This window comes from Chamaea fasciata, unplaced genomic scaffold, assembly GCF_029207755.1.
Source record: "Chamaea fasciata isolate MVZ Bird 193981 ecotype frontalis unplaced genomic scaffold, bChaFas1.0.hap1 SCAF_6, whole genome shotgun sequence".
Classification (NCBI taxonomy): domain Eukaryota; kingdom Metazoa; phylum Chordata; class Aves; order Passeriformes; family Sylviidae; genus Chamaea; species Chamaea fasciata.
Window position 1 is genome coordinate 66,185,086 of NW_027094091.1, and position 70,957 is coordinate 66,256,042.

Sequence of the window (70,957 nt, forward strand, 5' to 3'; positions counted from 1 at the left end):
TTCAAATGAGCTTCAAGGAAGAAATTTTTTATCAATGAGGGTGATAAAAATGCTGTGGTCTCTGCCACAGGTTGCCCAGAGATGCTGTGGAAACATTCCAGGTTGGATGGGGCTTGGAACAAGCTGACTAGTTGAAGGTGTCCTTGCTTATTGCAGGGAGGGTGGAACTAAATGAGATTTAAAGTGTCTCCCAAGCCAAACCATTGTACGATTTTACGATCATCTCATCCAACTTCACTGCTCCAACATGATTCCCATGAGCATGCAGGAGGCTGGGAAAAGGAATGTGGGCTCTCCCAGTTCAAACAAACAGAAAAGTTTATTTTGATGGCTGAGGGGGACGAGCACCAGAGGGTGATGCTCGTCTGATCCTGCTCTGGTTTTCAGGCCGACTGTACAGCTTTTTCTCCTGCCGCTGTTGCCGCCGGACGTGTCTCATACGGATTGGCCCAGGCTGGGAGCGTTTGTCCTTCATGGAGCCAGCGAAGAGCCAGGGTGGTCTGTATGGAGCTGCTTGTCTGCTGGGTGACTGAGTGTCCTGGGACAGCCCTGGCACCCCCTGAGTGGCGGTGCTGGGGCTGCTGGTCTCAATACTTTGGGCCAGCACATCGTCGATCCGGCGGCGTTTTGCTGCCGGGCTCCTGAGTGATTGTGGCTCTGTGGCGCCGTCTGGATGGCCTCTCTTCCAGCTCTGCTTTTTGCAGGGGAAGCTGCTGCTGCTGCTGCTGCTGACCAGCACCACAGCCTGGGACAGCCCTGGCACCCCCTGAGTGGCGGTGCTGGGGCTGCTGGTCTCAATACTTTGGGCGATCCGGCGGTGTTTTGCTGCCGGGCTCCTGAGTGTCTGTGGCTCTGTGGGGCCCTCTGGATGGCCTCTCTTCAAGCTCTGCTTTTTGCAGGGGAAGCTGCTGCTGCTGCTGCTGCTGACCAGAACCACACTTTGAGACAGCCCTGGCACCCCCTGAGTGCCGGTGCTGGGGCTGCTGGTCTCAGCACGCAGCAGTGGCACTCGGTTCAGCCGTATGGGTTTCACTGCCTGGCTGCCCGGGCCTTGTGCTCTCTGTCTCCAGGAACGGCGCCTGGCCTGCTCCGCCCTGGGCTGTTCCGACAGGCCGCCACTGCTGCTGCTGCTGTTTGGATCTGCACATTGGAGAGAGGAGAGGGCAAGTGGTGTGAGCAGCTGCGCAGGGCTCGGGTGATGTCCGTGCAGGATTGTCCCCAAGGCCTTGCCGGGCTGGCTTAAGGGCAGGGGAGGCATATGTGCCCACAGGCCAGCCTGGCCCCGCTGGCCCAAGAGAGCCAGAGGGACTCTACCCTGGGTCGTTGTTGGAGCTCCTGCTTCCCCTTGCTGCAGCTCTTGACCGCTCCCCCACTGCCAGCCGTGGGGAGGGAGATTTTGCTCTCACCTTGCTTCTTCCCAGGAGGACACTTCTCAGCAGTGTTGTGCACCATTGTGGATAGGGAGCAGTGCCTGGAAGGTCTGTGCTGCAGGCCTTTCTCCTCCTGACAAAGCATCCCAGTCCTTGTTTGGACAGAGAGAGAGGCGTTTGTGGTGCCTCAGAGGCACCAGAACTCGCCAGTAGCCTTGGGCAAGCTCCTTCTCCTCGATCCTGTCCTCAGCTCTGCAAGTTGTGTTGCCACCTTTGTACCTTAGGGCTGGGTGATGATGTCACACTAGTCCCTGTCACCCACTGCCCTAATTCGGGGAGGCTATCCTTGTGGGTGCTGACAGTGACTTTGTCAATGCCAGGCACGGCTGTAAGGAGAAAAACAGAAATGGGAACAGGTTCATCAACAGGTTGGCGGGCTTAAGGAGACTTAGGTCTTACTACAGGTCATCAGTGGTGATTAGGTCATACTAACCAGTCCTAATTCATTCTTTTGACAGCTCTAAGAGCACAGTTGATTGATTCATTCATTCTTTAAAAGAAGAGTTGTTCTGTGATACATTGGGCATATTGCTTGGGTCAGCCTCCTTAAAGGAAAATCAGAGTATTACCTACGGTCTCAAATGAAGCTTCTGAACCAACTTTAAGTACTCATGTGTTTTTCCCGAAAGATAAAGTCTCTGAGGCCGTGGAAACTTCAGGATTGGGGTGGGCAAGCATGGCAGGAATTTGAGAAGATTGGTGCCCTGTAGGCACTGGGGGGCTCTGAAGTCTCCCTGGAGCCTTCTCTTCTCCAGGCTGAACAAGCTCAGCTCTCTCAGCCCATCTCCAGAGCAGAACTGCTCCAGCCCTTGGATCATGGCTGCAACCCTCCTCTGGACTCACTCCAGAAGGTCCATGTTTTTGGGTTTTTTTTTTTTTTTTTTTTTTTTCTTTTTTTTTTTATCCTGGAGACCCCAGATGTGGGTGCAGAATTACTTTTGGGTTCAGGCAAGCGTTTGTTCATCACAGTTACTCCCACAAGCCAGCCCAGGTGGGAGCAGAGCTCCTTCCACCCCACCCACCCTGTTTCCATCCCTTCTTCAGCACATCCCATGGTGCTTTTTTCTGCTGCTTCCCAGGAGCTGTTGGCTCTTGCCCTGCCCTGACTGCTGGACCCGTCTGTGGACACTGCACAGCGATCTGTTGCCAGCTCTCTGGATTCTGAAGGAAAACCCAAGCAAATCTCTGAATCAAAGTAAAGGTGTCTTGCAAACTTAACCTAATCCTTTGTAAAGCTGTATTAAGGCCAAATTAAATTCAAATCTGTGGGTTCATTTTCCTCTTAGGCTTTATTCCTCGTTTGTTTGAGAGAGCTGGTGAGTCTTTTAGGACTCATGGTACCTTGGTTCCCTTTCAGAATGGAACAAATCTGAGACTTTTCCAGCCAGTTTTTCTTTAAATACCACGAGTTTTCATTCCCCTTTCATTTAAAATACTTCCACAATTTAATATGAAATGCTGGGTAGCAAACCCGGTAGCACTTCCAGACAGAAAGAAGTATGTTGTGTGTAACTCCAAATGTGAATTCTCCTTGCAAAGTGATGGCTTTCCACTGAGGTGGATCAAACAGATGCTCAGTTGGATGCTGGTGCTGAAGCACTTTTCTCTTGTGGCTTGAGTGTCTGATGGCAACAGCCTGAGATTTTAATAGCAGAAAGAAGGGATTTCCTACTAACCTTCCCCGGAGAACTGTCACTTGTACAGTCTTTTCCAGCCTCGTCTAGTCTGACCTGCATCTTCTCCAAAACTTGGTCAGTTTTTAAATACTTTTTAAACTTTTTGTGTACCATTTGCAGAGAACAGGAGGGTGCTGGCTATTTTTTTCACAAAATACACGCTGCTCTGTGAGTGAGGTGGTCCTCCGTTCTCCCCAGAGCAACCTTTACCTGTCAGCTCTGCTGCTTCTCAAGGATGGGATGCTGGTGCTGGTGTGGATAAACAGATTTTCTCCCATTTTCAGCACAGGTGATGGAGGGAGAGGAGCTGTTGGCCAAGAGCCTCATGGTGCCAGCACCTCCTGACATGCAGGAGCTGAAAATCTAGAGGTTTTGCCCTTGTTGCATTCAGTGGATTTCTAATTTTACTTCAAGCTAATTGCTTCCTCGTCCTGGGAGGTGCCAGGGAGATGCCCAAGGGGACACAAGGACAAAGATTTTAGCAGGGTCTATTGCCATAAGACAAGGGGTGTTGGTTTTAAACTGGAGGAGGGATGATTCAAATGAGCTTCAAGGAAGAAATTTTTTATCAATGAGGGTGATAAAAATGCTGTGGTCTCTGCCACAGGTTGCCCAGAGATGCTGTGGAAACATTCCAGGTTGGATGGGGCTTGGAACAAGCTGACTAGTTGAAGGTGTCCTTGCTTATTGCAGGGAGGGTGGAACTAAATGAGATTTAAAGTGTCTCCCAAGCCAAACCATTGTACGATTTTACGATCATCTCATCCAACTTCACTGCTCCAACATGATTCCCATGAGCATGCAGGAGGCTGGGAAAAGGAATGTGGGCTCTCCCAGTTCAAACAAAGAGAAAAGTTTATTTTGATGGCTGAGGGGGACGAGCACCAGAGGGTGATGCTCGTCTGATCCTGCTCTGGTTTTCAGGCCGACTGTACAGCTTTTTCTCCTGCCGCTGTTGCCGCCGGACGTGTCTCATACGGATTGGCCCAGGCTGGGAGCGTTTGTCCTTCATGGAGCCAGCGAAGAGCCAGGGTGGTCTGTATGGAGCTGCTTGTCTGCTGGGTGACTGAGTGTCCTGGGACAGCCCTGGCACCCCCTGAGTGGCGGTGCTGGGGCTGCTGGTCTCAATACTTTGGGCCAGCACATCGTCGATCCGGCGGCGTTTTGCTGCCGGGCTCCTGAGTGACTGTGGCTCTGTGGCGCCGTCTGGATGGCCTCTCTTCCAGCTCTGCTTTTTGCAGGGGAAGCTGCTGCTGCTGCTGCTGCTGACCAGCACCACAGCCTGGGACAGCCCTGGCACCCCCTGAGTGGCGGTGCTGGGGCTGCTGGTCTCAATACTTTGGGCGATCCGGCGGTGTTTTGCTGCCGGGCTCCTGAGTGTCTGTGGCTCTGTGGGGCCCTCTGGATGGCCTCTCTTCAAGCTCTGCTTTTTGCAGGGGAAGCTGCTGCTGCTGCTGCTGCTGACCAGAACCACACTTTGAGACAGCCCTGGCACCCCCTGAGTGCCGGTGCTGGGGCTGCTGGTCTCAGCACGCAGCAGTGGCACTCGGTTCAGCCGTATGGGTTTCACTGCCTGGCTGCCCGGGCCTTGTGCTCTCTGTCTCCAGGAACGGCGCCTGGCCTGCTCCGCCCTGGGCTGTTCCGACAGGCCGCCACTGCTGCTGCTGCTGTTTGGATCTGCACATTGGAGAGAGGAGAGGGCAAGTGGTGTGAGCAGCTGCGCAGGGCTCGGGTGATGTCCGTGCAGGATTGTCCCCAAGGCCTTGCCGGGCTGGCTTAAGGGCAGGGGAGGCATATGTGCCCACAGGCCAGCCTGGCCCCGCTGGCCCAAGAGAGCCAGAGGGACTCTACCCTGGGTCGTTGTTGGAGCTCCTGCTTCCCCTTGCTGCAGCTCTTGACCGCTCCCCCACTGCCAGCCGTGGGGAGGGAGATTTTGCTCTCACCTTGCTTCTTCCCAGGAGGACACTTCTCAGCAGTGTTGTGCACCATTGTGGATAGGGAGCAGTGCCTGGAAGGTCTGTGCTGCAGGCCTTTCTCCTCCTGACAAAGCATCCCAGTCCTTGTTTGGACAGAGAGAGAGGCGTTTGTGGTGCCTCAGAGGCACCAGAACTCGCCAGTAGCCTTGGGCAAGCTCCTTCTCCTCGATCCTGTCCTCAGCTCTGCAAGTTGTGTTGCCACCTTTGTACCTTAGGGCTGGGTGATGATGTCACACTAGTCCCTGTCACCCACTGCCCTAATTCGGGGAGGCTATCCTTGTGGGTGCTGACAGTGACTTTGTCAATGCCAGGCACGGCTGTAAGGAGAAAAACAGAAATGGGAACAGGTTCATCAACAGGTTGGCGGGCTTAAGGAGACTTAGGTCTTACTACAGGTCATCAGTGGTGATTAGGTCATACTAACCAGTCCTAATTCATTCTTTTGACAGCTCTAAGAGTACAGTTGATTGATTCATTCATTCTTTAAAAGAAGAGTTGTTCTGTGATACATTGGGCATATTGCTTGGGTCAGCCTCCTTAAAGGAAAATCAGAGTATTACCTACGGTCTCAAATGAAGCTTCTGAACCAACTTTAAGTACTCATGTGTTTTTCCCGAAAGATAAAGTCTTTGAGGCCGTGGAAACTTCAGGATTGGGGTGGGCAAGCATGGCAGGAATTTGAGAAGATTGGTGCCCTGTAGGCACTGGGGGGCTCTGAAGTCTCCCTGGAGCCTTCTCTTCTCCAGGCTGAACAAGCTCAGCTCTCTCAGCCCATCTCCAGAGCAGAACTGCTCCAGCCCTTGGATCATGGCTGCAACCCTCCTCTGGACTCACTCCAGAAGGTCCATGTTTTTGGGTTTTTTTTTTTTTTTTTTTTTTTTTTCTTTTTTTTTTTATCCTGGAGACCCCAGATGTGGGTGCAGAATTACTTTTGGGTTCAGGCAAGCGTTTGTTCATCACAGTTACTCCCACAAGCCAGCCCAGGTGGGAGCAGAGCTCCTTCCACCCCACCCACCCTGTTTCCATCCCTTCTTCAGCACATCCCATGGTGCTTTTTTCTGCTGCTTCCCAGGAGCTGTTGCCTCTTGCCCTGCCCTGACTGCTGGACCCGTCTGTGGACACTGCACAGCGATCTGTTGCCAGCTCTCTGGATTCTGAAGGAAAACCCAAGCAAATCTCTGAATCAAAGTAAAGGTGTCTTGCAAACTTAACCTAATCCTTTGTAAAGCTGTATTAAGGCCAAATTAAATTCAAATCTGTGGGTTCATTTTCCTCTTAGGCTTTATTCCTCGTTTGTTTGAGAGAGCTGGTGAGTCTTTTAGGACTCATGGTACCTTGGTTCCCTTTCAGAATGGAACAAATCTGAGACTTTTCCAGCCAGTTTTTCTTTAAATACCACGAGTTTTCATTCCCCTTTCATTTAAAATACTTCCACAATTTAATATGAAATGCTGGGTAGCAAAACCGGTAGCACTTCCAGACAGAAAGAAGTATGTTGTGTGTAACTCCAAATGTGAATTCTCCTTGCAAAGTGATGGCTTTCCACTGAGGTGGATCAAACAGATGCTCAGTTGGATGCTGGTGCTGAAGCACTTTTCTCTTGTGGCTTGAGTGTCTGATGGCAACAGCCTGAGATTTTAATAGCAGAAAGAAGGGATTTCCTACTAACCTTCCCCGGAGAACTGTCACTTGTACAGTCTTTTCCAGGCTCGTCTAGTCTGACCTGCATCTTCTCCAAAACTTGGTCAATTTTTAAATACTTTTTAAACTTTTTGTGTACCATTTGCAGAGAACAGGAGGGTGCTGGCTATTTTTTTCACAAAATACACGCTGCTCTGTGAGTGAGGTGGTCCTCCGTTCTCCCCAGAGAAACCTTTACCTGTCAGGTCTGCTGCTTCTCAAGGATGGGATGCTGGTGCTGGTGTGGATAAACAGATTTTCTCCCATTTTCAGCACAGGTGATGGAGGGAGAGGAGCTGTTGGCCAAGAGCCTCATGGTGCCAGCACCTCCTGACATGCAGGAGCTGAAAAACTAGAGGTTTTGCCCTTGTTGCATTCAGTGGATTTCTAATTTTACTTCAAGCTAATTGCTTCCTCGTCCTGGGAGGTGCCAGGGAGATGCCCAAGGGGACACAAGGACAAAGATTTTAGCAGGGTTTATTGCCATAAGACAAGGGGTGTTGGTTTTAAACTGGAGGAGGGATGATTCAAATGAGCTTCAAGGAAGAAATTTTTTATCAATGAGGGTGATAAAAATGCTGTGGTCTCTGCCACAGGTTGCCCAGAGATGCTGTGGAAACATTCCAGGTTGGATGGGGCTTGGAACAAGCTGACTAGTTGAAGGTGTCCTTGCTTATTGCAGGGAGGGTGGAAGTAAATGAGATTTAAAGTGTCTCCCAAGCCCAACCATTGTACGATTTTACGATCATCTCATCCAACTTCACTGCTCCAACATGATTCCCATGAGCATGCAGGAGGCTGGGAAAAGGAATGTGGGCTCTCCCAGTTCAAACAAACAGAAAAGTTTATTTTGATGGCTGAGGGGGACGAGCACCAGAGGGTGATGCTCGTCTGATCCTGCTCTGGTTTTCAGGCCGACTGTACAGCTTTTTCTCCTGCCGCTGTTGCCGCCGGACGTGTCTCATACGGATTGGCCCAGGCTGGGAGCGTTTGTCCTTCATGGAGCCAGCGAAGAGCCAGGGTGGTCTGTATGGAGCTGCTTGTCTGCTGGGTGACTGAGTGTCCTGGGACAGCCCTGGCACCCCCTGAGTGGCGGTGCTGGGGCTGCTGGTCTCAATACTTTGGGCCAGCACATCGTCGATCCGGCGGCGTTTTGCTGCCGGGCTCCTGAGTGACTGTGGCTCTGTGGCGCCGTCTGGATGGCCTCTTTTCAAGCTCTGCTTTTTGCACGGGAAGCTGCTGCTGCTGCTGCTGCTGACCAGCACCACAGCCTGGGACAGCCCTGGCACCCCCTGAGTGGCGGTGCTGGGGCTGCTGGTCTCAATACTTTGGGCGATCCGGCGGTGTTTTGCTGCCGGGCTCCTGAGTGTCTGTGGCTCTGTGGGGCCCTCTGGATGGCCTCTCTTCAAGCTCTGCTTTTTGCAGGGGAAGCTGCTGCTGCTGCTGCTGCTGACCAGCACCACAGCCTGGGACAGCCCTGGCACCCCCTGAGTGCCGGTGCTGGGGCTGCTGGTCTCAGCACGCAGCAGTGGCACTCGGTTCAGCCGTATGGGTTTCACTGCCCGGCTGCCCGGGCCTTGTGCTCTCTGTCTCCAGGAACGGCGCCGGGCCTGCTCCGCCCTGGGCTGTTCTGACAGGCCGCTGCTGCTGCTGCTGCTGTTTGGATCTGCACATTGGAGAGAGGAGAGGGCAAGTGGTGTGAGCAGCTGCGCAGGGCTCGGGTGATGTCCGTGCAGGATTGTCCCCAAGGCCTTGCCGGGCTGGCTTAAGGGCAGGGGAGGCATATGTGCCCACAGGCCAGCCTGGCCCCGCTGGCCCAAGAGAGCCAGAGGGACTCTACCCTGGGTCGTTGTTGGAGCTCCTGCTTCCCCTTGCTGCAGCTCTTGACCGCTCCCCCACTGCCAGCCGTGGGGAGGGAGATTTTGCTCTCACCTTGCTTCTTCCCAGGAGGACACTTCTCAGCAGTGTTGTGCACCATTGTGGATAGGGAGCAGTGCCTGGAAGGTCTGTGCTGCAGGCCTTTCTCCTCCTGACAAAGCATCCCAGTCCTTGTTTGGACAGAGAGAGAGGCGTTTGTGGTGCCTCAGAGGCACCAGAACTCGCCAGTAGCCTTGGGCAAGCTCCTTCTCCTCGATCCTGTCCTCAGCTCTGCAAGTTGTGTTGCCACCTTTGTACCTTAGGGCTGGGTGATGATGTCACACTAGTCCCTGTCACCCACTGCCCTAATTCGGGGAGGCTATCCTTGTGGGTGCTGACAGTGACTTTGTCAATGCCAGGCACGGCTGTAAGGAGAAAAACAGAAATGGGAACAGGTTCATCAACAGGTTGGCGGGCTTAAGGAGACTTAGGTCTTACTACAGGTCATCAGTGGTGATTAGGTCATACTAACCAGTCCTAATTCATTCTTTTGACAGCTCTAAGAGTACAGTTGATTGATTCATTCATTCTTTAAAAGAAGAGTTGTTCTGTGATACATTGGGCATATTGCTTGGGTCAGCCTCCTTAAAGGAAAATCAGAGTATTACCTACGGTCTCAAATGAAGCTTCTGAACCAACTTTAAGTACTCATGTGTTTTTCCCGAAAGATAAAGTCTCTGAGGCCGTGGAAACTTCAGGATTGGGGTGGGCAAGCATGGCAGGAATTTGAGAAGATTGGTGCCCTGTAGGCACTGGGGGGCTCTGAAGTCTCCCTGGAGCCTTCTCTTCTCCAGGCTGAACAAGCTCAGCTCTCTCAGCCCATCTCCAGAGCAGAACTGCTCCAGCCCTTGGATCATGGCTGCAACCCTCCTCTGGACTCACTCCAGAAGTTCCATGGTTTTTTTTTTTTTTTTTTTTTTTTTTTTTTTTTTTTTTTTTTTTTAAACGTGGAGACCCCAGATGTGGGTGCAGAATTACTTTTGGGTTCAGGCAAGCGTTTGTTCATCACAGTTACTCCCACAAGCCAGCCCAGGTGGGAGCAGAGCTCCTTCCACCCCACCCACCCTGTTTCCATCCCTTCTTCAGCACATCCCATGGTGCTTTTTTCTGCTGCTTCCCAGGAGCTGTTGGCTCTTGCCCTGCCCTGACTGCTGGACCCGTCTGTGGACACTGCACAGCGATCTGTTGCCAGCTCTCTGGATTCTGAAGGAAAACCCAAGCAAATCTCTGAATCAAAGTAAAGGTGTCTTGCAAACTTAACCTAATCCTTTGTAAAGCTGTATTAAGGCCAAATTAAATTCAAATCTGTGGGTTCATTTTCCTCTTAGGCTTTATTCCTCGTTTGTTTGAGAGAGCTGGTGAGTCTTTTAGGACTCATGGTACCTTGGTTCCCTTTCAGAATGGAACAAATCTGAGACTTTTCCAGCCAGTTTTTCTTTAAATACCACGAGTTTTCATTCCCCTTTCATTTAAAATACTTCCACAATTTAATATGAAATGCTGGGTAGCAAACCCGGTAGCACTTCCAGACAGAAAGAAGTATGTTGTGTGTAACTCCAAATGTGAATTCTCCTTGCAAAGTGATGGCTTTCCACTGAGGTGGATCAAACAGATGCTCAGTTGGATGCTGGTGCTGAAGCACTTTTCTCTTGTGGCTTGAGTGTCTGATGGCAACAGCCTGAGATTTTAATAGCAGAAAGAAGGGATTTCCTACTAACCTTCCCCGGAGAACTGTCACTTGTACAGTCTTTTCCAGCCTCGTCTAGTCTGACCTGCATCTTCTCCAAAACTTGGTCAGTTTTTAAATACTTTTTAAACTTTTTGTGTACCATTTGCAGAGAACAGGAGGGTGCTGGCTATTTTTTTCACAAAATACACGCTGCTCTGTGAGTGAGGTGGTCCTCCGTTCTCCCCAGAGCAACCTTTACCTGTCAGCTCTGCTGCTTCTCAAGGATGGGATGCTGGTGCTGGTGTGGATAAACAGATTTTCTCCCATTTTCAGCACAGGTGATGGAGGGAGAGGAGCTGTTGGCCAAGAGCCTCATGGTGCCAGCACCTCCTGACATGCAGGAGCTGAAAATCTAGAGGTTTTGCCCTTGTTGCATTCAGTGGATTTCTAATTTTACTTCAAGCTAATTGCTTCCTCGTCCTGGGAGGTGCCAGGGAGATGCCCAAGGGGACACAAGGACAAAGATTTTAGCAGGGTCTATTGCCATAAGACAAGGGGTGTTGGTTTTAAACTGGAGGAGGGATGATTCAAATGAGCTTCAAGGAAGAAATTTTTAATCAATGAGGGTGATAAAAATGCTGTGGTCTCTGCCACAGGTTGCCCAGAGATGCTGTGGAAACATTCCAGGTTGGATGGGGCTTGGAACAAGCTGACTAGTTGAAGGTGTCCTTGCTTATTGCAGGGAGGGTGGAAGTAAATGAGATTTAAAGTGTCTCCCAAGCCCAACCATTGTACGATTTTACGATCATCTCATCCAACTTCACTGCTCCAACATGATTCCCATGAGCATGCAGGAGGCTGGGAAAAGGAATGTGGGCTCTCCCAGTTCAAACAAACAGAAAAGTTTATTTTGATGGCTGAGGGGGACGAGCACCAGAGGGTGATGCTCGTCTGATCCTGCTCTGGTTTTCAGGCCGACTGTACAGCTTTTTCTCCTGCCGCTGTTGCCGCCGGACGTGTCTCATACGGATTGGCCCAGGCTGGGAGCGTTTGTCCTTCATGGAGCCAGCGAAGAGCCAGGGTGGTCTGTATGGAGCTGCTTGTCTGCTGGGTGACTGAGTGTCCTGGGACAGCCCTGGCACCCCCTGAGTGGCGGTGCTGGGGCTGCTGGTCTCAATACTTTGGGCCAGCACATCGTCGATCCGGCGGCGTTTTGCTGCCGGGCTCCTGAGTGATTGTGGCTCTGTGGCGCCGTCTGGATGGCCTCTCTTCCAGCTCTGCTTTTTGCAGGGGAAGCTGCTGCTGCTGCTGCTGCTGACCAGCACCACAGCCTGGGACAGCCCTGGCACCCCCTGAGTGGCGGTGCTGGGGCTGCTGGTCTCAATACTTTGGGCGATCCGGCGGTGTTTTGCTGCCGGGCTCCTGAGTGTCTGTGGCTCTGTGGGGCCCTCTGGATGGCCTCTCTTCAAGCTCTGCTTTTTGCAGGGGAAGCTGCTGCTGCTGCTGCTGCTGACCAGAACCACACTTTGAGACAGCCCTGGCACCCCCTGAGTGCCGGTGCTGGGGCTGCTGGTCTCAGCACGCAGCAGTGGCACTCGGTTCAGCCGTATGGGTTTCACTGCCCGGCTGCCCGGGCCTTGTGCTCTCTGTCTCCAGGAACGGCGCCTGGCCTGCTCCGCCCTGGGCTGTTCCGACAGGCCGCCACTGCTGCTGCTGCTGTTTGGATCTGCACATTGGAGAGAGGAGAGGGCAAGTGGTGTGAGCAGCTGCGCAGGGCTCGGGTGATGTCCGTGCAGGATTGTCCCCAAGGCCTTGCCGGGCTGGCTTAAGGGCAGGGGAGGCATATGTGCCCACAGGCCAGCCTGGCCCCGCTGGCCCAAGAGAGCCAGAGGGACTCTACCCTGGGGCGTTGTTGGAGCTCCTGCTTCCCCTTGCTGCAGCTCTTGACCGCTCCCCCACTGCCAGCCGTGGGGAGGGAGATTTTGCTCTCACCTTGCTTCTTCCCAGGAGGACACTTCTCAGCAGTGTTGTGCACCATTGTGGATAGGGAGCAGTGCCTGGAAGGTCTGTGCTGCAGGCCTTTCTCCTCCTGACAAAGCATCCCAGTCCTTGTTTGGACAGAGAGAGAGGCGTTTGTGGTGCCTCAGAGGCACCAGAACTCGCCAGTAGCCTTGGGCAAGCTCCTTCTCCTCGATCCTGTCCTCAGCTCTGCAAGTTGTGTTGCCACCTTTGTACCTTAGGGCTGGGTGATGATGTCACACTAGTCCCTGTCACCCACTGCCCTAATTCGGGGAGGCTATCCTTGTGGGTGCTGACAGTGACTTTGTCAATGCCAGGCACGGCTGTAAGGAGAAAAACAGAAATGGGAACAGGTTCATCAACAGGTTGGCGGGCTTAAGGAGACTTAGGTCTTACTACAGGTCATCAGTGGTGATTAGGTCATACTAACCAGTCCTAATTCATTCTTTTGACAGCTCTAAGAGTACAGTTGATTGATTCATTCATTCTTTAAAAGAAGAGTTGTTCTGTGATACATTGGGCATATTGCTTGGGTCAGCCTCCTTAAAGGAAAATCAGAGTATTACCTACGGTCTCAAATGAAGCTTCTGAACCAACTTTAAGTACTCATGTGTTTTTCCCGAAAGATAAAGTCTCTGAGGCCGTGGAAACTTCAGGATTGGGGTGGGCAAGCATGGCAGGAATTTGAGAAGATTGGTGCCCTGTAGGCACTGGGGGGCTCTGAAGTCTCCCTGGAGCCTTCTCTTCTCCAGGCTGAACAAGCTCAGCTCTCTCAGCCCATCTCCAGAGCAGAACTGCTCCAGCCCTTGGATCATGGCTGCAACCCTCCTCTGGACTCACTCCAGAAGTTCCATGGTTTTTTTTTTTTTTTTTTTTTTTTTTTTTTTTTTTTTTTTTTTTAAACGTGGAGACCCCAGATGTGGGTGCAGAATTACTTTTGGGTTCAGGCAAGCGTTTGTTCATCACAGTTACTCCCACAAGCCAGCCCAGGTGGGAGCAGAGCTCCTTCCACCCCACCCACCCTGTTTCCATCCCTTCTTCAGCACATCCCATGGTGCTTTTTTCTGCTGCTTCCCAGGAGCTGTTGGCTCTTGCCCTGCCCTGACTGCTGGACCCGTCTGTGGACACTGCACAGCGATCTGTTGCCAGCTCTCTGGATTCTGAAGGAAAACCCAAGCAAATCTCTGAATCAAAGTAAAGGTGTCTTGCAAACTTAACCTAATCCTTTGTAAAGCTGTATTAAGGCCAAATTAAATTCAAATCTGTGGGTTCATTTTCCTCTTAGGCTTTATTCCTCGTTTGTTTGAGAGAGCTGGTGAGTCTTTTAGGACTCATGGTACCTTGGTTCCCTTTCAGAATGGAACAAATCTGAGACTTTTCCAGCCAGTTTTTCTTTAAATACCACGAGTTTTCATTCCCCTTTCATTTAAAATACTTCCACAATTTAATATGAAATGCTGGGTAGCAAAACCGGTAGCACTTCCAGACAGAAAGAAGTATGTTGTGTGTAACTCCAAATGTGAATTCTCCTTGCAAAGTGATGGCTTTCCACTGAGGTGGATCAAACAGATGCTCAGTTGGATGCTGGTGCTGAAGCACTTTTCTCTTGTGGCTTGAGTGTCTGATGGCAACAGCCTGAGATTTTAATAGCAGAAAGAAGGGATTTCCTACTAACCTTCCCCGGAGAACTGTCACTTGTACAGTCTTTTCCAGGCTCGTCTAGTCTGACCTGCATCTTCTCCAAAACTTGGTCAATTTTTAAATACTTTTTAAACTTTTTGTGTACCATTTGCAGAGAACAGGAGGGTGCTGGCTATTTTTTTCACAAAATACACGCTGCTCTGTGAGTGAGGTGGTCCTCCGTTCTCCCCAGAGAAACCTTTACCTGTCAGGTCTGCTGCTTCTCAAGGATGGGATGCTGGTGCTGGTGTGGATAAACAGATTTTCTCCCATTTTCAGCACAGGTGATGGAGGGAGAGGAGCTGTTGGCCAAGAGCCTCATGGTGCCAGCACCTCCTGACATGCAGGAGCTGAAAAACTAGAGGTTTTGCCCTTGTTGCATTCAGTGGATTTCTAATTTTACTTCAAGCTAATTGCTTCCTCGTCCTGGGAGGTGCCAGGGAGATGCCCAAGGGGACACAAGGACAAAGATTTTAGCAGGGTCTATTGCCATAAGACAAGGGGTGTTGGTTTTAAACTGGAGGAGGGATGATTCAAATGAGCTTCAAGGAAGAAATTTTTAATCAATGAGGGTGATAAAAATGCTGTGGTCTCTGCCACAGGTTGCCCAGAGATGCTGTGGAAACATTCCAGGTTGGATGGGGCTTGGAACAAGCTGACTAGTTGAAGGTGTCCTTGCTTATTGCAGGGAGGGTGGAAGTAAATGAGATTTAAAGTGTCTCCCAAGCCCAACCATTGTACGATTTTACGATCATCTCATCCAACTTCACTGCTCCAACATGATTCCCATGAGCATGCAGGAGGCTGGGAAAAGGAATGTGGGCTCTCCCAGTTCAAACAAACAGAAAAGTTTATTTTGATGGCTGAGGGGGACGAGCACCAGAGGGTGATGCTCGTCTGATCCTGCTCTGGTTTTCAGGCCGACTGTACAGCTTTTTCTCCTGCCGCTGTTGCCGCCGGACGTGTCTCATCCGGATTGGCCCAGGCTGGGAGCGTTTGTCCTTCATGGAGCCAGCGAAGAGCCAGGGTGGTCTGTATGGAGCTGCTTGTCTGCTGGGTGACTGAGTGTCCTGGGACAGCCCTGGCACCCCCTGAGTGGCGGTGCTGGGGCTGCTGGTCTCAATACTTTGGGCCAGCACATCGTCGATCCGGCGGCGTTTTGCTGCCGGGCTCCTGAGTGACTGTGGCTCTGTGGCGCCGTCTGGATGGCCTCTTTTCAAGCTCTGCTTTTTGCACGGGAAGCTGCTGCTGCTGCTGCTGCTGACCAGCACCACAGCCTGGGACAGCCCTGGCACCCCCTGAGTGGCGGTGCTGGGGCTGCTGGTCTCAATACTTTGGGCGATCCGGCGGTGTTTTGCTGCCGGGCTCCTGAGTGTCTGTGGCTCTGTGGCGCCCTCTGGATGGCCTCTCTTCAAGCTCTGCTTTTTGCAGGGGAAGCTGCTGCTGCTGCTGCTTCTGACCAGAACCACACTTTGAGACAGCCCTGGCACCCCCTGAGTGGCGGTGCTGGGGCTGCTGGCCTCAGTATTTTGGGCCAGCACATCGTCGATCCGGCGGCGTTTTGCTGCCGGGCTCCTGAGTGACTGTGGCTCTGTGACGCCCTCTGGATGGCCTCTCTTCAAGCTCTGCTTTTTGCAGGGGAAGCTGCTGCTGCTGCTGCTGCTGACCAGCACCACAGCCTGGGACAGCCCTGGCACCCCCTGAGTGCCGGTGCTGGGGCTGCTGGTCTCAGCACGCAGCAGTGGCACTCGGTTCAGCCGTATGGGTTTCACTGCCCGGCTGCCCGGGCCTTGTGCTCTCTGTCTCCAGGAACGGCGCCGGGCCTGCTCCGCCCTGGGCTGTCCCGACAGGCTGCTGCTGCTGCTGCTGCTGTTTGGATCTGCACATTGGAGAGAGGAGAGGGCAAGTGGTGTGAGCAGCTGCGCAGGGCTCGGGTGATGTCCGTGCAGGATTGTCCCCAAGGCCTTGCCGGGCTGGCTTAAGGGCAGGGGAGGCATATGTGCCCACAGGCCAGCCTGGCCCCGCTGGCCCAAGAGAGCCAGAGGGAGTCTACCCTGGGTCGTTGTTGGAGCTCCTGCTTCCCCTTGCTGCAGCTCTTGACCGCTCCCCCACTGCCAGCCGTGGGGAGGGAGATTTTGCTCTCACCTTGCTTCTTCCCAGGAGGACACTTCTCAGCAGTGTTGTGCACCATTGTGGATAGGGAGCAGTGCCTGGAAGGTCTGTGCTGCAGGCCTTTCTCCTCCTGACAAAGCATCCCAGTCCTTGTTTGGACAGAGAGAGAGGCGTTTGCTGTGCCTCAGAGGCACCAGAACTCGCCAGTAGCCTTGGGCAAGCTCCTTCTCCTCGATCCTGTCCTCAGCTCTGCAAGTTGTGTTGCCACCTTTGTACCTTCGGGCTGGGTGATGATGTCACACTAGTCCCTGTCACCCACTGCCCTAATTCGGGGAGGCTATCCTTGTGGGTGCTGACAGTGACTTTGTCAATGCCAGGCACGGCTGTAAGGAGAAAAACAGAAATGGGAACAGGTTCATCAACAGGTTGGCGGGCTTAAGTAGACTTAGGTCTTACTACAGGTCATCAGTGGTGATTGTCCTGCCCATTTGGCCCTGGGGGACTTGTCAAGTCTGAAGTCTTTGCCTATTTTTAACCCTCTCATGTTAACAGAATTCGATATTGGTCCTGTGTTACATCATTTCCTGATGTCTGAATCTTAGCAAAATTGTCCAGTTAGACCAATTTTGGCTGATAAGTAGTTCTTTTACTGTGGTAGGTTTATGAATGGACACAGATGTAGACTAAAAATCAGTTACTCCTAAGAAAGGGAAACTGTCATTATCCAAGTATTATGCTTTTTGAATAGCTTGAATCTGCAAAAGAATCTACAAAAGTAATGAAAGTAAAAGAAGTCAAAGCAGGTTGTTACTTCTAGTCTAAATTCGGAGGCCTTTGAAGTAAGTTAAAAAGAAGCTTTGTGTTCAGTGCTCATTGCATCTGACTTAAGTCCACAAATTGGAAACCATGTTTTTGTCAAGCTTTTGATAGTTTTTTAACAATTTAATATGTGTCCGTCCACAAATTGGAAACAATGTTTTGGTCAAGCTTTTGATAGTTTTTTAACAATTTAATATGTATCAAAAACTCCTGAGGATCACTGCATTTGCTTATGGAGTATTCTGGGCTTTTGACTCATAGTTTGGTTTTTATTTTTTTGGTTGGTTGTTTTTTGTTTTGTTTTTGGTTTTTTTTTCCTTTTCCAGTCTAAAATGAAGATATGTTGTATTTAAGTTTGTAATTCTGTACAAAAATGAAGATTAAACGATCCCCTTTCAGTTACTTTTCAAAAAAACATATGCAGATAAAAGTGGGTAAAGTCTATTTAACCACATGACTGTATGCACATGAGCATCTGAAAACAAAAAGTACTTTTTAATGTATTAGCTCACATAATGAGATGTTAGAGCACTCTTGGAAAAGCAGCTATGGGAATAAAGGAATGGCACTCAGTGCAGCTAATGTAAGGAATGGTTGTAGTGCAAAGATGCCAGACAATATAATAAAAAATAGCTGTGGTGATCTAAATTTAGTATTATCAGAGTCTGGGGACAATTATGGCTGAGAAGTCATTAGGGCAAGAACAAAGTTTAGTTCTGCAGAGAAGACAGCTGATGCCAAGCTAAAGACATGATTATTTGCAAACGATTCAGATCTGCACAGTATTTCAGAAAATTGCCCTCTAAAAACGGAAGGCGCATCATCACGTTAAACTTCACGTGGAAGTGGGAAGACAGGAAACAAAAGCCCCAGGATGTGGACTGGCCTTTCTCCTCATGCTGTCTAGGTCTGTATAAATATGTGTATACCAGTGAGTAACTGAGCTGTCTCTGTGTGCCGGGGATGATGGGGTAGGAGTTTGTGGAAGCTGGCTGGGACAAACATTAGGAGAGCTAAAGGGCAGGCACCCACAGCCAAAGAATGTGGTGATATGTATCTGCCATTTAAGGAATGAAACACTTGTGGTTTTGTCATGAGGAGTAAAGTTTCTTAGGGTAAAATCATCTTTTTATTGTAGATTGTTGAATTTAAAAAAGTGTATGTGGCTGGAATGCAGCTCTCAATGTCAAAATTTGGGGTTATTTTAGAGTATGGACTGTTTTTAGGTCCGTGGTTTTCATGTGCCTTCACCTGCTCTAAGGAGTTCATCCAAACACCAGGTTCAGATAGTATCCAGCTTGTTCCAGATGATGTCCTGTACTTTTGTGTCGTGGGCACATCGGTCATAATAAAGTTCTCTGTTGCTTTATACCTTTTTATGCCGAGGTGGCTAGCCTTGGGGCTTAGCCAAGGACATGGTGTGCATTTTGGTGAAAGCATCTTAAAGCCAGACGAAATTGTCATTATTTCAGAGGTTTTACAGAAATGCTTTCAATGATGCATGTTATAGCATACAATCTGTGCATTGGAATTTTGATTAACTTAAATAAGATCAAATCAATATATCAGAAATCTTCCACATGATAATTACTTTAGGAATTTTTTAAGTAGTTGTGTACTGAATGTGAATTTGATATATTTTTAAATATTTGATGACTGTTGCAATTGTGCTTTGACTCAGATGAAACTTGGACAGATTTCAGTGTGTGTTTTTTTCTGATCTGGGCCTGAACTGTGGAGAAATGAAAGTCTGACTATGTTTATACTTTTTGTGGAGTGTATTGAGTGGTTAAAAACTTGCTTGAAGTTGTTGTTTTGGGGAATTGTTTTCTCTGTGTGTGAAAGTCACAGAAAAGTTACAGAAAACCAAGAAACTGTCTAACACATAAAAATTCAAAGCTAGCCCTATAAATGGCTGAGAAATCACACATTTGTCTCTTTGGAAAAGAGACCCTGACAACCTAAGCTATGCTTTTTTTTTTTTTTTTTAAAAAATCTTTCTTTTTATTTAATGTCTCTTTCCATGTTTGTAAATAATGCGTATTATTTAGTGTAATTTGTAGTCAAAACAATAGATACTGCCCCAATTATCCTGCAGGTTTCTCCAAATTTATATGATCTTCAGTTGTTTTCTTTCCTTTTAATATTCTCTATTTATAGTTCACATGAAAAAACAGTCACTGGGGATTTTGGAACGTGGTTTTTATTTTCTGGGTATTGTCAGTGGTGGTGCATGGAAGCATAAAGGATCTTGAATTTTGTAAACTAAGGTAATTGTGCAGGAATCTTGATGAGGAGTTCTTGTTTTGACTAGTGAAGGATAGGTTATGAAATTCATCATTGTAGTTTCTAAAGCTTGCTCCAAAATGGGGCAATTTTTAATCTCAGAAACACTTTGAAGTGCATTCTGCATGTTTTTTTTTTTTTTTTAAGCTCACTTAAACAACAGTAAGTTACAGCTGGGATGAAGTTTCACTGCTTTTTTAATAGATCCTCGAAGCAAAACCTGAGTGTTGTAGTTGAGCTGAGCCCTGCTTTGCTTGGAATCATCGGAGTATCCTTTTTTCACTGCAAAAGAGAAACCATGACTTTCCAGTGGAAGGTCTGGGAAGTGACACAATTCCTGTAGTTGCTGACCCAGCCATTGCCATAGTTTTTCTTTTTCTGCTGGCTGGTGAGTCCCTTCTAGGTGGGTTTGCAGCTTGAGAAGGATGAAACTGCTTAGGCAACTGGGTCTGGAGGAACCAAAAGTGGTGTGGAAGAACTTTTAAAAACTTTTTAGTCAGAAAACGAGGTAGTTCACTTCTTTAGTAGAGGTCACCAAATGTTCTTTTATAGGTGATGTTGCATATTGCTTTTTGTTGCCTTCAAATCATTATATGTTAATATTTCTGCCCTGAGACATTTGCTTAAGATGAATTGTAGCAAAGATTCCTGCAACTTTTAAAGGAATTATTAATAAACTGCTCAACTACTAAATATTATAATACATTGGTGCTAGCTTTTACCTGTGTCTCTCATACCATATAATATCCAATTTATTTTCACCAAAGAGAGACATACTTCACATTTAAATTTCTCTGTGTTTTCAGGAGATTTGTAACAGATGAATATGCAGTACAGCACTAATGTACCTGTGCTGCTCAGTCATGTTTGAAAGGTAGTCTGTGAAAAGAGCTTTAGGCATTGATTGAAGAATATTGCAGATTCTCTTCACCTTTTTGAGAGGTTAGAAAAACTTGTTGAAAGAAGAGGAAGCTTTCTTCTGTTCTTTAGAAAGATACCCAAAATCTATCAGGGAAAAAAGCCTATGTAAAGGGAGTGAATATATAAGAGAGAAAATCTGATGTGATCTTTCAACGCTGCAAGGCACTTCATTAAGCTTCCCACCTGTGATGGAGGTGGCTCTTAAAAATCTGCTTCTTCTAGGAAAACGTTACAACCCTGGAAATCAACTCTGTTCTCCTTTAACTGTAGTACTGTACCAACCTGCAGTGTCCTAAATGGCTTGCAGCAGTCAGGGAAAATGGTCCTACAGCAAGTGGACTGTTGTGGAATTTTGGAGAACATGTTCAGATCTCCTGGCCTGTCCCTGGGTAAATCACTGTGTGCGTGAAGGGTCATCTGATAATCTGCAAGATCTCACACAAGGACGGGGGAGGTCACAGGAATGTGTTAAATAAAAATTAAAGCTGGCCAATGTTCAGAATTTAGTTCTGAATTTCTGTGTTTCTGCTTGAACTTGGACTAAACAATGTGTCATGGGTTTTGTAAAGAGCGTATTATTCTCTTCCATCTGGGTGGAGCAGAACTGCTTATCTTTGCCCAAATGGGTCAGTGTCACTTCTCAGATGGTGGAGTGCTACTTATCTCTCTTCATTGTTTCACTGCTTCCATGGGAATGTCTTCTGCTACTGGACCATTAAGAGCTCATCAGTGACATTACACATTACAGTGCACTATTGTAAGCTGCTCCACACAAGGAGGAGGAGCCACAGTCCCACTAGGTATCCGGTTTTCCCACCGGATCCCTGGAGGAAGACCGGACCCGTCTCACCATTACTGGACCCTGTTTCTTCAACGGGACCATCTCTACTCCAACAGAACCACGTCTGCCACTCCGGGAGGGCTTACTTTGGACTGCTTCCAACACCCTGACCAACAGGGTGTCAGGTTGTATTTCTGACTCTGTCAGGGTTTTTCTAGGATTTCTTGTTTGTTTATTTGTTTGCTCATTCTTCTGTACTACAACATCTGTATTTTCATATCCCTAGTAAAGAACTGCTCTACCTATTCCCAAACTCTTTGCCTGACAGCTTTTTAATTGCAAATTTATGATAATTTGGAAAAGGGGGAGAGGGGCTTACATTTTAAGGGAGACTCCAACCCTCCCTGGCAGATACCTGTCTATCTAAACCAAGACACAATGTTATTTTTTTGTCCCCATGATTTTCCACCAAGTGAAGGTGGAGAAATTACTAACTTTTACCGCGATTTGGAAGTGACTGCAGTAACAGAGATCATATTAACAGCTAGAGACACAGAAAGCTAGTGCATAAAATCAGCTTAATGGAAAGAAGGAATTTACCTACAACATTTAGCCTCTTCACAGGGCTCTTTCTGAATGCTGTCTTTGAATGCCATTTTCTTTGTCATAATGCAGGGTTAAAGAAAGACAATACATGTTTGAGCTTGGAAAAAGACAGAAGTTTTAATGTGGTTTTTTTGGGTTTTTTTTTTTTTTTTTTTTTTTAATGTTGGCTACAAAAGACACTTGAAACTAAAATTCTTGAGCTATTATCAGCTGAAGCAAAGTTCTGAATCAGTTAAATAACCTGAAAAATTTCCATTTTATTTGCCGAAGTTCAGCTGACGTCCAAGCTGTGTAGTGATCTCCTCAGATTCTTATGTAAGGTTAATGAAAATTCCATTGACAATGTTCTCCCTAGACAGCTTTTGGCAAGATCAAAAGAAGCTGACAGGCAGCAGATTCAAAACAAACTGAATCAGGTATTTCTCCACACAGTGAGACATTTAAACTCTGCAGCTTGCAGTTAGAAGAAGATGTGGATTCCAGGAGTTTACGTGGCTTCAATAATACCACTGTGAAAGAAAATTTCACTCAGTGCTGTTAAAATCTGACTTCAGAACTGATTCTAGCTGGTTTATGTGTGGTCTAGAAGAAGATGTAAGAATTTCTTGCTTGATCACTCAGTGGCAGATTCTTTGTTGTAAGAGTCTTTCCTACTTTTAGGCTGTGCTTTGAGAGGTATAAATTAGAAATCTGCGTTATTTACTGTTCTGCATTGTCAGCAGACTTTGCAGGAATTGATGCCAAGACAGCATGCTCTCTTTAGCTCCGTGGAGCAATTGTTCTTTTCTTTTTAAGGCTGGTGACAGTCGTTTGGCCTCTCCACGGTGAGTCTCTGGAAGATTACTACCAAGTTTTGGAGGTGTTGGTAAGCCAGAAGCTTCCAGCAGCTCCTCTGCTCTGACATGAGATTTGTTGCAGATAGTCTGCACAGAGTAGTTAAGGGCATGTTTCCTTAATTCTTCATAGGTCCAGTGTTCAGTAAGTGATATTTATATAAACATTAAGAACTAAAAAAAAAAAAAAAAAGCCAACCAAATTGCTGTGGAACAAATATTTATGCTATCAGATGAACTCTTTGACTTTCCAGACTGAAGGAATTTACAAGCGCTGAGTATTAAAAAACAAGATTAGAAGAACACTGGGGTTGGTGTGTTTCCTATAAAACGATTACACGCCTAAAATAGGTATATCCCCTCTCTTGTTCACACTTTCCTTGTTGCTATTGAAGGACACAGAGGTTAGCTTTAGCACCTGACACTGCCTTTCATGCATTGCTTGCAGCCCCAGCTAGCTGAAAATACCAGCCCGTTGTCCAAGAGTTTTGCTTTCTCCTCATTTCCTTCTTCAAACTTAATTAGATCCAAAGAGTCTGAAACTTTGGAACTAAAACAGCCACTTGTTTTGAGAAGGATTAGAAGATTTTCCCCCTCTCTGCCTTGTCCTGTGTCCAGGTTTGCCCTGGGCCAGGGCTGGCTGCCTGGTGCAGGCAGTGAAACCGTCTGTGGCCATCCTCAGGCAGCCCTTTGGCTGGAACTGTGCTGCTGTCCTGCTGGCCCTGGCACAGGAGAGCTGCTTCTTGTGCCACCTGCACACGTGCTGCAGGTATTGGCTCTGCTGGGGCTCGGCCTTGGAGGGCTGCCTTGCAACAAGACTTTAGTTTTCCTTTCCCAACCAAGCCCATTTGCTTCCAGCTGTGAGGTTTGGGGCTCAGTTCTTGTGGAGTTCAAGGGAGGTGGAGCGGAAAGGTGCTTTTACAGCACTTTTGTGCCTCTCCATATTTTGGGTTGGCAGGGGTCTTGCCTAGATCTTGATTTAGACTAGATTCCTAGGTTTTCTCTAACTGCTATTAAACAGTATATTTTTCCAAGGGGTTATCAGAGACACAAGAGACCACTGCACTCCTGTGATAAACTTGCAGCTTCCTGGGATGCCACTGTATCCCGAAACTGAGCATGCCTTGAGGATGGGAAGCAGAAGGGGCACACATAGCACCTGTCTTTGCTGCTTACATCAATTTTCATGGCTGCTATTATTCCTTGATAGCGCCTTTATTCTGACTTTAGACTATCATGTGTTGAGAATGAAACTCTCACAATTGACTTCTGCCTTCTTCCCTGCTACTCTTTTGTTCTTTTCTCATGTCATGGGACAGAGATGAACTAGCAATGTCGTGGTCAGATGTGCTGCGTGGCTGCTCTGTGCTCACAGGAGCTCTCCTGGATGTAGAGCTTAGCATCTCCCTCTTTAAAGGGCTGCCCAGCTTCCTCCTGTCCTGTCTCGTGGGCCCATCTTGAGGTCTCATACTTTGGGATGGAACAAATAGTCGCGATATGCTGAAAAGAAAAGCAGGTATCCGGAACTGTGATGCACATTTACTTTGAGGGAGACATTTTTGGAGACTTTGGGACAAATGCGAGACATTTTGTTTTCACGTGGAGGAAAGTCAATACTCGTGGCTGCTTACATTATCGTGCAATAGAATATCCTGAGCTGGAAGGGGACCCATGAGAATAATTGAGTCCAACTCTAGGAGGAAGTTGATCAAATGAAAGGAGCGGTTGCTTTGTGCTGCTCATTAGAGAGTACAGATTGATACCTGCCTGGTTTCCTTGGCAAGGCCATAGCAACGTCTTCTGTGACACCTCCTTATGTGCACTACCAAAGTAGCTAAATCTGTACATGGAGGCACACAGACATCTTTTGAAAAATCTCCTGGTTTTCCATGACCATATGGAAACTGTCAGCCAGAGCAAAAATCCTGGAGTTCATGATTTCTTATGATGTTGAAACTTCTTCTCTTTATTCCACGCATTTTACTCTGTACCAAGTAGACCTGAGGACAGGAAGGCCCACAACCAGCTTAGAGTCATTTTAGCACCATTTGTATAATTGTGAGAGATCGGCCAGTTTTTCAGTTGTCATTGTTAACGCAAAGGTTTTCCTTTCTAAATAAAGGACCTTTTTTTAACATCCACCCTAAACCTGCCCTGACACAACTTAAGCCATTCCCTCAGTATGGTTTTGTTTCTGTGTTTAGGCTTGTTATGTTCTTGAGAGAGCCAGATTAATGATTAGACTCTCATTTATACTCTTAATATGAAATAAGGGTTATGCAAAAATTGCTATGTATGTTTTTTGTTTTCCCCGGAAAGATAAGTGTCAGGCGTCCGCCAAGTGTGAATGTATTTAGAAATTGCACGTTGCAGAAGTAACTTCCATGGTCTTTTACACTATAAATATTGCTTTTGGCCAGTGAAGATGTTTCCAAAGTAACCTCAGAGCATAAGTGCAGCGCTGCTGTCACGAGAAGCCACGCTGATCCTGAGAAAAAAACCTGCTCCTAAATACCAGCTTTGGGAATCAGAAACCTCTGGACAAATCATTCCTCTTGCCTCTTGAGTGACTTTTGCTGCCTGCTACCAGCAGAAAGCTTTTAAACTTCCCCTGATTGAACCTCTGAGGCAGTATTGAGAGACATATGCATCAGATTTGGGTTTCGAAACTACTGATATTCACATTTAACCCAAGCAGGCTTAATTCAATCTTGAAAAATGAACACGGGGCAAGATTATTTTCTTGTGAGGTAATGTCTTTTCCAAGGTTACAGTTTGTGAGCGGACCATTGAGCGCTAAATGTGTCCTGCCTGTCGCAAGGGTGGAATGAACGCCTGTGTGCCGGGGAGCCGCGGTCTGTGCCAGGTGTGGGGTGGTGTCCCAAACTTTCCTGATCCCCACCCCTCTCCCTGCCCAGATGTGGGATAGGGCTGACTGGAAGAGAAGAGGTGGTGAGCAGAGTGGATCCTGCTCTCTGGTGGCTGCAGCCAAAGTAAACAAACGAGAGTAGTTGCCACCGCAGGCGTTTTACAGTAGACCTTGCCTTTTTATCAATGTCGTTATTAAACTGCTATAAATGTTGTAGGCTGCTGTTGGAGATGAAATTCCCCCTTCCCCCAGTTTCTCGGTTACTGTCTGTCACTAAGTGCTATTATCATCTAGCAAAATCAGACGGTGCAGGCAGCAGTCTGAATGTTAATGTTAACCTCTAACAGGTTTAAATAGCTATAAAAAAAATTAGGCTGCAGCAGGACAGGAAGGCTAGTTTACCTTAACATAAAATAAAGGAGGACATGTTGACCTGATTTACTTAGACGTAGCTGTTATGTGCTCTTTAGGGAGGAAACTGGTGTACCAAAGCTTATACAGACAGGAAAAATGTTCTTTACCTCATGCTGTACAAATGACATAAAGGCTCTTGCTTTGATTAACGAGTAAAGCCATAGGTGCTGCATGTATACACTAATGCAGATGTCATCCTGGCTACTTTTTACATTAAGACCTCCCAGAATACCCATAGAGATGTGAAAGAGACTGTTTTGAACTGTGCTACATCTCATTTGGCTTTGAGGATGCCACTTTTTTGCGACAAGTCCAATACGAGTTATATCCACAATGGAAATGTAAGGGTAATAAAAATGGATCATCTGTCATTCGGGATTTCCCAGCTGTCTGGACTAGCCTAAAGTTCTTACAGAGGTGTGTGGAAAAAGTCGCGCATGAGCCCAGCTGCCTTTCTCCAGCTCTCTCCATGTTTGCTTCCAAGCTCCTCTCAGCCAGCAGCTCCCAACATGCTCTTCATGCCAGCATTTGAAATGCACCCCCACCAGAAAGAGGGCTGGTCTCTTCACGTGCAGGGAGAGAGAACCAAACTCTGTGTGCAAGTCAGGAGCAGCTCACTGGTAGACGATGAGAACCCACTGCTGAAGGAAAAATTGGTCTAGTTTTCTATAGGTGCTCTGAAGTTTTGGAAGAGGTCATGATTAGGGACATGTCTGCTCAGAATCATCATAAAGCGAAGCTGCAGTTTGTAAAAGGCAGTTTGTTGGAGGCTGGGGGCCTCGCTTCTCTCCTTGGGGAGGTCTGAATTCGGACTGTCATAGGACCAGCAGGATTCAGGGCGTGCCTTTGATCTCTTAAAGCTGGGGGCACTCAAGGCTGGGTGTGGGTGCTTGCTCTTGTGGTCTACATAAAAAAAAAAAAACAAAAAACAAACAAAAAAAACAAACCCAAAAAAACAAAAAAACAAAAAAAAACCAAAAAAACCCACCACACCACCAACCCACGATTTTAAGGCAGAATTTTAATTGCTCTTTTTCTACTTCTGGGAAATCAAAAAGCTCCAGACCTAGAAGTTCAGGCACAGTTGTTGTTAAAAATGGCAGGAGACACAGTTCCCTCCTCTAAATGCCTTTATTAATAACCAGGGGTCTCGAGGGCTGGCCTACGCCGCCGCTGCTCCCTTTCGTCCACACCGCTGAGGAGAAGGTACAATCCACTTTGCTGCCTGCGCTGCCGAGTGGGAGTTCTCGCCTCGCAGGAGTTCCGAAGCACTCCCTTTGGCTCACGGAGTCCAGGGGTCTCTCGCTCCTTAAGTACTTTTGAAGTTATGGTGAGGTACAAGCGCTTGTCTATGAATACCCTCGGCATAAATACCCTTGGGTGTGGTCAGTCCAGTGCTGTCCTTGGCAGATTTAAATTCTGAGTTGGCTCGTTTCGGCCAGGGGCTCTTGGTGTTGATATGGTCCCATCATGCAGCTGGGCCCTTTTAATTTCCATAAGGGTGGCAGCAGCAGCCTGACTCACAGGCCAGTTGTCAGCAGGAAGTAGGAAGAGGATCCGACAGGAAGTAGGAAGTGGAGCAAGCAGGGAAGAAGCCAGTGGGACAGGCTGGGTGCAGGGAGTAGAGCAGCAGCAGCAGCAGAAATGGAGAGCAGTGATGCCAGGGAGCAGCGACGGCTCGACCCGACGCAAAGGCGACGGACTCAGGTGAGTGGGGTCTTGGGGTAAGGGATACAGAGGGGACAAAAACTGCCTTTTGGTAATTAACAAACAGCATTATAACTCTTGAACTGATTTTAACTAAATATTACAACTCCCTAACCAACAACTTATATCACCATAACAATTCTCATTCATCACAGTTGTAATATATTTTATTAAAATCATTAAGCAGTTGAGCATTAGGTCATACTAACCAGTCCTAATTCATTCTTTTGACAGTTCTAAGAGTACAGTTATTGATTCATTCATTCCTTAAAAGAAGAGTTGTTCTGTGATACATTGGGCATATTGCTTGGGTCAGCCTCCTTAAAGGAAAATCAGAGTATTACCTACGGTCTCAAATGAAGCTTCTGAACCAACTTTAAGTACTCATGTGTTTTTCCCGAAAGATAAAGTCTCTGAGGCCGTGGAAACTTCAGGATTGGGGTGGGCAAGCATGGCAGGAATTTGAGAAGATTGGTGCCCTGTAGGCACTGGGGGGCTCTGAAGTCTCCCTGGAGCCTTCTCTTCTCCAGGCTGAACAAGCTCAGCTCTCTCAGCCCATCTCCAGAGCAGAACTGCTCCAGCCCTTGGATCATGGCTGCAACCCTCCTCTGGAGTCACTCCAGAAGGTCCATGGTCTTTTTTTTTTTTCTTTTTTTTTAAACGTGGAGACCCCAGATGTGGGTGCAGAATTACTTTTGGGTTCAGGCAAGCGTTTGTTCATCACAGTTACTCCCACAAGCCAGCCCAGGTGGGAGCAGAGCTCCTTCCACCCCACCCACCCTGTTTCCATCCCTTCTTCAGCACATCCCATGGTGCTTTTTTCTGCTGCTTCCCAGGAGCTGTTGGCTCTTGCCCTGCCCTGACTGCTGGACCCGTCTGTGGACACTGCACAGCGATCTGTTGCCAGCTCTCTGGATTCTGAAGGAAAACCCAAGCAAATCTCTGAATCAAAGTAAAGGTGTCTTGCAAACTTAACCTAATCCTTTGTAAAGCTGTATTAAGGCCAAATTAAATTCAAATCTGTGGGTTCATTTTCCTCTTAGGCTTTATTCCTCGTTTGTTTGAGAGAGCTGGTGAGTCTTTTAGGACTCATGGTACCTTGGTTCCCTTTCAGAATGGAACAAATCTGAGACTTTTCCAGCCAGTTTTTCTTTAAATACCACGAGTTTTCATTCCCCTTTCATTTAAAATACTTCCACAATTTAATATGAAATGCTGGGTAGCAAAACCGGTAGCACTTCCAGACAGAAAGAAGTATGTTGTGTGTAACTCCAAATGTGAATTCTCCTTGCAAAGTGATGGCTTTCCACTGAGGTGGATCAAACAGATGCTCAGTTGGATGCTGGTGCTGAAGCACTTTTCTCTTGTGGCTTGAGTGTCTGATGGCAACAGCCTGAGATTTTAATAGCAGAAAGAAGGGATTTCCTACTAACCTTCCCCGGAGAACTGTCACTTGTACAGTCTTTTCCAGGCTCGTCTAGTCTGACCTGCATCTTCTCCAAAACTTGGTCAATTTTTAAATACTTTTTAAACTTTTTGTGTACCATTTGCAGAGAACAGGAGGGTGCTGGCTATTTTTTTCACAAAATACACGCTGCTCTGTGAGTGAGGTGGTCCTCCGTTCTCCCCAGAGAAACCTTTACCTGTCAGGTCTGCTGCTTCTCAAGGATGGGATGCTGGTGCTGGTGTGGATAAACAGATTTTCTCCCATTTTCAGCACAGGTGATGGAGGGAGAGGAGCTGTTGGCCAAGAGCCTCATGGTGCCAGCACCTCCTGACATGCAGGAGCTGAAAAACTAGAGGTTTTGCCCTTGTTGCATTCAGTGGATTTCTAATTTTACTTCAAGCTAATTGCTTCCTCGTCCTGGGAGGTGCCAGGGAGATGCCCAAGGGGACACAAGGACAAAGATTTTAGCAGGGTTTATTGCCATAAGACAAGGGGTGTTGGTTTTAAACTGGAGGAGGGATGATTCAAATGAGCTTCAAGGAAGAAATTTTTAATCAATGAGGGTGATAAAAATGCTGTGGTCTCTGCCACAGGTTGCCCAGAGATGCTGTGGAAACATTCCAGGTTGGATGGGGCTTGGAACAAGCTGACTAGTTGAAGGTGTCCTTGCTTATTGCAGGGAGGGTGGAAGTAAATGAGATTTAAAGTGTCTCCCAAGCCCAACCATTGTACGATTTTACGATCATCTCATCCAACTTCACTGCTCCAACATGATTCCCATGAGCATGCAGGAGGCTGGGAAAAGGAATGTGGGCTCTCCCAGTTCAAACAAACAGAAAAGTTTATTTTGATGGCTGAGGGGGACGAGCACCAGAGGGTGATGCTCGTCTGATCCTGCTCTGGTTTTCAGGCCGACTGTACAGCTTTTTCTCCTGCCGCTGTTGCCGCCGGACGTGTCTCATACGGATTGGCCCAGGCTGGGAGCGTTTGTCCTTCATGGAGCCAGCGAAGAGCCAGGGTGGTCTGTATGGAGCTGCTTGTCTGCTGGGTGACTGAGTGTCCTGGGACAGCCCTGGCACCCCCTGAGTGGCGGTGCTGGGGCTGCTGGTCTCAATACTTTGGGCCAGCACATCGTCGATCCGGCGGCGTTTTGCTGCCGGGCTCCTGAGTGACTGTGGCTCTGTGGCGCCGTCTGGATGGCCTCTTTTCAAGCTCTGCTTTTTGCAGGGGAAGCTGCTGCTGCTGCTGACCAGAACCACACTTTGAGACAGCCCTGGCACCCCCTGAGTGGCGGTGCTGGGGCTGCTGGTCTCAATACTTTGGGCCAGCACATCGCCGATCCGGCGGCGTTTTGCTGCCGGGCTCCTGAGTGTTACTGGCTTTGTGGCGCCCTCTGGATTGCCTTTCTTCGACCTCTGCTTTTTGCAGGGGAAGCTGCTGCTGCTGCTGACCAGCACCACAGCCTGGGACAGCCCTGGCACCCCCTGAGTGGCGGTGCTGGGGCTGCTGGTCTCAATACTTTGGGCGATCCGGCGGTGTTTTGCTGCCGGGCTCCTGAGTGTCTGTGGCTCTGTGGCGCCCTCTCGATGGCCTCTCTTCAAGCTCTGCTTTTTGCAGGGGAAGCTGCTGCTGCTGCTGACCAGAACCACACTTTGAGACAGCCCTGGCACCCCCTGAGTGGCGGTGCTGGGGCTGCTGGTCTCAATACTTTGGGCCAGCACATCGCCGATCCGGCGGCGTTTTGCTGCCGGGCTCCTGAGTGACTGTGGCTCTGTGACGCCCTCTGGATGGCCTCTCTTTAAGCTCTGCTTTTTGCAGGGGAAGCTGCTGCTGCTCCTGCTGCTGACCAGCACCACAGCCTGGGACAGCCCTGGCACCCCCTGAGTGGCGGTGCCGGGGCTGCTGGTCTCAGCACGCAGCAGTGGCACTCGGTTCAGCCGTATGGGTTTCACTGCCCGGCTGCCCGAGCCTTGTGCTCTCTGTCTCCAGGAACGGCGCCGGGCCTGCTCCGCCCTGGGCTGTTCCGACAGGCCGCCGCTGCTGCTGCTGCTGTTTGGATCTGCACATTGGAGAGAGGAGAGGGCAAGTGGTGTGAGCAGCTGCGCAGGGCTCGGGTGATGTCCGTGCAGGATTGTCCCCAAGGCCTTGCCGGGCTGGCTTAAGGGCAGGGGAGGCATATGTGCCCACAGGCCAGCCTGGCCCCGCTGGCCCAAGAGAGCCAGAGGGACTCTACCCTGGGGCGTTGTTGGAGCTCCTGCTTCCCCTTGCTGCAGCTCTTGACCGCTCCCCCACTGCCAGCCGTGGGGAGGGAGATTTTGCTCTCACCTTGCTTCTTCCCAGGAGGACACTTCTCAGCAGTGTTGTGCACCATTGTGGATAGGGAGCAGTGCCTGGAAGGTCTGTGCTGCAGGCCTTTCTCCTCCTGACAAAGTATCCCAGTCCTTGTTTGGACAGAGAGAGAGGCGTTTGTGGTGCCTCAGAGGCACCAGAACTCGCCAGTAGCCTTGGGCAAGGTCCTTCTCCTCGATCCTGTCCTCAGCTCTGCAAGTTGTGTTGCCACCTTTGTACCTTAGGGCTGGGTGATGATGTCACACTAGTCCCTGTCACCCACTGCCCTAATTCGGGGAGGCTATCCTTGTGGGTGCTGACAGTGACTTTGTCAATGCCAGGCACGGCTGTAAGGAGAAAAACAGAAATGGGAACAGGTTCATCAACAGGTTGGCGGGCTTAAGGAGACTTAGGTCTTACTACAGGTCATCAGTGGTGATTAGGTCATACTAACCAGTCCTAATTCATTCTTTTGACAGCTCTAAGAGTACAGTTAATTGACTCATTTATTCTTTAAAAGAAGAGTTGTTCTGTGATACATTGGTGTCCTGGGTTGAAATATATTCTATCACCATTTTCATGAACTGTTGAAACCAGGTGAGGCAGTGCTCCCTGCCTCCTCAACTCTGACTTATCTTCTGTTAATGGGCCCATCAGCACCTTTGCCACAGGACTCACAGATAACCCCCTCCTGGACTATCTCCTGTTAATGGGCCCATCAGGCCTTATCACATGACTCACCATCCCATTGTTAGATGCTCCGCCCAGAGAGAGGAACCAAGCATTCCAGCCTGGATATAAGCTGAGACTCTGAACACCAGAGGGGCGCTTACCCACTGGATTCCCAGAGGACCTGAGCTACCAGACCTTTTTACAGAATCACTGCTTCAGGAAGACCACCTCACGTGGACTGCTTCCATCACTCCGCTCAGGTTGTATTCTGACTCTGTCAGTGGTCTTTTGTATTATTGCATCTATTTTATTTTACTTTCTTTCCTTTCTTCCTATTAAATTGTATCTCTGACTTGGAGCCTCTCATTTGTTTTGCTTTCAAACCACTACAACTATAGATATATAATTTGAAAGTATTTTTACATGAAAATTGTATGTTTTCCACAGCTGGCACTGAACACAGTTCATTTTCCCAGAGAAGAGCTGAATAACCCCAGTATGCTTAAAACTATTTAATTTTCAATGTGCAAAAAACCAAGGCAAGGGTTGATGATAACCTAGGACATAATAAAGTACAAGACTCTTCTCAGATGAAGCTAAATGCTCTTCTATTTGAAACAAACAAAAAAAAAACCCACAGTTTTTGTCCTCACTAGCTCTGGGAAGCATTAAGTGCAGCAGATGAAATACTATCTCTGGTTAGGTCATCTTGATCTCCTGGGTCTGCTATTTCCCTACACTGTTCTGACTTCACACCTGCTCTCACAAAAGTGTTACATACAAATCTGTGTCCCAAAATTAAGTCACAGGTTACAAACACCCACTCTTATACTAATTAGATTAAACACCCTTAAGCAGATCAAGTTGAAACTTGCTCTCTCCTCCCCCTCAGCCCACATCCCCCACTTTTTGACTAATCAGTTCTTGCTGGTAAAATTTGAAAGTGATCCAGTTTTCCCTCTGGAGTATTCTTTAGCATCTCTACCAAGAACACACGCTGGAGCACCAGCCAGCCGAAGCACGTTGTGCCTTTTTACACACACAACACTGGCATTTCAAAAGCCTTCATGCTGACTTTGTGGCATTTGTGCTACTTAGAGCATTAAGATTTCTAATGATCTTCTAACCAACGTCACACCTTTGCTCTCCCACTCTGTGAGCAACCAGCTTCAGGGGTAATTAAGTAATCTTTCACCCTTTACAGACGTGGCCTGGTTGTCTCACATTTGCTGTCTCTGAGGCTGGTGTCCTGTGAGTGCCAAGTTTGGAGCAGCCTCAGCACTGGGAGTGGGAGTATTTCTGCTCCCTCATTACCCCTCACAGCAGTTCATTCACCTCCATCATTCACATTTGGTGCCTGTCAGACCTTCTGTGACCCAAGCTTAATTTACTGCACCAGCAAAATGCTAGACGGCCAATTTCTCTGCTGGGTTAGTTTCCTGCCAGGTTATTTCCTCAGCTCATGGAAGTGCCTGAGCAGCCCAACCAGCACAAAGGCTGTACTGGCTCACTGCCTCCCCAAACTGCAGCCCTGCCATGGATTTGGAGCCTCCCAAAGTCACAGCTGCTGAGGAAGCTGCTGTTGGACTTGCTAAACAGAAAAATAACCAAACGAGGCTGTGGAGAAAGTCTGTAACGTAAGAATGTACCTTACTCAGTATTTTTTCCCTCTTTTCTATGATACAAAATCCACTTAAAGCATATATACAGTAAGGCTTTTTATCTAAGGGGGATGCTGTGGAGAAGAAGGAAATCTAAATACGGTATCTGGCAGACTATAGGTTTGCTCCAGTCCCATTCATCTACTGAGCAAATCCTCAGTTAAAATCCTAAGTTAAGGGTGGTGGTGGGGTATTTCCTGCTCCAAGCTGCTCAGTCTCTGAACGCTAAGGGATGTCATCTCCTTGCTGTATTGACACCTTTCAGGTTACCCCACACGTTCTTCAAATCAGTAATACAGCAAAACTGAGAGGTAACAAACCATCAGATGCAGTGACTTAAAATAATCCCTGGAGAACTGAGGTAATTGCTTACATTTCAGGAATATTCAAGTCAGCTGCCTCCAACAGCAAAAACCCCATAAATCTTCATATTAAAGGAAGAATGCAGAAGTTAGCTATTCTTTCAGTTACTCACCAATCAGGATTTGACCTGTTTTCACTGCAGAACTACCTGGCACCAAGCCATGTACCACAAGCTTCTCTTCGCTGACTCCTCTGGTGGCTTTGTCCCTCCTGCCTTGTTTTTCCACTCTTCTGCTGCTCCATGAAGACTGATGGACAATCCCTACTAAGGCCTCCAGCAGCTTCTGCTGCTCTTCTTCCCCAGCACTGTAGAGTTTTCTGGGATTTACATAAACAGACACATCTTTGTACTTTTGCTGAACAGTGACACCCATGTTCTGAGCAGACCTGTGTTTCAGTATGGAAGTAGGACCAGAGGGGTGCACACTGCAGCTCCCACTGCCTTTCTTACCAGAACTCTTTGGTAAAAGACTCTTCTTTTTTAGCATTTTGGTCCATTTCTTCAGTTCATGCTTCCTTTCCTTGCGTGATCCCTCTTGAATAATTTCAGCTTCATTTTCACGAAACCTGACGTGATTCACTGCTGGCATGTCTGGACAGCTGTTCTGAAGCAGGATTTCTTCTTCACTTTCACTTAATTCTAAGTAAAATAACTCTCCATTTTTCTGCACACTATCCAACCACTCAGGCTCAAGGTCACTGGAAAAGAAAGAAGAACAATCAGTGAGTTCTGATAAGGAAGATCACTGTGCAAGTGAGAGCTGATTATTTTAAGTAGGGAGGGGACAGAGAGAGTGCAAGGGCTGGATAAAAAGCAGGAGAAAAAAACAGTTGCCTCCTGAACATTGAGAGCTCAACTGCTTTAAGTCTGCCATGAGGGTTAGAGCTTGTTTTACATGAATGATGGGTATGGCAAGGAAAGACATCCCTCTCACCAGTAAAACAGTTCTCTTCAAATGCCTTAGAGGAAAACAGCCATTGCAAAAAGCAGTATTCTCTTTTCAGAAAACAAACATCTTTTTGACGTGCGAGCTTTAATTAGCAATTACACTGAAGCACACGATGGAACTTTCTTTTAAAAGTAAAAATTCCATTCTGTTTGTTCTCTCCCATTATTTTTTCCCTCATGCATTTGTAATATAATCATGGCACGATTTTTGAGGTGGTTCTGTGCAGAGCCTGAAGATGGACTTGTTTATCCTTGCGGGCTCCTTCTAACTCAGGATATTCTGTAATGCTATGGGAGCACAGATTGAGCTGCTGGCCCCTTGGAAAGAGAAGATAAACATTTTAAAAATCACTCAGATTTAACATCAAAAAAACCCAAAACAATCTAAGATGAAATCTAGGTAACAGATTTTAAAAGCCAAGTTCCAAACAGCACATGCAAAAATACACACTAAAAATTCGAAGAGACAGAAACACTGTTTCACTGCTACAGAAACAGATCTGGCAGCTGGTGTGGATCACCCAAAGTCAAGAGCAAGACACTGCTGCAAAGCAAAGGCAAAGCAGCTCTAGGATGTAACAGAGACATCATCAGCACAGTGCAAAAAAAATTTTTGTCCTAATTTGGCAACGGTGATGTGCCAGCCATGTCCAGTTTTGGATAGCAGGTTTTAAGAAAGATGTAATAACTGGAACACACCCAGAGCAAAGAGACAAATGCTAAGCAGCCTATAAACACATTTAAAGGGAAGGAGACTGAAGGAAATCATACTCTTCTGGCTGAGGAAAAAAAAAAAAAAGACAACCAAAAAATGCCTGCTGAGGGGCACCAGACCAAATGAACCTGGAGGTGAACCATCGAGTGTTACTCCAGATAAATGAGAAGCAATAATGGCCAAAGTAAGACCTGTACTCAGAGGTTTCATTATCTGGGATGTTCTGCATGGAAGATTTTCAGGAGCAGATAAAACTAGTTTACTCTTCCTAACTAGAAGAGAAAGAGGTTTCTCTGTTTCATAAAAACCAGGAAAGGAAAAATGAGACTGGAGGTTTACATCATGGTTAATACAGTAGTTTAAAGTTCACACACATTCATACATTTAACACTAGAACTACTTTTACTGAATAAAGAATGCAAATCTGGTTTAAAGCTAGTACTAAATATTCAAACAGAGCTTTAATTTGAAAACACAGACAAATGAAAAAGTTTCAAAGTTTAGCTGAACAGAGAACATTATACAGACATTGCACCAGAGCACCTTTAAGGGCTCAACAAGAGGATCTGGCTGGACTAACAATACAGAAAACACTGGCATTACTCTCCTTCTGGAGCCCCAGTCATTGAGGAAAGTCTATAGATCTTGCAGACAGGAAGAAACATCACCCATCTCCTCTGCATTTTTTAGCTTTATTTCCCCCAAAAAGATAGTTTAAAAGAAGAGCCACCAATTGTGATAACTTGGCTATACCTGAGGGATAAATCCAAGTTTGTGATTTCTGCTGAGTCTTACTTGAAATCCTGAGTTCTTATTCAAGAAAGTGTCAGGATGCTAACAAAACCTAAAGGTTGTCAAGGGCACACTCCTCCTGATCCAGCATCTCTCGGAAGGTTGTAGGCAAGAAGTAACATGAGAAGAGTTGAACAGTTTTTCCTTGGTTTGTTTTTTAAGGAGTACTCCCACATGCTGGGATACGTAAGCAAAATTCAGCAAAACCAAACAAACCAAAAACAAACAAAAAAAAACCCCAACAAAACCTGAAACCAAAACAAACAAAAAACCAAAATGCCCAAACCAACCAATCAACCCCCCCCCCCAACCAAACAAAAAAGGAAACACTAGAAATTTACAAAGAAATAACATCTGGATTAGCAAAAACTCCTGTCACGTATGATAGCATTTTTATTCCCTCTTTAAAAGGGACTGTGATCTTTGGAAAAGCTGTTTCTTCTTTGGGGTAGACGTCAAAATTTCAGCCTTGACCTCAGTTCATTCACTCACGGTCTCCAGCTTTGTTCTCTATTTTTATTACAACAACATGGACCACGGGGAAGAAAAAAGGGTGTGGGCTTGTCTGGTGTTTACTCTGGGTTCACCCAAACAGAACCACTCCAGAGAGAAAGCAAGAAGTCAAGAACAGTACTGTAAATAAACTCTCACTTTCCCAATACAGGTCCACATATACATCTGGAAAAGCAAATTTGAAACAAGAAGCCTGCACCTAGGACGAGAGGTTTTCCCCCCTAATGCTGTAGCGTCACAATAAATTTAAACCAAGCAAGGAAAGAGAAAAGGAAAAAAATACAAAAATAAAAAATAAACGTCCAATTTTTATCTCTTTTCCCTTGTATCAAAACAAGTGCTTCCAAAATAACCACAAGTTGCCTCTAGGACTGGAAGTTTCAGTCAAGGCAGCTAAAAAATTTGAAGGCTTGCCTTTCTCTAAGAGTAGTTTCACTGATCCCACACAGGTATTTCCTTCTTGGGATAAATGTCTGAGAAACTGCAGATTGAAATTATCCATTTATGGAAGAAAGATAAATTAGAAAGAAAGGATCCGAGTTCTGCTGGATGAACTGTTACATAAATAAATTATTAGAAGTATTACACATGTTATTAGAAGTATTAGAACACGTGTTATGTGCTGAAATCTGTGGAACTGCTTTATCTCCTGAACACATATAAAGAATGACAGTAACAAGGCATTTTAGATGAAAGAACTGAGAAAAGAAAAAACCCAAACACACAAAATATTAAAAAATGTGGCTTCAGGCTGAAATATTACAGTTGACTTCTGGCTTATAAATATACGAATAAAGCAAGGTAGGTGTACATACAACAGCTCTGTCTCTGAGCCAGAGCTCCAGGGCAACTACAAACTAACTACACTTGAACACAATTCTGACTTCTCCCACTTCAATCTCTTTTTCCCCCTCAACGGCACAGCACAGTGAAAATAACACGCTGAATGAAATGCCATTGCTTAGACCCTGGAATACACGTTCCAAGTGTCAAGCAGAGCTGTTTGAACACAGGGAACCAAGTTAACGTTGCAAGTCTAACTTCAACCGAATTAAAAAAATAATACACAAATAAATTAAAGCCCTGGAGGCTGCATTTACAACTTTAAAACATGTATTATTACAGACGTGTCTTCTGACTTAGAACACTAGAAGAGGAGGACTACACCTTTCTTGGTAAAGCAGGTGCCAAGCCCCTCCTTCCCCTGTGGCTCGCAGCTGGGATGCAGGACTCGGAGCAAGGACTGAAGGCACCCCGCGTTACCGCCAGGGCTGTGCAGACTCTGTCACAAACCTCACACACCGCTCTGCTCCCACAGCCCAGCCCCGCACCGCCCAGCCCAGCCCACAGCGCGGGGGGCTCCCACCGCCTCCCGCCAGGCACGGAGGTGCGACCCCGGCCCCGCCCTTACTCGGAGCCCGCCGACGGCGAGGAGCCGCGGGAGCCGCTCCGGCTGCCGCTGCCCGCGGGCTGGGCGCCCTCTTCCCGGCCCGGCTCGGGCTCCGTCCCCTCGGCAGCGCCGCTCCCGCCGGGCCCGGCGGCCGCCATGACAGCGCGCCGCGCGGGGCACGTGACGCGCGCCGCGCCCTCCCATTGGCCGGCGCCGCGCGCGCCATGGAGACGGCGGGAAGCGCGAGGGCCCGGCCGTGAGGGGCCGCGCCGCCGTCCCCCCGCTACGGGGGCAGACCGGGCACTGCAACGGGAATTGCCGTGTGCCCAGCCTCCCCCGGCCCTCCAACATCCTTCCCTGGCTCGACAGGAACGCATCATGGAGAGCCAGACTTTATCTAGTTGCCTGACTGCAAGGTCCCAGCGCCCGTCCCATAAAAGACGCCGTTAGGGCAACTCCTGAGTCCTGGGGTGAGACTTCTCTAAGCCACAGAGAACCAAACACTGATCAGGAGGGGGAGACACGAGGTAAAAAGTGGTTCTCGGGTCAAGCGGTAAGCAATGAGATGCCTCTGTGCTTTGGTTTATGTGCTGTTATATCAATTAAACGAGCTGTGAGAAATTAAAGTAGCTTCTCCTTAGGTTTGTCAGGAGAGCAGCGCGGTCCAGGAGAAGCAAGGATGTGACAGACCCAACCAAGTAGCTTAAAATAGCCCATGCAGTCTACACGTCTAAAATCACGCACAGTCGAGAGAGAGAAAAAAACCCCCCAAACCCTCCTCGGTTTTCAGAACTTAAATTATTCACATCCATGAGAAACAAGACCCATGGCAGGCCGGCAGACAATTCGCTGTGTAGCTGTGTCAGTAAACCCATCAGGACACACATGGTGAGTAAGGAAAGGGATGGAGAGTAATTGCTGGAACATGTTTAACGTGCTGGATTTAATCTCTGCTCTGTGGGATGTTTGCACAGCTTCAGCAGTGAGGGTTTATAGCGCTGGAACACTACGGAGGAGTGACAGGATCCTGGTATGAAATTCCTGCACTTGAAAGTGCTTTAGGGAAGCGTGTATTAGCAGGTGTGATTGCAAGTGAATTAGCAGACAGAAATGCTTTGGGCTCGCATCCATGTGATTAAGGCTTCAACTGGAGTAAAAATACCTGTATTAAGTACTGTGGCCATTCTGAAGCCCCTGAACAGGACCTGATTTCACAGATAAATTACTGTTGCATGGTTATTAAGGCTACAAACCTATTCAGAGGGGGAAGACAGAAACATTTCACAAAGAAAAAGGTTTGTTCTTCTATGGTTTCATTTAGAAGTAGGTGAGATACACTGCCCCTCCCTCCCTAATTGTGCTTACATTTCCAAGCACTTCTAATACACCGAGCAGCACACGGAAGTGTTTCTGTAGAGAAGCGATAGTCAGTGCCAGATGGTGCTGTGTTAGTTAAATTTCAGTGAGTTCAAGGGTTGATTAATTGGTTCCAGTTGTTTGCTCACAAAGTGAGAAATACAAGCTCTCTCTCAAGGAGGCAGTGCTCTTGCCCCACTTGCTGTTTTATAGGAATAAGTATATTATGAATGGAAGGATGATGGAAGGCTTTGGTCCTCTGAGAGGAGTAGCTGGGAGCCACCTAAAGACTTTGCTGAAATGAATGTGGAATTTTTGCTGCTGTGGGAACAATTAAAGACTGCAGGATATAGCTCACCCAGCAGGATCTTGTTTATTGAAGACACAGATTTTCCCACACAATCCCTCTTGAGAGGAAAGCCTCTCATTTCTTGGGCATAAATATTAGGACTAGACTTGAAATAATTTGCCTTCTGGCAGACACTTTACACTTAATCCGAGTAGCTGGGGCTGATGCTCCTCACTAAGCAATCCATCAGCTTTCCATGCCAAGTGGCTGTTTTTAACACACAGATGGTAAAAATCTGCCAGGGGGCATCACTGGCATCAATAGCACTGCTCACCCTCACTGGACAACGGGGTAATGAGCACTTAGGAGTGGATAATTAAAGCCTGAAGGTTGTTCTGATTAGCTGTTCCTGCAAAGAACTAAATCCACGTGTGGAAATTTATTGCCTGAACAAGAGTTTCTAGTTACTTTTTTTTTTTTTTTTTTTTTTTTTTTTTTTTGGCTTAACCTGTTTCAGAAGCTTGTTGTGCTTTAAAAAGTGACAGCCTGCCTTGCTCCTTGCCTATATTCGCAAGGAGACTGAAGTTAAAAGAAGACAAGCATATAGGACACACTGCTTCAAATTACAACTCTTCATTAGTGATTATGAGGTAAGAAGGCCCTAAGTGACTTGTTAATGTTTCATTTTTTTCCTTTCTGCTTGTTTTCAGATCACTTAGTATTTCCAGGAAGGCTCTACCAACAACTGGACAGACACAAATGATACACTGTAGATAAACATGATATGTAACAAGCAGATAAAATTAAGAGGAAAATAGTTTCATCTTTGTTTTTCAGTTGTGTTTCTTGCTGACACCTGCTTCACTGAAAGAAAAACTAACACAAAATATAAGTGACATTATGTTTCAGCAATTGATTCCTTTTTTTTTTCTTCTTCCAGTGCACAGCATGAGCAAAATATGTCAGAAATAATTCCCTCTTTTTTAAAAGCTTAAAGACAACACACAACTTTCCCCTCCCCTGCTCATGTCTTCCTTAAAGGGCAAAATACATATTTCACAAGAGTTGCTTAATAATTAAGATTTTTCTTGATTACAGAGTTTCTATAAAACCGTGTAAGACTGTGATTACAGAATCCTCTGTTCAGAACTCCTCTGACAGGGCTGTGTGGACACCATCCCCAGCAAAGTGGAATGAATTGAGAAGTGACACTGGGCTGTCATTTTAATCGGGATATTTACATATAAACAGACTCCAGGGGAATGAAGGCTACCTCTGGGACCAAAGAAACTTTGGGAGCTAACACTCTAGTGGCTGAATAAATGAAACACAAAGAATATCCTGACTTCGTAAGCTTTCTGTATCGACTCTGATCACAGAAGGTGTTTCAGAAAAACACAAAACCAAGAGGAAGGCAGCCGTGGAGTTCTCTCCAGAATGAAAAGCAGCTGTAATTTTCATTTTCCCCCTGCTTCTCTTACTTCACCTTAAATGTTTTAAATGCCTTTTTTTTTAAGGATCACCTGCTAGGCATTTCAGGCGTGAAAGAAAACCCATATTTGCAGTCAGTCTACATGCAAATGTTTCAAGCATGAGGAGCCTTATTCCACTTCGAGCACGTTACCGTAAGCAATTCCATGGGGCGGCATGTTTTTAATCCGGCTCTGAAATAGAACATTTTCTGTAAAGTCACTCTAAAGTCCGTGGCGTTGTGTTCGCATAGGAGGAACGCGTTTATTGTGCATAAAGCAGCCTCAGAGTGCCCTGCCGGAGCAGGCTGATCGCAGCGTGCCCTCCTCGCTGTGCTCCGTGCTCGCAGGGATGGATTTCGCACGGCTGCTCCGTCTGACGCCTTGAGCCGGAGTTAACCGCTTGTTAGTTTCCATAGCAAGAGCTGCCTGGAGCTGGCACTGGAAGTGCCCGTGCGCTTTTCCTGTGCAGCTGGAAATAAACCAGCGCGGCTGAGAAACAGGAAACGGGCACTTAGCAGAACTGGAGATGAGCTTCTCTTGGATTCTGCTGAAGGGTTTGCGTTTTTCTTTGTAAAGTGTCTGCGGCTCTCAGCTAGCGCATGGAAAATGCCATTAAAGGGTGGCTTTCAGAGTCCCGCACGGGCCTGTTGGCAAGAGCCTATTGTCGAGATGGAAATACCGATGGGGATACCGTGGAAAATCGCCCGTTAGGGATGGTGAATGCAGGACGAAAAGCAACTGCTTCTCATACGGTGTGCCGCCTCCTGTACATCCACTTAAGGATTTCTTTCCCATCCCACTTGCATTTGTGTGCGACTTAGCATGCATTATCCCATCCCCTTAGAGAAGGGTTCAAAACGCTTATGGCATGGATGCAACAGCATCGACCCATATCAAAGAGTATCAGCGCGTTTCGCTGCACATGTTAGATCGAGTCTCGGGTGTAGTAGCCCCGTAGCTCCGCTCACCTGCACGTCCTTCCCCTCTCCAGGAAGGAGAGAGGAAAACCCGAGGGCGCCTCGGCTCCCCGCCGCCAGCCGCCCCTTTCCCTTCCCTCGCCGTGCACACAGGGGCAGCCCCGGCTCCCGGCGGCAGGACACGGCCCCTCGCCATTCCTGCTGCCACGACAAAAGGGGAGCTCGCCGGGGATGCGGTGGCTCCGCTGTCCCCCCGCCCGGCGGGTCCTGCCCTGCGGAGGGCCGGGGGTGCCGGAGCCGCCCGAGCTCGGGCGGCGCTCTCGCCCCCCGCCGCCGGCACTGACCTGTGCAGCAGGACGCTCTGCACCGAGTCCAGGTCCTCCAGGTTCCTGGTGACGGGCCGCGGGATGCTGTACCTGCCCGCCCCGAACATGCCGCATCGCCCGGCCCGCGGCACCGGCACTGCGGGCAGGTGGGAGCCCCGGAGCCCCTCAGCCCGCCCGGCCCCGCCGCGCCGCCCGCCCGCCCGGGACCCAGCGGCGCCGCGCCGCGGGGCGCGGGGGAAGCGCGCCCTGCGCAGCCGGGAGAGCGCGGCGGCTCCTGCCGGGATTGCGCTGTGCCACGGTGTGCTTTCTGTCAGCAACTTGAAACCGTGAAAGCACGACTTTCAGATACGTGTAGTATAGCAATTCCTGGCTGCAGCCGTAGATTTTTATCCCCCCCCGCAAGAGCTTCATTTCCAGCTCCCGCTATGTGAGAAAATAGTTTTTCCCCATGTATTTTCCTGCTGGTCAAAGTAGTGAATTGCCCAGTTGATCCTCTTTCCTTAAGTAACAATATGAATAGTTACCAATCCCGCAAAATCCAATCCAGCCTTTGATTCCCTCTTTCACAAAATATTAGTTACATGTGGTTTAGAAGATTACAGGACTCCTTATTGGGTTCCCACCTGTAAAATTCGGATGCAGGATGTTGAGTGAACAGGGATGTGAATGTATAAAACCCATATATTCACCATTTTTATTCTTTCCTGTGAATTGCCATAATTTATTTTCTCTGCTCCCTTTTATGAGATCAGTTCTCTCTAATGATGAGAATTTTTCAAGATGTGGTCATCTCCTCCAGATTCTCTCCAACAGCTGACATAAGATCAATAGCTAATAAAGTCTTTCAATTTGTTATAAAAACCATTAATTTTAGTTTCCCTCAGACACTGTGCCTGAGGTAATTGCAGCTGCACAGCAATGCAGTAGTTTCCCAAAAGACCATTAAAAGGAGGACCACTGGCATGACACACAATGGGTAGCAAACTGGAAACCACTGGATATTTTAGCCCCAAACTCTGTGGGATGGTGGCCAGCACACGGAGCAAAAGCTTCAGATTTTTTCGAGACTTTAGTTTGAGTAGACGGTGGCAACAATTCAGGTTGGAGAGGGTGAATGCAGAATTACCGTGAGTCTGTGGGTGGGATTCTCATCAAGTAGTGTGACTCGAATTATTTAGGTCTCTTGACATTTTTCCTTTTCTTAAAATTTTGTTTTCTTTTTGTCTTTGATACCAGCATGATTTTAGGAGAAGGACAATCCCCTCTGAATCCTAGTCCTGTCAAAGGTGCAGAACCACCATCATCCATTGAAGTGAGCAACAGCAGCAGGACTGACAATTGTGACCATAAAATCTTTGGCACCAGGGTGCCAGGAAAGCTGAATCCTGAAAACACCAGGATTTTGTGTCTAAGTAGCAGTGAAAGGAGGAGTTGGTATGTACATTATCAAGATCAGCATAATGCTTCCACAGTGGGCACTGAGCAAAGAACTTTTTGCAATACCCACATCTTGATTTCAGAAAGCTCATGGAAAATTCCTGGTGGCTGTGTCACCATTGCCCTAGAAAAACACTTAGACACCACCCGTATTTCAGCCTTTACACCTTTTTTTATGCCCTGAAGGAGGAGAGATGTTTAATTTGTACACAACAGGGATGTGTTTTCCCCATTTACTTAGGACAACACAAACCCCCCATCTGGGTCTAGAATTTGATGGTAGAAAACAACAAACCCCCCAAACGCTACCATCAAAATCACCTTGTGTGTCCAGAAGGCTTTTCCAAGATCCTTGTCAGCTTTTCTTTTTCCCTGGGTTCCTTCTCCCTGGGACAATTTGACACTTTTTTTGTGTGTGTGTGTTTCTTAAACTACTGAGCTAATTCTGAATTTAATGGTAATTCAACCTGCTACTAGTATTTTACTTTTTATGGGTTTAAAATTGATGGTGAAGATCTTTATTAGAATTGCTTGCAACTCAGCAAAACTAGAACATGTAAATGTAAGTATAGAGACCCCCAAAATGTGTGAAAATGAGAGAAGGTGACTTAGGTTTTGTGTAGCTTATGAAATGAAAGATCACAAAGCACCACACTGCTGATAAACAGGGCAAATCACTAATTTTAAAAACAAATAGAATGTTTTCTAGGTGTGAATTACTACTTCTACCACATTTAGTATGGCTAGGCTCCATATATATGGGTGACACAACTGGAAAATAAAAGAGCAGAGAAGAGTCAAAAGTGATTCAGTGGATACTTTCAGAGCCCTATATTTTTTTCCTGAATATATTTACCTTGCCTTAGTTGCACATAAGTTTCTAAAGTTAAAAACAGGAGTCTGAGCTAGCATTAATCCTGTAACAACTTCTGCAGATAGCCCAGCCTTTGACATTTACAAGAATTACTTCATTGAGTTTTATAGGTTGCAGTTTTGCTAAAATACAAAGTGCAATCACGTTGTATTTTCTGCAAGACTTTAGGCCACCTGAAAGGAAGGTCACTATTCCATTTGAAGTTTGTCAGCTCTTGTGTTTGTACAGGAATGAGAACATGGCACTACAGCACATTTTTCTGAATCCAATAAAATATGTGCTGTTGGAGAAATATTATAAAATCCTGCAATGCAGAGAAAACCAAACCATTAGGGATTGGGGAAGGAGGAAATTCAACCAGTTTAAACACACAGAAATGACAACAACAGAGAATTTTAAGAGACAACCTGCCTACAAAGTAACAATACCATACCTGGGCTCTCCTATTTGTGGTACTTTTGCTGCCAGCTGAGCTGCCTTATGAAAACCCTTCTGCTTTGTTACAGAACAATTGTGGTCTTGCTGATGTAAAAGAAAAAAAGAAATAGCAGAATACTGCGATGCTGTGTATCTGACATACTCTTCTTTCTGAAATTATACTGTGTTTTTTTCTCCAGCAGATGTTAGGCTCTAACAGATTAGGCAACTATTTCCTATGCTGACAAGGTCAGAATTTTTTGAGTCATAATCCCCCTTTGGAAAAGACTAAAAGAGGTGGTAAAGCTACTTTTGCAAGATTCAAACACTTTTGATCTCGACTTGGCTGCTGAGTTTTAATGTGCCCAGAGATCAAAGTTTACTCAGCATTCATGGGCTCCACAAGGTGGCAATCAGCTTATTACTTCATATGTATGATGTGTCATTTATGTCATGAGTCATGAGATGTTAGCACATGATGGGGAGAGTTGAAATGTTTTGGGAGAGACTTCATTCCTTCAACTGAAGGAAAAAAGTCCTTTTTTTTTTTTTTTTTTTTTCTGTTGGATCATACTTGCGAGTAAAGGACACTGTACTTTACTGTATTCAATTCCCAAAGTAAGGGCCATGGCAAATGTTTGTTAGGGTACAAGGTTACTTCCCTGTTCTGCCATTCTGTCTAGAAACATTCTTCAAATCTACAGTGGTTTATTTCTGGTAAGACTTGATCTTCTGCTCATCAACAGTAGATAGTGATGGCAGTTCTGTGGTGTGGGTATTGTTGTTCTTGGACAACAAGGTGGGTTCTCCATCACCAGAAGATGCATCCTCAGGCTGCTACTGCCTGTCTGTTGTCATGTTTGAAAGACTGAGGAGTGGGACTGGTAGGTATTTTTCCAAGAGGATGTTTCCAGGCTGTGCCTCTTGCCTACAGGCAGCTGTAAAGATTCTAAAAGGCAGAGGGAACACTCTAATTTTCACTTCTGACACAATCAGATACAGACATCTACCTCTGGATTTGCTTTCATTCTCATTGAGGCTAGTGGCATATGAAGAAAAACCCCAAAACACAGAGAGATTTTAGTGTTACTGCATCACTTAAAGAACAGCTCCTTGTTTTGTGTCTGGATGGAGACAGCTGGGCTCCCCAAGCTGTCCTGTCACCTTCCTTGTGTTACATCAGCACTGCACTGCAGAGAGCAGAAGGTACAGCTCTGCTACACTGAGTTTAAGGATCTCTTCAGTCTGCAGGGGTACTAAACATTCTGTGCTTTCCAGGCTCTGCCTTCAGTCCAGCCTTGCAGCAGCAAGGGAGAAAACCCAGTTTATTTGTCAAACAAATCTCCTCCAGTTCTGGGCTCTCCTCAAAAGCAGCCACAAAGGCAACGCTTTTGGCAAATTGGTGAAGTCAGCAGTACAGGAACCCCTGGAAATACGAATTTATAGTCTGTGGGGAAACCATTAATCTAAGGAGTAAATGATAAGCTGAAGAGGAGCATAGGATGATGTCACTCAGTTCATATCAATCTTCCAGTTCTGCAAAGAACCTTCAGCTTGCAGAACAGTGGGGATAGGTTGACAACACGTGGCTACTTCATGGCCTTTAAAATAACTTGCTGGATTCTTATTACTTCCTCTAAGACAGTTTTTGTACCAATGAGAAACCTAAACCTAATTGAAAAAGCCACCCTAAAAATTATTACATGAGTGATATATTGCAAGGACTGATAAAACATGATTAGACTTTGTTAAACTGGAGCTGATAGAGTTCTTGTAAACTTGTCTATAAATACAGTTTGTGGACATGGGTTCTTGTGAGAAATAGATCAGAACCATAAAAAGCAGCAACTTATGTTTTATATGAACATCTGGGCAAAGTATAAGAATATATGGCAAACATGCTAAATTCAAAAAAAGAAATCTTCGAACTTTGACCCCAGATTTATTTTCTGGGATTGACTTTAAATCTCTCTCCCTCTTATCCTCACCTTCAGGACTTGTCTGAGTTTCTGGAGACACAGAGTTTGGTGCATTCCTTTGGAACAGCCTGTCTGTAATTTTAAAATTTACAAGCAAATACATGCACTTTATATGTGCCACCTCAGAAAACAGCATTTCTGGAATAATACTAATTTTCTTTTTTTTTGTGTGAGAATCTGAAAGAAGCATATGTAGAATTTCTATGGATTAAACAGTTTATAAAACTAGTTTAATCCTGAGAGAAGTAGGATTATTTTAAAGGCTAAAGACTTTTTAAATTTTCCTGTCAGGTGTGTTGGGATCCTCTGCTTCTTAAATATATAAATATATAACACCAAAAGCAGCCAAGAGTAATTTAAAGCATGAGAAAATAGATACTCTTCTCACTCATTTAGTTTTCATCAGAGCTTATTATTTAAAAATATAAATATTTTTACCAAGCTACAAAAGTTTTAAAAAGCAAAATAGCACCACCTTGTGTTGATCAAAGTTTTTACGATCAGCCCCAATGTCTCAGTTTGAGATTATTGCTGTACAGATAAACCAGTGGCTTTCACAATATCAATTTGAGGTCAGATAAAGAAATAACCTTATCACTATTTCTATTATTAATGCTTTGGCTCCTTTTTCTTGTAGACCTTTCTTCCTTCTAAATCTTTATTTACCATTATTTACCAGTTTTTAGGGACGTCTAGAAAAAGTTCTTCTAGCTTAAACACTCTGGGTATGTGTAAGGAGTTATTGATTAAATTGTGATTTCTAGGCTTTTCTTCAGCTGGTTTAGATTTGGGAATGATGAGAAACTCCAGACAAAAATGACCTTCACCTCTCTTTTTTTTTTTTTTTTTTTTTTTTTTTAAATTATTTCTGGGCTTCTTTGTGCTCAGAAATAAAAGCATGATTGAGGTTAATCCCTATATCCTGAAAGGACTTCAGCTGCCTAAACCCTGTCAAAATCAATGGGTAGTGAAATGCCTGAGGATGAATCCCGAAGAATTCAATTTCTAGGCATTATATATTTATTTCTGAAAAAAGTTCCCCATTCATTCCTCCTCAGTGACTGATGGTAACATTTTGATCACTTTGTCCCACAAGCACCATTTTTGTGTCCCACTGTTTTGCTTAAGTTACTTACAAAAATGAATCGTGTATTATTTCTTGTGAAGTTAAAAAAAATATATATATATATATAAAGCTGACACATTCCTGGAATGAACATCAGCACGTTCATAAAATGAGCAAACCAACAACTAGTTAAACTCTCACAAATGAGTAGGGGATAGCTTGGGAGTTTGCCACAACATTGTTTTGGAACTTTTTTTTCTGTTCTATTTTGATGTGTTTGAAGTACGAAAACCAACTAGAAATGGAATTTTCTTCAGATTAATGAAGCAGAGGTAAGAAATTGCTGACTAGGAATCTAAGAGATACCAGCGACATGTCTTCCTGAGTGCACACAGCAGGAGGGTGGGGAGATCTCAGCTACCAAGCCAGAACCTTGCAGAACAAGGGTGATAACTGTGGGAAAGAGTTGCTTGAACATAAAAGCCTGATCAAAGCTGTTTAGCTTGGGCACAGTGCTGTAATGACACATTGCTGCTGCTGTGCTGCAAGTCAAATGAAAGCAGCCCCTGCTCCAAAAATAATTGTTATTTCTTAGATAGTTGCTAGCCTGATGGCAAAACCACGATGTTCATGTAGCTTTTATGATTTCTGCTGTTTTGGGAGAGAATTTTGTAAATACATTGTGTCATGTCTTGGCTTGATTGTTGTCTTCCAGCATCACGACTGCTTCTCACTGTGTACACACATAAAATTCAGGGCAGTCATGGAGTGGTGGTTTTGGATGGGGTGCTCTCCCTATCTATGTGATAATGCAATTCTAATCAAAGTACAGTGAAACTTAAATTTCTTCTGGTCTGAAATCTCAGCTATTTGTTTGCCTTCCATCTCATGGACGATCTGTGTTTTGTGGTGTGGCTCTATTTATAATGGGTTTGTTTTCAATATCCATGGAGGGACTTAGAAGTGCAACTAACCAAACTTGCTAACAGAATTTCACTCTAAATTTTAATTTCCAGCCCAGAAACACTAGAGGGCATTGCAAGTTCTGTGCTCATCCATGTGGTAACTCCACACTGCCCCTCTGTAACTGCAGTCTTCTCAGTTAACTAATAAATAACTCAGATTAACTAATAAAAGCTTGCTAACACGGTGGGAAAAGCTGTGGAGGCCATTTGCAGGCTGCAAAAAAACTTCTGGCACTTAAATGTCAAATAGAGTGAGTGTTTGCTTTGGTCAGCAAGCACACGCAGCACACACCATCAAAACCAATATAATGTGAAGGTGCACGTGGATTTCTCTGAAAATGGAAGAAAAAACTGTGTTAAGGAGATCCATTTCTGCAAATAGAATTGTCTAACTTGTGACTGGCAGCTGGCAGGGTTATATATTCCAAACCATCTCTGGTCTGAAAAGTAGAAAATTTTTTCCCTCATATGCATTGTACAAATTCTGTTCAAAATTAAAAAAAAAAAAAAAAAAGCTGATAATTTCATGAGGGTCAGTTGTAAGTGAGTTCAAAATTGCGCATGTGTTTTTTATAAAGATAGAAGAAAAGTACAGACAGAGTGTATATACACGAAGGGGGGATTTTAGGAGGAGTTTGGAGGTCAGTGATGCGGTAGAATTTGCAAGACTTCTTCGATTCTGCTGCCAAAAATCCAGGCTTTCCAGAAGCTTCTGTCCCCTATAAAATGCCACTGATTGTTCTTCCCGGAAATAACAGTGCAGGAAGAATTCCAAGGACAGAGAGAGTTCTTGAGACAGAATTGCTCATCTGGGATGCACAGAGGAATGTCTTCCTTTGAGGAGACAAGTTGCCTACCCTCCCTTATCTCTTTATCTGTTCTAGATGTCTGTTTGTGTCTGCATGTGTCAGACTTCAAAGACGTTTGTTTGGGTTTTTTGCTTGTTTTGGTTTGTTTTTGTTTGTTTGTGGGTTTTGTTTGTTTGAATTTTTGTTTGGAAAGTGCAAATTGTGCCACAGTGTTGGAGGTGAGGGAGTGATGCCAAGTAATGCAAGGAAAGGCAGCCTCCTCCTGCTTCCCTGATTCCTGACAGCTTGGCAAACCTGCACTGGCTGTGCACCTTCACAGGCAGTGTTTAACCAAAAATGATAAAGCCTGGATGTTTTTACTTAGTTATTTTGCATATTGGTAACTTACCCAGCCCATGTAGCTGTTTAACAGCATCTGTCACAACTGAACTGTTCTCAGGAACATTGTAGATTTCATATCAAGAAAAAGACATTACTCTTTTTTCTGAGTTGTCTATTTTGGAAAAATCACAGGAAATGGAGAACTAGGATACATACAGACACAGATGTCATTATCAGGAATAACAGAAAATCAGAAACCCAACTCCAATGAAATTTTCCTACCATGATGTTAGACCAGTCTCAGCAAAGGCATATTCCCATTAGAGGATGAAGACAAATAGGGAGGAACCCTAGGAAGCTCTGCAATAGGAAAACAAGCAGACAATGCTTCTCTTTTGATTAAAGCTTTTGTGCAAAATCCAGTGTAGAATGTAGCATCTGACTTGCAGATAAAAGTAATGGTGACTAAAGTCATGCTTTCACAAATAGAAAATATATTATTTGAGGATCTGAATTTTGTATTTCAGCTACAATATACGATATTTCATACAATTTCAAGAAAGTATGTTTTGTGAAGAAAGGGAAATGAAATTTTTTCATCACTGGATTAGTGTTTCAAGTTCACTTTCAAAAAATCTGGTAATTCAAGATAAACAAGAAGAGAATTGTTGACAAGATTATAGTATATTGTATATTTATCTGCTAACAACAGAAATAAAGAGCAACTTTCAGCAAGCGAAAACATCAAATGAGCTCTCTGTACCTGTCATAAGTTCTGGGGCTTACACAATAACAGAAATCTTATTGCATTGTTTGCAAGTCGTCAATAAAAATCTGTGAGGCTTGAGGTCACATAGAAATGTTTGGAAATTACAGAAAATCTGCAGTGGAAGCTTACAAAATGAGGACCAGAAGTCCTGTAGTGTTTTCCAGCAGGGCAGCACCAGATTTGTGTTTGACAGTTCAGGCTTTTGTGAATTGCTTACTTTCTTGTTATGAAAAACTGCTGGAGTGGCCACTAGCTCTAGTTTTCACTGGAACAATTGCACCGTGAGATTTGAAAATGTTTCTGTTCAGTGTCAGATGCCATGGGTTCTGCTGTTTGGTAGCAGGTGTTGTGACAGGGAATTCAGGTGCTGGTAGATCAGCTATAGCCCAACGCTGATGAGTTACTAAACAAGAGGTCTTCACGTACTCAAGCACAGTATCTGCACCCTCTGCATCAGAAATACCTTGTGTTTTGTCATTAGATTTATCTTTAAATCTTGTTTTCTTTACCTCTTAAATATTTTTTCTGCTCATAATCAGCTGTAGTTAAGAGCTTGGGTAGTTCATTGGTGCTTACTTGTCATCCATTCCAGGTAGTGGCAAATCATAGAATGTTTTTTTTTCTAGCTATAGCTAGTCAGAAAATGATTTTTGTTTCTTTGGTGGTGAATTTGCCACAGCAATCCGTGCATTAATCTGCAGCTTTCAGGTTCCAAACAACATAAACTTTATTATCTACTGTCTACTCTCCCCGGCACACACTGTGGCAGGGTTTCCAGCACATTCCTGGCACAGACCAGGTAAAACATGGGACAAGCCAGGCTGAAGAGTCAGATGCACAACCAGAGCTTGGTTAAAATGAATGAAAGGATTTTTTAGTGACTGTTGCTGCTGTCTAACCTGATTACAAGACCTTTGACTTCAACAGGAAAACATGTACATTGAGTTGAACATTGAAGTCACAGTGTACTTTATGCAGATGTAATTGCATTTTTAAATTAGCAAGATAAAGCCTCATTTCCGTCTCGGGAGAATCTCAAGTGCTTTAATCTGTGAATTATGTGTACATCTTTAATGTGCATAGAACAGCTGTGTGACTGCCTTTTAATATTCAGAAGTTTATTGAGAAAGAAGACTGGGATTCATCAGGAAGATTTTTAAGAAGAGAAACTAGATCAGCCTATTGCCAACCAGGAAAGCGATATGAAAACTCCAGGCCGTGTTGAAGGAGACTGCCATGATATATACAGGGAAAAAGGAAATATTCTGGTAATTTGGAACACAGACTAGCTTAAAACTCTTTGTAATATCTAGTACCTGCTGCACAAACCACTGCAACTTCTGTTTAGTTGGAGCTCTCTTAAGCACAAGTGGTCTACAGGAAGAAAAAAAATCAACTGCAGTACAGCAGAGCACCTCTCTTCAATTTAAACCAGCATGCCAAAATAATATTGATACATTCCAGAAATATCTATAAAGGCAGAGCTAATGCAACTCTGCTTTTATCAATGCCCAGTTATGTCAAGATGCATAACAGACCTTCATTATTGTAATAAATCAGTGACAAGGTATGCCGTAAAATCGTATTGTAGCTTAGTGTTATTTTTCCTGATTGGTAACCAATGAGGTCAGGCTCTGGATTTACTGGAGATCGCTGGAAGGGCAAGATGCAGTCATATTGTTTAGATTATGCACTAGTTTCCATCTCATAGTGAACTCTAAAATACTCCTCTTTTTTTTCTGAGGTGTTATTTGAAACATTTAGAATATCTCTGCATGGATTACATGTAGACATTCTTTTAAAAACACTTAAAATATTTTAATACACAAACGCTTCGAAGCTTACGGATCGTAGTAGCTCTGGGGCCTTGTTTGACAAGTACTCTGTAGCGGTGCTGTGCATAATTTTGGATATTTACAGGTTACAGCACCCAGTTTTCTTCTTTATGTCACTGAAAATGGATGTTCAGAACAGAGAGGAATAGTTAAAGAGCTCTGAAAACAGCAGCTGATCAAGTAACTAGAAACACATTCTTAAACTTGGAGAACTGGATTCTCAGCTTTAATGCCTTTCATGAGAAAAAACCCCAACTTTGCCATTTATATTGCATCAGTTCCATAATAAATAAAATTCTGGAGTGTATGCAGATTTTTAAAGGGTAGTTCAACATCTGATTAGAAGATAGAGCTTTCAAGAAGAATCTCTGATTTCATGCTAAATACTGAGGAATGCATGGAGAGAGCACCTCCAGGATGTTCTTTTGCACCCCCAAAACAGAACATAAAGTTACTAACAAGTTACTTTCCAGAATTCTTTTGAGGTTGGATGTGGCCTGATTGCTCTCATCATTCTGCAGGAGAGCAGAGGCAGCTCTTTCAGCTCTGTAAAGGGAGAACAGGACAAATTGCCCTCTAGCCACTTAAGGAATTCTGTAAAGGTTAAGGAGTTACATTTCTGGAGAGAATCCCAGTTTGATCTCCTCCACAAAAGAGGCCAACAGTAACAGCAGGGTGTTACTGATTAAAGGCTGGAAAATGCAGACAATATGATTTTACAGAAGAGAAGACTAAATTTAAAAAAAATCACATTGTGCAATTTTAAAATATATTAAAGCAAAGATTTAAAACCAGTACCTATTTCAGCAATTGTAAGAAATTATTTTTAAGTTAGTAAGTCATTATACTAACAACTTATACTTGGTTAGATAGATAACTTTGTAATAATATTTCTGTATTTGAAAGCGTCTTTATTTCCTTAAATATAAAAAAAAACCCATTCCAGCTCATACTTTGTGCTCAATTATAAAGTGTTTTCTCAAGTACAGGATTTAAAGAAGTAAATTCTGCTTAATCTGCAGAAACCACTGAGAACAGCCTCAGCTAGCTGCTTCTCCAGAAATCATGGGAACTTTTCTTGAGTACTTAGACAAAGAGAGGAGCCAGTGTTATAAATGATCAGAGCCAATTTCCAAAATCAAAGACTCATTTAACAAATTTGAAAAGCAATTTCGGGAAACGCCACGATAAATCAGGACAACATCGATCGAATGTTGGGTGGACAATCCGGGAGCAGCAAAGGGTGCTTCTCCGGAGTACTGCCCACAAATTCGGGGTCTCAGGGTAGGTGTTTTACACCATTTTTCTACCCTGAGGCGAAAACAAGACGGTAACAAAGAACCCGAAGAACATGACATCATGTACATAACATAATCATTGAAATGTCTGGTGTCTGCAAGGGATATCTGAAAGAGTTTCCTGAGAAATTGAAAAGACGTCTGAATGAAAAGTCTCCGAATCTTCCTTCAGTCAGAAGGTTTCTGCCGCCCTACGCCTAGATTGGTATCAGATCTCCTGATGAACTGTGAAGATGTGGTCAGCCCATGCTTAATGGACCGTTTCCCGGTTATCTTTTTGGCAGATGTCGAGGTAACACTTTTGGACTGTGAAAAGACTGTGGTATGTAAAGAGATGCCCTGGAACTTTTTCCAGGAATTCAGGGGTTTTTACATTCCACTGCAAAGTTTTAATACACACAATTTTAATCCATGAATTTAATACTATGTATCTATTACACCAGGAAACAGCTGACTGCAAACTACTTTGTACGTTGTTATTTGACCAGAATTGCCTGGAATTACTTTACACTTCATATGTCAGTAAGAAGTTCCTGATAACCTTTCTCTGTACCATAGGTCATTATCTCTTTTGTCTAGTCTGATACCATCAATGCACATGAACTTCCAAAATCCTAGACATTTTCTGCTGACAGCTGTGCTCGTGTTTGCTGAGTCACAGAAGACTTCCTTTGGGCAAAGAACAGCCTTGTAGGTATAATGGAAAACAAAAGCATTTTGAAAGATTTCCTTCCCTACTTTGCTATCTCTTTAGTTGCTGGCCAGCATTCTAATTTATAAAAAGGCAGTTTAAGAACTCTTAAGAAGTTAAACGGGACAATATTGTTACCTTCTTGTCCTTACATAGTAAAGAATAATAAACTTATTAGTATCTTAAAGTAGGTTTTATAATTGAGGCATCTGTTCCTTTAATGGTGAATGCAGTTAAAAATCTGTGCCCTATCTCCAGTTTAAATTTGTCTTCCTTCAGCCATTGTCCACATTGTTCTTGTTAAACAGAATTAATCGTTTTTTCTTTTTCTTTTCAACTCTTCAGTTGCTGGGTTTTGTTCTCTTTTCTTTTTAAATAAATAGGGTGACCAATGTACATTCTCTCACTCTAAGGTGATGCAAAGAGAGCTGAATGTGCCCTCATGTCTGAGGCACTACCTTCTCCAGCTCATCCTCCAGACTTCCAGCCTGGCACTCTTCATGGATTTCACTCATTTTACCAACTGTAATCTTATATTTACTGCCAGATCGTTGATCAAAATATTCAATACCAGTAAACTTAGTTCTAATACCAGGAAAATCCTATCAGGTGCAGTTTTATTGAATTAAGATTTTGAATGGATAGACATTTTGAGATACATGAAGAAATTTTTTCAAGCTAGTTAATGTGCTATTTTAAAGAATATTTTTTTCAGATATAATTAAAAAATCTACACATATTGCCATTCAGTTTATAATGTGGTCCAAAGCCAAATATAAATCAAGGAAAGCTTCTTTATTTTACTCTTCTTTACAACGAGTTTTTATTAAGTCAGACCAATATGTCTTTTCATTTACGTTTAAAATTTCTTATTAAGAACAGCTTAACCCATCTTGATTAACTGGAGTGGGAAGAAACTTTACAAAACCATGTTTGCTATTGATTTGTCTCTATAGAGTGAATCTGGAAGCAGGACATCCTGGTTTTCAAAATAACAGAAAATCCCTATTACTTCTGAGTATTGAAAGTTTCCATCAGATTGCAGAGACAAGATGAGTGATTTTACCACAGTGGGTGATATGGTCACCAGCAACAGGAGGCTGCAAAAGTCTATTTAGATGATTTATTACAGGCCAGATTTGATTTTGTGATGTTTCACATCTTGTGCTGGCTGTACTTCGGGTTGTTTCAGCGTGTCCACAGGCACTGAATTTGGTTCTTTAAGGGGCAAATACAGCTCTCTCAATTTTTACAAGTTCACATATTTATTTTCATGATGCTGTACTAAACATAATGGGTGCATTTAAAAATATGCACAGCATTTGATTACTTGAGCATTTTTATCTCCTAGCGTTCCTATCAGATGTGGAGAGCTGTCAGCATGAAATTGGATCCTGTAACTTCTCAACCTTGTCTAATGAAAAAAAAATAATCAGAACACCAGAACGTTTTATGGATTTTTATTGTTTGGAGATGCCTGTAATTGCTTTGTATTGCAAAAAAATACATGCCGTGTTCCAACTATGCTCTCCAGAGAGCTGGATCAAGAATTCCCATTGCTAGCTTTCAGTTATATTTCTCTGCCTGCTGAGGCTTTTGTTTTAAATTACTCATCCAGTCATTAACTTTTGCAGATTTTTTATATTAAACACAACAGTTACAAATGCTTTAATTTTATATTTTATTATTCGCTAAAGCCCTCCAGCTGGCCAGATTCCTCCTGTGTCAACATTCTGACACTTTTGTTTAGAAGATGTATCAGCATGTACAAGGCAATAGCCAATGAAATCTCCATTATCTCTGTTTGACAGGGAATGCTTTGAAAGGCTGTGTATTTTTAATGAATAGGGAAAAAAAAATCAAAGACAGGAGAACGTCTTGGGCCTTTGCACATAACAAAGGGGGCATATTTATTGACTGGTTGATACTGGATGTCAGATGGCTTGTGTTGAGAGTCGGCAGTCTCAAGAGTTCCATCACCTACAGGGAGTATTAAATATAGAATAAACACTCCAGAATAAACTGAGGGGCCATTTTTCTATCACAATAGCGGGTGGGTCTATTAAGTTAAATTATTAGCAGTGAAACTGAAGTCACAAAGCCTCAGATGAAATTCCAGGCAATAACTCATAATTTTATAGCTTTCTATCCTTGATTATTCCTTCCTCTGCAAACCTTGAACGTATTTCTTTCTACAACAAAAATAAGCCACTTTCCCCCCCCCCCCCCCCTTCTCTTTTGATGTTTGGTATTGATTCTATTTTTTCCCTCACTTCCCTTGCAGAGGTTTTAACACCTCATCTCCCTCCATTCTATTCCCTTCTTGTCCTGTACTACTAACACACCATCCTCGCTGTTCTAACACTCAGTATTTGCTGCTCTAGTTTCTTATCTTATCTTATCTTATCTTATCTTATCTTATCTTATCTTATCTTATCTTATCTTATCTTCCCTTAGAGCTAATTTTTATGATAGAACAGTAATGGAAGAAACTCCAAGAGGTATGGTTATTGTGTATGTAAAGAAAAAAACTCGTTACAGTGGTATGACTTGGGAAATGTAATGGCCATGTATTCATTTTCCCAAATGTATGTAATTTCTTTTGGCTCCACTAGGATATCCGATCTAATTCTTTATGTATACAGAAAGGCCGATCATGCCTGAATTTAAATTCTATAAATAATCCTAATTTCCTGATAAACAAATGAGAAAAACATTAGCTCACAAGTTTTTAGGCTCTCAGACTGTTTGGCTTGGATGGTTCTCTGGACATTCCTACACTGACCACAGATTGGATTTGTATATATAGAGAAACAAGACCTTAAATAACTTAAAGATTCAAGTTGTTCCCAGCTGGATCTGATCATACTTCCTGATTCTTGAATGTTTAAAACTGGACTGGGACAAGATAGTCTTGAGAGGAAATGTGAGCAAGAGATTTCCATGGTGAATCCTATGCACGGGTGTGTGCAGGTGTGGAGGATAAGGCACTGAGACCCTGCATTGCATAAAAACTACTTGGAGTCTGGTGTGCTATCAACAGGCCAGAGCTAAAATCCTCACTGTGAGGAACCAGTGAATGAAAACCTTGGGCAATGCGACTTCTTCCATTGGTAAACATTTTTTTGCCCCAGCAATTTCAGCCCACAGAATTTTCCTGGATCGTATGAGAGTTTACTAGGACAAGAATGGGTATAAAATCTCAGGACAAGAGCAATTATCATCCCATTTGATACCCTATAGCAAAAGCTCCAGGAAAGTGTATCCTGCAGCTGACCCCGTGATGTCAGCAGCCACTGCATGTGCTCAGGGGGACTCAGTTCCAGCACTTATTTGATCACAGGCCAGGCCTGCTGATTGCTGAATGTCAAAGAAAACAAGAAAACCTGAGCAGATAACACGAAATCGTGTAGAGGAGGAATTGTTGCTGAGAGAGTTCAAACGGAACAGTTTGGACTCTAGTCAAGAAAAAGCTGAGATTATTTGGAAAAGAGTGTAAGGAGAAAGGATATGCCAGTGAAAAGGTCAAAAAGGAAGTTTAAGGCAAAGCAACTTAGATAGCTGAGAACTTTGAATTAACAGACTAAAGCCTGATATTGTTGCAAAGAACCAGCAGCTTTCTCAATTAAGCCCTATCTGGCTATTGCATTAATGACTAATGAATCCTGAAGTCCCTGCTCAGATACAGCAAGGCTGGATTGAAACATGTCTCAGATCATCCAAGGTAGTTCTTACATGGAAAGAATAAGATGGGTGTAACCAGTTACCAAATGTAGTATTTGCTACATCCTGTACCCCAGAGCACTGTTTACATTTATGTAAATAAAGAAAGCTTACAGTAGTTATGCAGTTAATTTAAAAAAATTAAAGGTCAGGATGACTGGCTGAGAAGGGCCAAAATCTGGGATCTAATTATGCTTTCATTAGTCCTTTTAAAGCTTGCTCCTTCTCACACAAACTTGTAACTTCTTCCTGTGCTTCATAAACATACCTGCTGACTTTGTGACCAAAAGGACACAAAGCTACAGCTGAAATTCAGCTACAATTTAGCTTGGCCTGATCTGACATTGTGGGGACCTGGTTACATTTCAGTAAGCAGGGGTTGAAGTGAAAGTGGTGGGAATAGAAAATTTTCTGAAGAGCCTCTCTTGTAAGTTGTCACTAGGTGTTCAAGATAAAATCACATAACCTTCAACTCAAATTCCCATGAGTATTGGAGATCAGGGAATTCTGTTGTATAGAGTAGTAGTCCTGTGGCTGGAGCGCTTACAAATAAAGCAAGTGGAGTATACAAATAAAAATGGGAGACATTTCTATATCTGACCTTAAAAAATCTGTCTCCCACAGTCATGACTAGACTGGAGCAGGGCTGTCTTGTACCTGTAAAGGTACTACTGCAGAAGCTGCGTGATTTTCTGTAAGACACTGAAATGTGCCCTGACTCAGAAGGACTGAGAGAGAACCGTTCTCTGACTTGGTGACAAGGGCTCTTAGTTTATGAGCAAACCAGTTCCTGTTTCAATGATTCCTTAAAACATGTTTGGGACAGTTAACTGTTTCCATAGGAGACAAGGGAGATCTAGAACATTTCAAAACCAGCAACTGAGACCCCTTGTGTTTTAGGGGCCACCACCGCCTTTGTCATTTTTTTTGCCTACCCCTAAAATGCTTCCAGGTGAGGTGTTGAGTCAAAAAATAGGCACTGGACAAATTCAGCAAGTAAAACTTTCTTTTGATAAATAGTCAGTTTCCCAGGAAGTGTCAGCACATGAAGAGAGAGCCCATACATTACTAATTTCAACATGACCTCTAAATTTCTCTACAATCATTGCTGCACCAGAAAAGCCCATCAAGTTTCAGCCAAAAAATTATTATGTGTTACATATGTATTGATTCAGGATTTTACCTGCTTTTGAAAATAAAGCTTGAGAATGGTTAGCATGCAAGAGCACAAATGCAGGGCAGAAAAATAATTACCTAACATTATATGTTCCCCTTTTGAAAATGACACAATTCTTGACTAAATAGTATACACAGGGTATAATCACTGGAGTCACAGCTTTGCTCTGTCAAAATTCCCCTTGCAAATGGTGTTACACCTCCCTTCATGGTCCAGAAACATCAGATTTATAAAATCTGGAGAAAAGAGTGCTAAAGTAGGACTTAAACCAGCCTCATTGTATCACTTAATGATGATTTAAATAGACCATCCAGGGAGAAAACATCAATAGCAATTCTGTGATAAACAGAGCTTTAAATTGATTTAATAAAATAAAATGTCTCAATTGTTATGAAAACATTGCCAAGAGCTCTGAACAGACTCCACTGCCTTGTTTTTAACATTCAGCTGAATTCTACGTGTATTTTAATATTTGTTTGTTCTGAAAACATAGCAACCTGCCTCAGGCAGATCAGTAACAGGCAAGCTGGCATAGTCAATTATATAAGGGATTCTGACCAAGCAGCTGAAAAGCAACTATTTAAAAATCAGCAATCCTGTTTCAGAGAACAAAATTAGAGACTCTGAAGCGTTCTCTTTACCAAATTTTATTACTATTTGAATTGCAAAAGAGGAAAAAACCCAGGCTTCTTTCTTTGAATGGCATTGTTGAAGAAATTCTTTTCAAAGATAACAGTAAAGGAGAAGTGAGTGTCTTTACATACAGGACAATTTGCATCATCCTCACACACAGGGAAAAGTCAATAACCATGGTACTTTTGTTTGAAATGCATTAAATATCAGAGCAGGAACATTCACTTCTCTCTTTTGAAGGACAAGCATTATGAAGTTACAGAGATAATTATTTAAAAAAACACATTCAACAAGTTTCCATTAGAATTTGCCTTCTTAGCATACACATTTGTGCCATACATCAATGTTTCATCTTAAAACTCACCCTCAGCTGTGTGTCTGGAGTGATTCTGAAGGTGACAAAGGGCACCTGTTGTTTTTAAACCCTTATACAGCTCTTCCACTGTGAGAGCACAGCTGGCTCACCTCACTCTCTGCCTCGCACTCTACTGATTCCAGGGCTCCAAATCTTTTCTCTCTCCCATTTCCCTAACCTTAACCTAGTCCATTTGCTCTCATAACAAGCGTGCTAACTGTTTCTGTCATTAGGGTGGGTCAAATGCTTTCCTTTGTAACACCAGTGACTTGCCTGAGGCTGTTTGTAATTGACAGGGGGAGATGGTGTTTTCTCATTCAGACAGTAAAGAAAAAATCTTGGAGCATAAATGTTTCTGGGGATTTAATGTATATATGTGTGACTGTCTCTTTTGTGTGTCTGCTATCATGTAGCATCTTAACTTTTTGAACTGGTCTCCTGTGAAAAGTTTTAATTGATCCTGTGTCTAGTTTTATTGCACCAGAAGTTAACTACATATTGTAGAAAGAGTTAAATATGCCTCTATTACATATATAGCAGTAAGAAAAAGGAAGTGCTAAACTAAAACATAAATTCCAAAGATTCTGACAAGTGAAAAACTAATAGTTTTAGTTGGCCATTATACAGGGCTACGTACATTTTTCCATTCACAAAGGCTGCTTTCCTTGAATTTCAGCCTTTGAGGAAGTGTGGGGATTTTTTGGTTTTGTTAGTGATCTCTACAGTGAAACTATGAAAGTAATGGGGAAAATTTACTATTTCTTATCTGGAAGTGGTTTTGATGCAGAATTTTAATTTGGAAGGCGGAAATTAGTATTTCAGTTAAGATTCCTGTGATGTCATCTGTGGCTCGGGTGTATCAAGTGAAATACACATCACGCTAAGAATTCTCCCAGAGTTTACATTATTGAATGCTCTGAGGGAACATCACCAGCCACCTGACAGGGCAGGAATGAATTCATTACAGGAAGAGAGACTGTCTTTGTCTTTGTGACCCCAAAAATTTAGGGAATGTCTATCCTTAGAAGAACTGCAGAGGCATAGGAGTAAAAAGGTGCAGAAGGATTAAATTTTCTCCATTTATTTGGGAATGATGTATCAGGTTATGCTTTTGCTGTACTGTAGGTGTAGAAGAAAGGATCACAGGTGACTTCAGCCCTGATAAGTCACAGCTGTACTAATTACCAAAGAAGAGGAACAGCCTGGTCCTTAATGGGTCACGGCTGTGACTGTTAAAGATAAGTGTGATAAAAGGGTTGGGTTGGCTGCGTAGGTGAGACCTGGAGGAGGCAGGAGGAGTAGTAGTCTGGAGAAGCACAGGGGAGGCTGAAGCAAGCCAGAGAGTTGCTGCTGTAGGGGCTCTGCTGAGAGGTCAGTGTGGGTCTGATGGGGTTGGGGCCAGCAGCCATGGCTGAGCTGGGTAAAACCTGTGGTCAGAGGTGGTAGGGAAATCCTTGCAGTCACATTCCAGCAGGAAATAACTAGCAGTCAGGAACTGCATTGGAGCCTGCAGTGGGAGGTTGATGTAGCCAGAGTCAGGATGGCTGAGCTGTAAGGAAGAATGAACTGGGACCCTTTTCATGTTGTTAAATGAGAGTCTGTGTCTTAGCTCATTTCTACCCCTAAAGAGGGTCTAGAGAGATCTGCTGCGACACTGTGTGATGTCTTTAAAGCTGTGTTAGTGGAATTGATAAAAAGAGCATCTGCTATTAAAACTATTGTGGCATGATAGTCTTTATTGCCTTGGAGGCCTGCCTTGCTCTTGTATATATTCTTAATTTATGACAGTTTTTGTACCTTTGTATAGTACAAGTCTGTTCTGAAGTAGAGAAGTAGCTCAAGCCCCGTCTGCGTGTGCCCAAACCAGCAGTCATCTGTTTAAAGAACAATAAGCCCTGCACCTGAATTGACTGGATGTTCATTATGACTTTCTTAATGATTGGTTGTGATTATTTGTGTCTTTAATTAAATGTTTGTTGAGGATTTTACAATATAAGCCTAAGCCTTGTGAGGTCATTGGACAAAATGTCATGAGAGTGGAAAAGCAGTGGTTCTATAAAAAATTACTAGGTTTGCTAGGATAGAAAAGGCTTGGATGGGGAAGAGTCATGTTCAGTAACTTCTGTCATTGCTTGGATGTTATTGCTTAGATTCATTGAGAGCATTTTCTGTTTGATAGAGTAAAGTGATACAGGAAATTCCATGGGCTAAAAATAGATTACTGATACAAAACTGTCAGTGAGAGTCATTGCAGTCCTTGGCTACAAACACTGGAAGTGGGAAGAGATTAGCGCTGTTTTCTCCTGGCATCTTGTTTAGTTTGTTTCAAAGCTGGTGGTCAGGCACTGCATGGTAGCTTTGTGAAGTCTTTGGTGTTGCTTGTTGGCTGAAAAACAGCTTGGACATTTTTGGATGGGTAACAGGTTCTTGAAGAATGAATGGGTTGTCTGTAATTATTAACAGCAGTCAGAGGAAGGGATGTGTTTGTTTGCTTTTGTTGTCATTCTTTACCCATACTCGTTCTTTGTCCAATAATATGTTGGCTGCAACATGAGCTGGACTTTAAATCCTATTTTTGTGCTTCTCTTCAATAACAGGACTAGTTACTTCTGCATTGCTCTGTGTCAAACAAGGTGGTCCTACACTGGGTATTTGGGTGACAACATCCTGCTTTCCAGCTGTGATAATAAATAAGGGGCATAACATCTGGCACCTGTAAACTTTTATTTTGGAAGTTTTTGTCCAACATCTGGATAAAATTATTCAAAGATCTGTTCCTCTAAATGAAATGTTTTTATCTAAACAGTGATATGTGCCCTGGGTGTAGGTAAACTAATATTATTCAGATACACTGATTAACAGCAGCAACATTCAAAAGAAACTGTTTCCTTCCTTCTGTTTGTTTGATGTGTGTGCATGGGTTTAGCTCATAAATTATTCAGTTATGGCTAGTACATGTACCTCATTGTATGCATTTTAATCAGACTGTGATTTCTTTTTTTTTGTTTGTTTGTTTTTTTGTACTTTGATAAAACAGACAAGAATATGAGAATTAGGATGAGTCAGATAGCTGAGGTGTAGGTATCCAATGTTATTTTAGGTGCTTTGGTATATCCCAGCTGCTGGTAAGGAAGGACAGCTCTTCCATTTGTTAGACCCAGGCAGGTAAAACTCCTGGCTTCCTTAGGGTATCCAACATGACAGTGGTTGCCACTCTTCAAGCACATGGGCTCTTCCAGTGGCTCTTGCTGGTACTGCTGGCTAATAAGCATCTGTAAAAAAAGGCTGGAGGTGAGGATTTTTCTGTTAGCAGAGCTTCCTACAATGATGGAAAGTTTAATCCTGAATACGAAGTATGGCTTTGGCAGCACGTCTGATCAATAACCTGAAGCAGGTCTACGTATTTTCATACATGCTCTAAAGCTGACTTGGCCCAATTGAAATAAACTGAAAACCTTTTAAGGATCAAATCTCAGCAACACTTTAAATTAAAGTCCCATTTATAAATAGTCTTTTAATATCTGTTACATGGTTTCCAGATGGACTCCTGGTCTTTTATAGCAAATGATCGAGTATGTTTTACTTCTTTCGTATTACGCTGAATTCTCAGCAAGCGATTCCAATTGCAAGAACTATAAATAGGCTGTAATCCAAGTAAATATTTTTTAAATGTGCCTGGTTTATGCCTTCTATAGGTTATTTGGAGTCTGAATTCTTTCTGTGGTGTTAGGGTTTAATAGGGCTTCACCACTGTGTCTCATGTGGCTCTGGGCCATGTCCTGGGCTGCATCCACAGCCCTGTGGTCGCAGGTCAAGGGAGGGGATTCTGCTCCCCTGCTCTGGTGAGAGCCCGCTTGCAATGCTGCTTCCAGCTCTGGGATCCCAGCACAGGAAGGACATGGATCTGCTGGAGTGAGACCAGCAAGATGATCAGAGGGATTCCTACAAAGAAAGGCTGAGGGGATTGGGACTGTTCAGCCTAGGAAAGAGAAGGCTTTGGGGTGACCTAACTGTGGCCTTCCAGCACCTGAAGGGAGACTGCAAGAAAGATGGAGAGACTTTTGTATGAGAGCCTGGAGTGACAGGCCAAGGGGAAAGGATTTTAAATTGAAAGAGCCCATGTTTAGATTAGATACTGGGAGGCAATTATGTGAGGGTGGCGAGGCTGAAACAAGTTGCCCAGAGAAATGTGGATGCCCCATTCCTGGGCGTCTTCAAGGCCAGGTTGGATGGGGCTCTGAGCAAACTGATCTAGTGGAAGGTGTCCTTGCCCATGGCCGGGGGTTGGAATTAGGTGATTTTTACGGTCCCTTCCAACCTAAACCATTTTATGAAAATGGGATGAGAGTCCTGGTTCCCATACACTGTTTCTTACCAGGTGATTTATGAAAAAGTAATTTTGATCAATTTGATTAACACTCTTTTAAGATGCCCTGAATAGTTTTATTTTCTTCATGGATAAGTTTAAAGATAGGATGTATATGTCTGTACCTCTGGTCAATGTCTAACTCTCAGATCCATGATATGATGGAAATAATGTGTGTTATGAATTCACAGATTGGTCTTGAAGGTACGGATTTTAGTGATAAAATCCTGGTTAAGTTGGTAAATGCACCTGCCACCTTGCCCATTCATTAATGATTTCCTTCTGAAAACCCTGTAGCTTTTTCCAGTGTGTGAAAATTGATTGATTCCTATTGTAGTTACTTTCTTTTTAAATGAAGTGATTGAGTTGCAGTTTACTTTTTGCAGTTTAATTAAATTTTTTTTCTCATAACAGAAAAATATTTGGGGGGGGTAATATGATATGATTTTAATTGTTAGTTCAATAAAAGGGAAAAGAAAAAAACCAATGTCATCAACCAAGTCTAGATCTTCAAAATCTTTATCATATATATCTGTATTTCTAATATTAAAGTCAGTGACAATACCAAAACATGACAACATAATTATTTAATATCAATCTATGTGATTAACCATTCTATCAAGCCTGTGTTGATCTATGCAAGCCCCATTGTAATGATGGCAGTAATTTTTACTGGAACATAATAACAATTCAAGATATTCTGTACTGGCTTGTGGTAGAAGCTCTCCATGTGCTGGGGAAATCTATGAAGTTTGTGCTGAGTGGTAAAACCAGTATTTGATGCTCTCTTTGATGTCTATACTAAGGGTAAAAAATCTGTCCAACACATGAGATGCAGCTTGTTCTTGCTTTACTTCAGCTCTAAAAGAAAAAAAAGGAAGAAGGGTGCTTAAAAGGACTATGCCTGTAGTTTTGCCTACCTCACTGTCACACAAAGTCACACTCATGGAATACTTCTGGAATCTCAAGTGCTGTTATACCAGAGATTTTTCTTGGTCCCATATCGTTGCCCTGTGTTTTTCACTTTCACAAACTTCAGCTGTTTGTGGGTCTTACAATTGTCACTTTGTGATGGGACATGTTTAATGTTTAGCTCTGGGAATGTAATCTTGTTGAAGTGTCCTGTGATGCTTGCTGAGTTAATCTTTGAAAAGTAACACTTTTTGAGTCTTTTTCTATATGTTGAAGTTCTTTCCTGTTCATTATTGACACTTCCAGATGGTGTTTATATTTCAACTCTTTGATAGTGCTTTTTGGTGGAATGGCTTTTCCCTAGTTGTGAAATGTAAAAGCACGTGTGGTTTTCCAGGCTTTCCACGCTCCCATTTTGAGACTGGCTATGTTTGCTTGTAGCATTCAGCCTCACTTTCTGTGTCCCCACCCTTTATTCAAGAATAGGTTATAGAATATGCAGGGTTTTGCAACTAAAATATAATTTACTTTCTTGGTTGAAGTTATTGCACTGAGCGGATAGCCACACTCTTTTGTTGTGCTCCCACAAAAGGCTGTGACAGATACTCTTGTGTGGAATACTGGCAGTACTTTTGCGGTTATGTTGTTTGTTTAATTGAAATTGAGATGCCTGCCATTTGAGAGTTTGACCTGCAAGCCAAGGGACAGAAAAAACCATTTCTTTAAGTTTTAGAGAAATTGTTTGTCTAGTACAAAATACAGGAAGGCTTCAAGAAACAGGAGGCAGTCTGATGCTTATTGTTGCTGTAGGAAGTGTTTTGTAGGGTACGGATACATTGATTTTCTTCTGCTTTGAAACCTGGCGAATGGATGCAGCCCACCACTTTGAGCAAAAGTGCTTTCTTTGGAATTTGCTTTAGAAATAGAGTAAGACTTCAGGGATGTGGAAAAGTGTTCACCTGTAACATTGTTTTCTGCTTTTCCTCAAGGGCCCATGTCACTTGGTTAATAGCTACAGCCTGGCTTGCAGGGGAAATTAAAAACTCTTTTTACCTCTTTTGATTTGTTAATCATTCTATAATACATAAGTAAAACATCACTAGGCAGCATCATTATATACATGACACTTTCAGTGTATAACACTCAAGATTAAAAATGTGCAACCTAACATAGCCTCATCGTAAAAGAGTATCATGTCTTGACAGATCTTCTGAACAATCAAAGTGAGTATTTTAAAGGAGTTCATCGAAGTTCTAATATTCACTGTCAGGTATTTTTATGCTGAGAAATGACAGTTCATATCTTTGAGTATTGATGTAGCTCTACCTTGGTTCCTTAATGTTTCTTTCTGAGGATAACATTAGTTCAGGAATACAATATAAATCAAATATTAAAATATTTGAGGACTCAAAGAAGAGGTGAGATTCATTGGAGGTAACCCTCCCTGTCTTCACAATGAAATTATTGAAAGAAAATTATACATGAGTCATCCCAAGTTAAAGCTGTCAGAAAACTAGGCAAAGAAATAATCAGCTGATCTATTTGCAGTTTCCTAGCAGGTAATTAGGTGACTAGAGAGACCAAACATGGAAATTTCAGGATAAATCATATTAAAGCAGTCTAATTTTCATCTCTGGCAGGATTCCTTGTGTAGATTAGAAACAACATGTCACCTGCACCTTAAGCTGTTGAGAGTCTCAGATGACATTCAGCTAAACAAATGAGTACAACTTGGTGTAGAATAAACTACTCCCATGTGAATCCAGATTTTGCTGGAAAGTAATATTCTATGCATCAAAGATTCCAAGCAAAATGGAAAAATACACCAAGTGGAGTTCTTCAGGATTCTCTCCTGGGTTGATTGCTGTTCATTGTTTAATTAATAACTTGAGTGATGCAAAAGAATATTTTATTGAAGTTCCTGTGGATAAAACAATCTTAGATTTAATAATTTCATGCTAGAATTAACAGAATCTTAGAATTTTAAAGTATCTTCATCAATTGCAGCAAAGCTTTGAAGTATTTAAAAGTACAATTCACTCATGGTGTGTAAAACCCACTGTATTGAGGCAGGAATAATCAGACTGTTTTTATGGGATCAAATATTGAATTATTGGTATTCTGTAGCTAAGACAGATAATCATAGAGCAGATCTCAGAGAGAACCTGTTGGACGTAAATAAGAACAGCTTAGAAAAACATGTAAGAGAGGTGGTTGGTGTCTGTTTAATGCTGCCTCCTGGCAAGGGGGTGGATCAGAGAGCTTCCCAAGTCCCCAGTCTGCTATGGAGTCTATTATCCCATGAACCTGGTGTGCTGGCAGTAGTCACAGCTGTGAGGATTGCATCTGATCTAATGTCACTCAGGTGCCTTGAGTGAGTGGTTTACATGGCTGTAACAGAGCTACAAGTTAAGTCCTGTTGATGGGGCTGTCAGAAAACCTCAGTGTCTGCCTAATTTGCCCTGAGCACAAGGTGCAAAATGCCCCCTGGAGTTATCTGGCCTTGAGATAAAATAAACACTTCTGAAAGTTTCATTCTATTTTATTGATCAGATTAATTTCATTTATGGATCCACGTCACTGAATGTATCAGTATCTCATGCTTTCTGCATCCATGACTGGATGTTGGTACCAGCAGGGATGACTTGCACTGCTCTGTGGGATGCTGGTTGCTAGCCTTTGTTCTGAAGGGTGTTGACAGTTGAACTAATTTCCCTCTATTGCTTTCTTTCTTTAATGGCATACCCAGCTAATTCTTTTTCTTCTCACTTCAAAGCTGCATGCTTTCTGACAAGCCAAAGTTCTGCTGATGGCAACACTCTTGAAATGTTGCTGGTCTTGGTGGGAACAGAAAATAATGATACATTTTAATTCCTCAGGCTTCCGCAGAGCCAGCACTCTTGTACAAAGGTTCTATTTCTGTGTTGGCAGCTCATGAAACCACAGCAAAACAGGGGAGGTAAGTTTGGGGCAGGACTCCAGTGCACCCAGAATTTAAAGGTGCCTTTGTGATCTGTTTTCCCTGTTGTGAAGCTCTCCCCTCAAATATGGGAAGAGCACTGAAATACGAAATGTGCTTTTTCTTTGCTGAGCAACTTTATCTGATCCAAGGGGGTGACACTCCTGGCTCAGCCCCAGAAACAAGTACAATGGGAGCAGGGAGCTTATCTCCCAGCTGCTCAGCCTTTCACCATAACACAGTGTACACTAACCATGGACAAAAGAGATCCATCCACTCCAGCACCTTTCAAGGATCTGTGTACCAATCTGTAACCCCCACTGAATATTTGCCACTTAAAGTGGACCTAGAGCATCACATCCACTGTCCCAGATTCCTTTGAACCTGCCACCACTCTGAAGTCATGCAACCAGCAGACTGGGAATGCTGTCACAGGAATTACTTTCTCAAGCTGTGAATTAAAATTTCTATGAATTTCTGGCATCTTTCCTAAATTGATTGACTTTGCGCAAGCCTGACTTCTGTCATGTATGTAGGGCCGTGGCTGGACTTAGATTTTCAGGTGGAAAAGTTTTTCTGTATTACCCTTAACATTTCACTCTTGCAGTCCCTTCCTGAAGCTGGAGATGTGATTCACACTGCTGTGAACCTGGGAATACCCATAACGTATGCATATGCATTCAAGTGAAAAACTGTGTATTTTTGACAACTGCAGCCTTTCCTAATAAGAACTTAAAGATAAACACCTCTATATTTAGAAGCTAACCTCCCTTTCTCCCTCCTTGAAGAGGTCAGACCTTAGAATATGTGCGCAGTGAAATTCTAATATTTACAGGAGTACTTACAGATGTTTGCATTAAAACATAAGCTGTAATGATTCAATTCATACCAACAGATGATGTCAAAAGTCATATCCTATGATGGGGAATGGGGAATATTGAACAGAAGTGTAATAAAGGATCCTGGATTCCCTCTCCTACTGGAGAAGCAGTGCCTCCAGATGAACACCACCACCTTTGCACAGGTTCCTTGGCACTCAGTGGCACATTAAAGGGTACAAAAAACATTCTCACATTTTCTTCCTTCTATTTCCCACTTGCTTCTGTGGAGGATGTGTAGGTGTAGGTCTGCTGATATTTTTGTGTACTGACAGCCTATGAAAGTTCTTGCTGATCTGTTCTGAAACCTTTAGTTCAGTGGCACTTAGCCTGTCACTTCAAAAAGAAAAGAAAAAGTTTGATAGGCAGCAGAAAACTTGGAAGTAAAAATGAGTCAGGAATATTTTAAATTCCGAAAGTCCGGTTGAATTGCCTGCAGTAAATGAAACAGTCTTGGGGGTTTAAAAAAAATGAAATAGGCTGGAGATTTTTTTAATTTGAGAAGATGAAAGAATTTTAAAATCAAGGTTCTATTGTGTGAGATATTGAGCTAACCTGTGGCTTTTGAACTAATTTTATTAAAACACTATCAGATCTATTTACTTTTTGCAGGAGTCGTCCTATTTAGGGCACATGGCAAAATTCAGTAATAAGAGCAGCAAATTCTAGTCCATGGTGGGAAGAAGAATCATGACACCTGAGTTTAAAAGCCCAATCTGTTCTGATACTATTTTAACCATTTTAATGGAAAGGGTCAGAGGATTACACCAGGACCCTGTGTCTGAGGAAGCCACCAGGCCATGACTGTGCCACATGATGAAGAATTGCAGGCTACACCAGTTAGCATTGACAGCAGCCTAAAGCTTCCACTGCCCTCTTCCAAAGAACTGGTGATCAAATCAACCCCA

General features: G+C 44.2%; 1 protein-coding gene and 2 long non-coding RNA genes across 4 annotated transcripts in view; 2 read left to right on the forward strand and 1 right to left on the reverse strand.

The window, feature by feature from the left end:
• Nucleotides 1–33,140: 33,140 nt before the first annotated feature.
• LOC136291510 (protein inturned-like) lies at nt 33,141–42,751 on the reverse strand. Of its 2 annotated transcripts, XM_066186677.1 has the most exons (3): nt 42,604–42,751; nt 34,318–34,565; nt 33,141–34,184 (listed from the first exon to the last, which is right to left on the reverse strand). In XM_066186677.1, exons 1-3 carry the CDS (start codon nt 42,690–42,692, stop codon nt 34,132–34,134), a joined length of 390 nt encoding a protein of 129 aa, XP_066042774.1. In that variant the 5' UTR covers nt 42,693–42,751; the 3' UTR covers nt 33,141–34,131. The 2 variants fall into 2 exon arrangements, 1 of the variants encoding a protein (XP_066042774.1); XR_010721587.1 differs by lacking the exon at nt 42,604–42,751 and adding an exon at nt 38,247–38,359 and having other exon boundaries at nt 33,141–34,565.
• LOC136291511 (uncharacterized) lies at nt 38,518–42,567 on the forward strand. The gene is made up of 4 exons (XR_010721588.1): nt 38,518–38,778; nt 38,867–39,113; nt 40,388–40,520; nt 40,969–42,567. It is a non-coding gene; the product is annotated as an uncharacterized lncRNA (long non-coding RNA).
• Nucleotides 42,752–62,219: 19,468 nt separating the features above from the next.
• The window catches only part of LOC136291512 (uncharacterized), a 14,631-nt gene continuing 5,893 nt past the window's right edge, over nt 62,220–70,957 (forward strand). The window contains exon 1 of the long non-coding RNA XR_010721589.1: nt 62,220–62,305. This is a non-coding gene — a long non-coding RNA (uncharacterized lncRNA). The remainder of the gene's footprint in view (nt 62,306–70,957) is intronic.

Bases quoted from the DNA above. Each gene is read 5' to 3' on its own strand.
- LOC136291510 (XM_066186677.1), bottom strand. From the start codon at position 42,692: ATGTTCGGGGCGGGCAGGTACAGCATCCCGCGGCCCGTCACCAGGAAC. The intron at 34,566-42,603 runs GTCAGTGCCGGC...TTTCTTTTCCAG, and splicing joins CAGAGCGTCCTGCTGCACAG to TGACCTTGAGCCTGAGTGGT. The intron at 34,185-34,317 runs GTAAGAAAGGCA...TGTAAATCCCAG, and splicing joins TCTTTTACCAAAGAGTTCTG to AAAACTCTACAGTGCTGGGG.